General features: G+C 37.3%; 2 protein-coding genes and 2 pseudogenes across 2 annotated transcripts in view; all 4 read right to left on the minus strand.

Annotated features, from left to right (window-relative positions):
* Nucleotides 1-29: 29 nt before the first annotated feature.
* Nucleotides 30-1,211, minus strand: LOC112820038 (methionine aminopeptidase 1D, mitochondrial pseudogene; annotated as a pseudogene).
* Nucleotides 1,212-24,299: 23,088 nt separating this feature from the next.
* On the minus strand, nt 24,300-52,927 carry CPA3 (carboxypeptidase A3). The gene is made up of 11 exons (XM_025880902.2): nt 52,799-52,927; nt 52,625-52,700; nt 50,134-50,258; nt 41,484-41,586; nt 41,275-41,376; nt 40,122-40,223; nt 38,665-38,775; nt 37,615-37,705; nt 36,410-36,612; nt 34,500-34,584; nt 24,300-24,867 (listed from the first exon to the last, which is right to left on the minus strand). Exons 1-11 carry the CDS (start codon nt 52,864-52,866, stop codon nt 24,680-24,682), a joined length of 1,254 nt encoding a protein of 417 aa, XP_025736687.1. The 5' UTR covers nt 52,867-52,927; the 3' UTR covers nt 24,300-24,679.
* Nucleotides 52,928-55,872: 2,945 nt separating this feature from the next.
* On the minus strand, nt 55,873-56,774 carry LOC112822462 (histone chaperone ASF1 pseudogene; annotated as a pseudogene).
* A 2,794-nt stretch (nt 56,775-59,568) lies between these two features.
* CPB1 (carboxypeptidase B1) overlaps nt 59,569-72,089 on the minus strand; it is a 61,563-nt gene continuing 49,042 nt past the window's right edge. Inside the window, exons 11-12 of the mRNA XM_073881313.1 lie at nt 61,560-61,644; nt 59,569-59,756 (exon numbers count right to left, since the gene is read on the minus strand). Of these exons, the coding sequence (XP_073737414.1) occupies nt 59,569-59,756; nt 61,560-61,644 (273 nt within the window). The remainder of the gene's footprint in view (nt 59,757-61,559; nt 61,645-72,089) is intronic.

Raw genomic sequence — 72,089 nt, forward strand, 5'->3', positions numbered from 1 at the left:
GAAGCCATGTAAAGCGGTGCTCTTTGTGCTCATGAAAAGCAATTTCCATACGGGAGGCAGCCCCGCGAAAGCAGTCCTGGAGAATGCGGTTTAACCCGCAAAGGCGATCGTAGATGGGTACGCGGGCGAGGTGCAGCGCAGAAACTTTGCACTGGAAGAGCTTGTAGCTGATCCAGCCTCGAGGTGCGCACGCGGTGGGTCCGCCCGCGAGGTGCGCACGCGGTGGGTCCGGAGTGTGTGGAACGCGACTGCCAGTGGAAGAATTTGGACAGCTTCTTGCTTCTGTCGAGTGGGACCCGGCTGGGCCGGAGGAAGTGCGGCGGGTCGGGGTTCACAGATGCAGACCAGGACCTGGACGTGGTGACCCCAGTGGCCCCTGCCATCCCTTCCTGCTGCTGCCGTGGGTCCTGGGGGGCAGCTGCGTGCAAAGACTTGGCCCCATCCATCCTGCAGAGGTGAAGAAAGTCCTCCCTGCCCCGCGACCCCACAAATCGAGGACAGACTTGCAAACCTTTCTGATGAGTTCTGTGGCCGATTGTGTTTGCAGTTTACAGAGAAGGGAGCCCAGCTCTGTGCGCTGCAGTTGCTTCATCTCTACACCTCTTGGCAGCCTCCACTGAGTGGTTACCACATTCGTCCACTGTTGTCCAGCAAAAATGTTTCTGAGTGTCTCCAGGGCAGCTGTTGTAATAGACCCTGATGTCTGTTCACCATATCTCCATTCTGAAAAGGTCAGTTGCCAGGAATACCATGACATGGCACCTTGTTTACAGAGGTACAGACTTTGAAGAACCTCCATAGCCTAGGCACCATGACTGCTGATTTACTGATGAACAAGAGCATCTATCTTTTCAGGTGTCTTGTCAATCTTTAAGCTCTTCGCAGCCAGGAGGAGGTCATGTCGTGCCAGCTGACAAGCCTGAGGAAGCCCCCCACTCTGATCTTCATTCTTAACTTCTATATTGTCTCCCCATGGGGTACAATGGTGGTTTCTATGTGAGTTTAGCGACTGGCTGAGCTGAGGAAACTGTAGCGGGCAAAACTAGATCTCTTGGTCTCTGGAAAAAGACATGTCTTCTTTTGCTGACTGCTTATGTAAGAAGACATGATTGAGTAGGTGAAGAGAAAATTCTATGATAAACTCTAAGAACCAGCAGGCGGAGGCTACTGGGTGCTGCTCTGTTGGCTGGAGTCACCAATACTCCAGGCATATCCCAGGTGTGTGAAATAGGTGAAGGGGGTCAAAAGTAAAACTAACAGTTTGTAAGTCATGAGGATGTAATGTACAGCATGATGTTTGTCTTATACATTATATGCAGGGTTTTTAGTTATACTTAGTGGGAGGAATAGGGAAAAATACAGCTAAGCTCCTGGAAGTGGGAGCTGCTTTCCTTTTTATATGGATAAATTGTATTTTTACTTATTATTATTTTTTTAAGATGTATTTATTTGTTGTAGAGAGAGAGGCGCGCACCTGCTTGTGTGTGCCCACCCGTAGGGGGAGGGGCAGAGGGAGAGACTCTTCAAGCCGACACCCCTGAGCAAGCGGACAGTTGGGGCTCCATCTCACATGAGGTCATGATCTCAGCCAAAACCAAGAGTTGGAAGCTTAACCCACGGAGCCACGCAGGTGCCCCTCTTTTTACTTATTCTAATGTAGGCTTTAATTGTTTTTAACTTTACAAAAAGTATCATGTTCAACCTATTCTTTAGGTACTTTTTTTTCCCACATTACTACTGTATTGATAGGAGTTATCCTTATGGCAACAAGTCCCTGTGTAGTTAATTAGTTCTGCCTGCTCTGTATATATAGCATGGTTCATTCATCCAGGTTACTGTGGATAGACATTAGTGATGTTTTCAGATTTTTGCTATTGTGAACAGCGCTGATATGAACAGCGTTTTACGTGCTAGAATTGCTTTTGATAAATACCTAGGAGTGGAATGAATTGCTAGGCTACAGGCTATGTAAATCTTCAACTATAGAATATAATGCTAAATTCTTTAACAAAGTGGTTGCACTAATTTACATCCCTGCTAGTAGTGTGTTACAGATACAACAGATCTTTACTGAGGTGAAGTCCGAAAACTCTCCTAGGTGATTGTGGGGCTCCCTTCAAATTTCCTGTCTCTCTGGCATCACTTACTGTCAATTGTTGTGTAATGACCAATATCTAAAAACTACTGTTCCATTTATTTGGGCTTTTTTTTTTTTTTAGTTGTTTCTGGCAGATGAGTCTATCTGGTCCCTGATTCTGTCTTGTTTGGAAGTAGAAGTCTTTTAAAATCATTTTAACTCCTATTTTTCCTGAAATAATTGTCTTTATTTATAAAATCATCTGTGTTTCTTCTCTACTTATCTTGATTAATTTTGCCAAAGTTTATTTTGTTAGTTTTTCCAAATAGTCATATTTCGGCATTTTATCTTTGTTAGTCTTCTCTATTCTTTGTTTTCTTATCTCTTATCTTGTATTTTCCTTAGTTTTATCCTGTTTTCCCTTTTCCCATCTCTTAAGATGGACAATTAATTCATTAATTTTGAAGCTTTCAATTTTTTCCTTCAATAGTCCTGTTTAAGGCTATAAATTGCCCTCGAATCACTGCTTTTCTTGCATCACATAAATTTTGATATATAATTTAAAAAATTTTAAATCAGTTCTATCATTGAACACCACATCAAAAACTAATGATGTACTATATGTTGCTAATTGAACTTAATAAAAAATAATAAAAAAGTATACTTATCATGGATAGAACTAGACAGTATTATGCTAAGTGAATTTAGTCAATCAGAGAAAGACAAATACGATATTTCACTCATATGTGTAATTTAAGAAACAGAACGATGAACATAGAAGAAAAAAGAGATGAAACAGAAAACAGACTCTTAACTATAGAAAACAAACTGATGGTTATCAGAGGGAGGTGGTTGGGGGGGAGGGGTTAAATAGGGGATGGGGATGAAGGAGGGCACTTGTGATGAGTACTGGGTGTTGTATATAAGTGATGAATCACTAAATCCTACACCATAAACTAATATTACACTGTATGTTACCTAAATAGGATTTAATAAAAACTTGGAAGAAAAAAAAAGATGAAAAAAATAAAAAAACTCTATTCAATAAAATGTGTTTGAGATTATTCTGCTAAAAAAAGATAATAAATAAAATAAAAAAATTTTTAAATCAGTTCTAGATATTTTAAAATTTCCATTATGACCTTATTTTAATCCATGAGTCATTTATCAGGGCTTTGAAAAATAAATTTTGAATAAGTGGGAATTAAAAATTTGTATTTGTAGTATTAATGTCTAATGTAATTGCATACTTTTTTGGGTAAGATTGTTGAGGCTTTATGGCCTAATTCATGATAAATTTTTATAGTCATCTGTACTTGAGAATATTTTTATTCAAAGTGTCAGATGTTCCTTAGGTTACATTTTTTAGTTATGTCATCCAGATCTTGTATATCTTGGCTGTTTTTTTTCCTCTATTTGACTTCTCAATAATTGAGAGAGGTGTGCTGAAATCCCTCACTATGATGCTGGATTTATTACTCTGTCCTTGCAGTTCCTATAAAATTTACTTCATATACTTTCAGGCAATTTTATTAGTTAACACATATTTAAAACTACTTTATCTTCTTGGATAATTGCATTAAGTAGTGAATTGAATTCTCTATCCTTAATAATACGTTTTACTAGGCATTTGTTTTATATAGTTAGTAATAGCTGTAGCAACTTTGTTTTGGTTATATTTGCTTCATATTTGATTTTCTATCATTTTATTTTTAACTTTTGTGTGTTCTTATGCTTTAGGAATATCTTTTATAAAAAGCATATTTTAGATTTTATAAAATCTAAGCTGTGACTTTATCTCTTAAAATCTAGTTAATATTTCTGCTAACTATTAATATATTTGGACCAGTTCAAAATACTTCAACTTATTATTTCTGTGTTTTTTTCCCCTCTATTTCTGTTTATTTTCACCCACTTCATCTCCTTCTCTCCTTTAAATTAATAGCTGTGTCTACTCAAAATGCTCATCTGGGAATTGTTACTTATCCATAATGAGATAAGGACTTCCTGCTAGAATTTATTTATTTATTTATTTATTTATTTATTTTTAAAAGATTTCATTTATTTATTTAATTGACAGAGAGAGAGAGAGAGCGAGAGAGAGAGCGTGAGAGGGAACACAAGCAGGGGGAGTGGGAGAGGGAGAAGCAGGCTTCCCGCTGAGCAGGGAGCCCGATGCGGGGCTGGATCCCAGGACTCTGGGATCATGACCTGAGCCAGAAGCAGTCGCTTTAACCAACTGAGCCACCCAGGTGCCCCTCCTGCTAGAATTTAAAATAAGCACCGCTCCCTTCATTGAGAAAGTCTTTATGTAAAAATCATGTTACCTGAACTAAGCAGTGTTTTTAATGACATGATTGATACACACTTCGGTGCAAGAAACTTGTTAAGAACTGACAAACAGTTTACAGACCGGCTAGCTTGCTGGACCACAGTTTGAGTTCTTCCATACCTTGTGAGAACCTAACTCCCAAAGTACTAAGCTTTTATTTTATTTATTTATTTTTTTAAAGATTTTATTTATTTATTTGAGAGAGAGAGAATGAGAGATAGAGAACACGAGAGGGAAGAGGGTCAGAGGGAGAAGCAGACTCCCTGCTCAGCAGGGAGCCCGATGCGGGACTCGATCCCGGGACTCCAGGATCATGACCTGAGCTGAAGGCAGTCGCCTAACCAACTGAGCCACCCAGGCGTCCCTCAAAGTACTAAGCTTTTAAATAGGGTTATTATATTTCCTCTTTTATTTTGATAATAGATTTCTTTCTCTCCCTCTCTTTAATATAGCAACCAACTCTAACATAACAACCAAGGTACTTAATCTCTTTCATTCACATATCACTTGCAGCATCTCGTTTGTCCTTTTATTTAAACATCCTTCCCCCAGCCCCCGTTGTCATCATGGATTTTTGCATGGTAAATCTTCTGAGGCCTTATATTCCTGAGAATGTGATTATCAAGCTTTGAGATTTGATTTATATTTGGGCTGCATATACAGTTCTAAATTTAAGTTCTTTTCCTTCAATACTTTTGAAACTCTTTAGGGCAGTGTTGCTTCTGAATAATTTGATTCTTATTTCTTTGATGTGATATGCTTTTTCTCTTTTTGTTAACTTTTAGAATTTTTTTCTTTACCTTTCTTATTCTTAAATTTTAATATAATGTGGTGTGGATTTTTCTTTCTTTCTCTTTCTTGCCACTCTACAAACTCTTTCCGTCTTAGGCCTGTTATCTTTAAAAAAAATTGAACATTTATCTGCATTACTTCTTCAAATATTTACTCCTCTTCAAATTTTTTCTCTTTCTGTGATTTGGATTTTAGCGCTTCTCTTTCTATTCCTTATGCCTATTGAATTTTTTTTTATATTTCTCATTTCTTTACCCTTCTTTTCTGAGCAATGTTCTTTTTGAAGTGTATCATTTTTGTGTTCCTTATTTCAACTATTATAATCTTGTCTTTAAAATATCTGCTTCACTCTTTTAAATAAATTTTTAAACCTACTGATGCATTCTTTCCTTTAAAAAATATTCTGAGCAACCAACAGGGTTTCAGAGGGAAGGGAGGAGGGAGGATGGGTTAGCCCGGTGGTGGATATTAAGGAGGGCACGTACTGCATGGAGCACTGGGTGTTATACTCAAACAATGGATCATGGAACACTACATCAAAAACTAATGATGTACTGCGTGGTGACTAACAGAACATAATAAAATTAAATTAAATTAAAAAAAACTAATAATGTAATGTATGGTGATTAACATAACATAATAAAATTAAAAAAATTAAAAAAAAAGTAACAGCCCCCCCCCCCAAATTTCATTAAACTGATTTAAAGTTATTGGTGTATGTATCTTTGCTTCTGATGGAATCTAAAAATCCAGATAGTTGTACTCCTTAAATATCCTGTCCTATCGATTTATGGGTCTGTTTTTCCTGGGGTTATTCTGTCAAGCAGAGCATATAGGGGAAAGTCAGACCCCTGCCTCTGTCATCTTAAGTAGCTTAGAGGGTGGGAGTGGGGTATATGCATGAGCCCTTGTGTCCAGAGGTTGAGGCAGTGAAAAACTGAGTTAATCTCTCCTCACCCTAAAAAAAGAACTTAATGTAGGGCTTTGCTCTTTGCCCCTCAGGAAAGAGCAGCTTTAGGTGGGGATCTTTCTTAAGCATAGCAACCTAACCGGAGTCATTACTTTGCTTTTCACACCATGTCACAGTAGCTCCTGCCATTGATTTTCCTTTGTTTTTGAAATCACTTGGACCAAGTCTGAGTTGCTGTGGGTGTAGGGTGGATATTCTTCATCCCAACAGTACCTTTTCTATTTTATTCTATTTTCTATCCTCTGTACACTCTACTGGGCTGCCTCTTGTGTTCCCTGAAGCTAGTCTTTTCCTCTCACATCAGTTCAAAATAACCCTCTGTCTTCATCTCAGGGATTTCTCATACCTTTCTTGGTGTTTTTGGTTGGTCTTGGGAGAGAGTCAAGAACAATCGCCAGTTCACCCTTCCTAGCCTAATAGGATCTGGAAATGGATCCACCTACCCTTTGCTACTATTTTTAGGGACCATCATTTTTTTTTTTTCAGCACGAAGTAACCTATAGTTTTTCTCATGGTTTTATTTTTACAAAAGGTGTTTAGAATATAAATAAAAATGTAGAATGTAAAATATTTTACCCAAACTCTTTGTGTTCTATTTCCAAACTTTTTGCCACATGCAATCACATTTTTTTATGATGCAGTTTTTTTTAACCATACATTATTTTGAGTGTAGTTATTTTGATTTGTTCTTCTTGCTGATTTTTATGGTTCTACAGTGTTTATTTTTAACATATTGCATAATATTCTTAAAAATCATGTACCAAAATTTACCAAGGCTCTCTTAGGTTTAGGTTATTTTTAATTTTCACTGTTAGAGGTGAATATAACATCTTTATAAGTGTATCTTTTGTCTTTTGATTTATTGGTTTAGATTTGTTTTAAGAATGAGATTACAAGGTCCACGGATATAAAAACTTTATGGCTCTTGATAAGTATTGCCAAATTGCCCTTCAAAGAATGCTGCTATTCTTTGAATGGTTTTCTGTATACTTATTCTGATGTATACTTAATTGCATATGCACAAACTTATTGTGTATCACTTAAGACAAATTCTCTTCTGTCTTTTTACACTACTCTGATTACATTTTTTAAGGATACATTAAATTAAAATGGTGATAGACCATCTCCTTTTTTTTAAAACCACTATTACTTCCAAATAGCCCTGTAAAATCCTCTTTAATTCTAATTCTAATTCTAATTTAAGTAATTAGGAATATAAATATAAATTAAGACAATGGGTGACATTTACTCCCTTAGATTCTAGCAATGTAGAGAGCATGTATTACTTATATAGTTTGAAGTCTTAGGTGTCCCAGAAAGGTACAAAATATTTTTTGAAATCCATTTACTTCCACAAGCTGTCTGAAAGTCTGGCCCTCCCCCTCTGTTTGGAACCGTATAAATCCTGGGGGTTTTGTACCATGCAAGAAAGGGATGGGGGATGGGAAAAGGAGAGCTATTAGATTTGTTGCCAACCCTAATGTCTAGTGCTCAAACTAGATATAATTTGATATAGAAAATGTAAAAATTAACATTTTTTACATTTTGAAGCCTTGCTATTCATACCTGCTATTATCTCTAAACAAAAACTCTGAATACATTGCTTACATATATTGCTTACATCATGCTATATAATTTACAAGATTCCTGAAATAATTATGGTTAATATGTGTCAAGCACTGTTTCAGATATATATTTAATTCTTGCAGTAATTTTTGCTACATAATAAATAATGTCAAAATCTTGGGGTTCTACAATAATAAACACTTGTTTTCTCCCTCGTAGGTCTGTGGGTTGTCTGTGGCTCAGCTGGGCTCCAAGATTGCCTGACCTTGGCTCTGGGCTGTGGGTTGGGTTCCTGTCTGCTTCTCCAGTGCCAGTGGCTGTCTGGGGCATGGTCTTCCTATTGCAGACAACCGAAGTGTAAGTAGGCAGGCTAAACCACACAAACATATTAAAAACTCCTGTTTGAATCACATCTACTAAAATTCCATTGTCTGATGCAAATCACATGGCTAAGTGCAGGGGCAGTAGGTTGGGATATATGTACTTTACCCACAGTGGGAGGCACTACAAAGTCATGTGGGAAAGAGTATAGATGTGTAACTTTATAAGGAGTGAGTGAAGAACTGAGAACAATAATCTTATGTATCATAATTCTCAAAGCAATTATGCAGATTGTCTCTTGTTGACTCACCATCATCGCCATCCCCTATATGATATTAAAGTGCTGATTGCACTTCATTTTAGGAGAGAAGCCTAATGTATTAGCTTGGCTGCCATAACAAAATCTCATAGACTGGGTGGCTTAAACAACAGAAATTTATTTCTCACAAGTTGTGGAGGCTAGGAGCCTCAGATTAGGGTGCTGGCATGCTTGGGTTCCAGTGAGAGCTCTCTGTCTGGCTTGCCGCTTTCTCACTGTGCCCTCATGTGACAGGCAGAGAGAAGGAACCAGCTCTCTAGTGCCTTCTTTTTTTTTTTTTTTAAAGATTTTATTTATTTATTTATTTGAGAGAGAGAATGAGATAGAGAGAGCATGAGAGGGGGGAGGGTCTGAGGGAGAAGCAGACTCCCTGCCGAGCAGGGAGCCCGATGAGGGACTCGATCCCGGGACTCCAGGATCATGACCTGAGCTGAAGGCAGTCGCTCAACCAACTGAGCCACCCAGGCATCCCTCTCTAGTGCCTTCTTATAAGAGCACAGTCTGGCATGGGGTCCACTCTGCCTGTCAGCGTGTAGGCAGCTAAAGGGCAATGGCAGACATGAGGTTTACTTTGAGTTGTGGGCATTCTTTATATAGAATCACTTGCTTTGGTGCTGCCAGCAGCAGAGATCATCATCAGAGGTTTTCTGTGATTCCTTAAACCTTCTGATTTCTGAAAGCCAGTGGTAGTTTTCCCTTACCTTGGCTCCCCCAGAGCGTCCCATAATTTTGTAAGCACTTGTCATATTTTACTGAATTTAAGATGCCATCAACTGTGTCACTAAGAAAGGAAAAAGAGCTACTAATTAGATTAAAATTTTTTATCCCTAAGATTTTTGTTCCATACTTTTAGAAAAGGCTATTTTAGACTTAATTAGATAGGTTTTAAAATACCTGCACATACAATTGTACATACATAAAAATGTAAATATGAGCACAATAAATCCACTGTTATTCCTGAAATCACTTCATATTCAGAATTTTGCTCTTCTGAATCATTTCTTCCACTTAGAGTTCTCAGTGTGAGTTTTTCCACTCATCAGGAGGCATTGGGAGCATTGGTAATGGGTCATTTCTTAAAAGAGTACTCCATCATTACCTACTGTCTTTTCTTCCAAGCTGCTAACAAACATTCTGCCAGTTTGGCTCGAGTTGTCTTAATTTTATGTCAATTCCTATTCCATTCACAAAGAGTACTTAAATAGTTTGTGGATTCAGTGTGTAAGGATTTACCGTGGTTGAGTTGTGCCAGTGGGAACGACCATGAGGTTCTGCACTTCTCTATAAGCTTATTCTTTATTCTTCTTGATACATATTTCTGTGATGCAACAAGAATTGATCAGTGGGTTGTGTTAGGGCTCCTAGGTATCTATTCTGAAGACTTTTAGCTGGCTCAGTGGGTATCTATCTGTTTTCTGAGTACATACTATGACATCTTGGGGGGAAGATCTCATTTTTGTATACCATTTTGCAATTTAAAATTAAATCTAAACCCCATGGAATGTACAACAGCAAGAGTGAAAGTTAATGTATATATGGACTTTGAGTGATAGAGATGTGTCAGTGTTGATTCATTGATTGCAATAAATATACCACTGTGCTGTGAGGTATTGGTGGGGGAGGCTGTGCATGTGTGGGGCCAGGGGTATGTGGGAACTCTCTTTTCTGCTCAGTTTTGCTATGAACCTAAAATCATTCTAAAAAACCTAAAAAAGTCTATTAAAATATTAAATATAAAAATAATCTTGTTATTGGTAATTATTCATAGCTTTACAGAGTTAGGCTACTTTTTATAACCTGTGTCATGATGGTGTTATCTTTAGCATCTTTAGCAGTGACAGTATTGGCACTGGAGTTTCTTTAGCATTTTCTATTTGACCAAACACATGGTTTTATTAATTTACTCAATTGAGTCACAGGTTACTGGCAATTAAGTAACTTCTATTCATAGTCAGCAAAAACTTTCTGACAAATTGATACTTAGGGCCTTAAGGATAATCTTGGATGGTACATAAATTATTCACAAAAACCTCTTTTTCAGCTCTTCTGGATGACTTGGCAATTTCTCCTGTCTTGATTGCCCTCTTAGTTTGGTTTCCCCTAAAAGCAGAGCCTGAGATAAGGATGTGGGTACATAGAGAGCATATTTAAAAAGTGCTCTCTGGGGGAGCCTAGGTGGCTCAGTCGGTAAAGCATCCAACTCTTAATTTTGACTTAGGTCATGATCTCAGGGTCATGATCTCAGGGTCATGACATCAAGTCCCACTTTGGGCTCTGAGCTCAGCGGGGAGTTTGCTGGAGATTCTCTCTTTCCCTCTCCCTCTGCCCCTCCCCCTACTTGCTCTCTCTCTAAAATAAATAAATAAATCTTAAAAAAAAGGGGTGCCTGGTTGGCTTAGTCAGTTAAGCATCTGACTCTTGGTTTCAGCTCAGGTTATGATCTCAGGGTTGTGAGATCGAGCCCTGCATCTTGGGCTCAGCACGGAGTCTGCTTGAGCTTCTCTCTCTTTCTCCCTCTCTCTTTGCCCCTCCCCATTCTCATGTGCACTCTCTCTCGCTCTCAAATAAAATAAATAAATAAAATCTTAAAAAAAGGGAAGTGCTCTCTAAAAGCACTTGACCCTTTAGGGCCATTAACTTCACCCTTGGGCCATTTACTGCCCCCACACCCCAATTACCAGGCTTCTCTGAGATAGAAATGCAGAGACACCTTATTGTTTTGAGTAAAGGGAAAGAGCAGTGATGAAAACTGAGAGTTGGCTACTGGGAAGGATATGCTAGTTTTGTTTTTTCCATATTACTTGCTAGTTCAAAACGCATAAAGTTGAGACATAGTGTGATCTTATGACATTTATTCTCCCAGCCTGTTTGCATTTCTGCCTCTTTAACAGCTGCTTGGGATGGATGCTGTGTACCCCAAGTGTATCTCCTGTGCTTTCTCCGTTTCCTTCCAAACCCCTATCAGCCCGTGGTAGATGAATATGTTGGCAATCTTATTTGGAAATCAGACCCTAGTGAATCTGTTGACATGTGTTCATTTAACAGAGCTTGTTTACTCCTCATCATGTTTCTGCACATCAGATTCTGCACTGTGGTCACTCCACCTAGGCGTTGCCATCCCAGGGGCCCTGCTGAAGCAGCCTGCCAGGACTGGTTTTATCTTTTACTATGTCATAGATGTGTTAGGTGCTGTGGGGAATAAATAAGAAGTCCATGCAATAGTGGCTGATTCTGGGGAGTATAGATGCATGCTCAGGGATAGCCCTCCACAGGGGGAAGTTTACCAAGGTGGTAACTCAGACTCGAAGCAGTTGAGACAGAGAAGAGCTTGCGTGGACTGGAACCTTTTGGAAAGGCTCCACGAGGGGGCCAGGTCTGAGTAATAAATTTGAATTGGGGGAGAAATTTTGATAAGGGCTCTTAGGACACGTTCTTTTTGGAGGCTGGACTCCCCAAGCAAATGTCATTTTAAAATGTGATCTTATTCCTCTTTGATCACCAAATGTCCGAGAAGTCGGTTGAAATCTATAAACCTTAAAAGCAGGCAACTTGATTGCGGGATTGAGGTTGAATGTAGATTAAAATGCTATGTTTGCCAAAGAGGTGGGTGACTGACATTTAGCAGTGTCCTTGAAGAGGCTTGCTGGCTTACTTGTGTATGGAAAGGATAGTTTCTGGAATGCCTGGCACCTCTGCATAAGAGCCATAGATGCAGTGGAATCCATAAAGAGGAAAACCTCATGGCTTGCTCTTTGGGGCAGCCAGATATACTTAGTTAGGTCCATGTACTTGGGTCCAAGCCATTGTATCATCTGTGCTGGGGAATTGCTGGGGAGAAATTGCTATCCCTGGCTTGTTGGATGATGCTGACCGACTCCTAGGTGGACTTGCACTTTGAAGAACCATTGCACACCTCCCCCAACACCTTTCATCACTAGGGAAGACTTGTGCCATTTACTCTGGTTACATTTTACCATGGGTTATGGTGGCTTGGAGATAGGGGTCTAAGGTGGCTCTGTGGAATATTAAATCTTCGTTTTGTTTTTTCATTCCTTGTGAGTCTATGCTGTCCCTAAACTGTCACGTGTTAGATAGGAAACAGTTTGCTTTCAGCTCTAGAGGCCTTGAATGATGTACCACCAGGACTATGGTCACCTTTGGGAGGCAATGTGCTTGGGTCTCAGACCTTGGTTCAAATCCTGATGCAGCCCCTCTGGTGAAAACCATGGGTGATTCTCTTAGATTCTTTGAGTCTTGGTTTCCTCCTTTATATGGTGGTTAATTATACTTATTGCATAGCATCATTGGGAAATTAAATAAAATAATGATGAAAGTTCCTGGCACGGAGCTTTAGAAATGTAGTTTCCTTCTAATATAGCCTAATATGTCAGTTGTGATACCTGAAGCTAAAGCCTTAAGGATTCAATTTAAATTTAATGGAAAAAATAATATATGCATTATTTAAAAAAAAGTGAGAAAAATCTTTAGATTTAAACTGAGGGATTTTGAAGATAGAATTATGTTCTTATTTCCTAAATGCATTTGTTTCCAGTGACTATTTTATTCACTTTATATGGAAAAAATTATTTCATATGAGGAGGTAGCCTTGGTATAAAGGCATCTGATGAAATGCAGCTAATTAAACACATAATTTGGTACAGACTGTGTACCCAACATATTTTGGCACATAAAATATTTACTCTGATAGACTGAAGCTGTTATTTTGAACTGGGTCTCAGTTGTTTTTGAGACTGAGTGTTTTTAATCTAGCAAATGATAATGACTTCATCACTTCTGACTTTGTGTGTCTGGTTTCAGCCGGGAATGAGATTTTATTGCTGTGCTTTCAGCTTTCGGTAAGAGTGCTTGATAGACTATCACTGCTAAGATCTTGTTTTTGAAAAGAACATTAAATATTTGTTAATTTATATTTATATTCAAAACTCTAAATCTGTGCTAAACATAAGTAAGTCTCCTAATTATGAATTTCCCTCCTATTTTCAGTTTTATGTGAAATCCAGGAACTTGAACAGCACAAAAAGTAGATCAGCTCAAAGTTTCTTTCAAAATGCTGTGATATTTTTGTCTCTGCCCTTCCTGCTTTGTGATGCATTTGTATTAGAAAAAAGGGATAGTCTTGGTCGTGTTCTAAGCAGGTATATTTTGAGGAAAACCCCCTAAACCTGTGCTATAAGAAAGCACTGTTTGAGTTTGAGTTTCAAGTTTACTTAGTGTGTTTAAATTTACTTCTACTGATGCAAGTTCTACTTTAGTTCAACTTTAGTTTCCTTCACTAAGTCTCAGGTGATGCTGAGGTTGCTGGTCTGAGGACCACACTGAGTAGAAAGAGCTGTGTGCACATTTGAAAATCTGACTGCTTGGGTTTGAATGCCTGCTCTACTCTTTATTACCCCTATGACCTTGTTGTGTAGGACATTTCGCTGTTCTGTGTCTTTGTTTTGGCATCTGTCAACATGGGAATGATTAAAATGGCATTTGGCTCTAAGAGTTCATTTAAAGAAAAACTGATATAACCCACGTGAATCATTTAACACCTAACAGCAAAGTGATAACTACTAATACATTTTAATATATATTCTATCTGGTGATAATGGCTTTCAGAAAATTGGAAGGGGAGAGGGGGAGTCCTAATATTAATTTATTTTTGCTTGAGAAACATTTTAGTGCAACTCAGTGATCAATTGTCCCAGTTTTCCCAGGACTGGGTTTTTCAGTGGTTTTAGTCCTGAGAATCTCTTGTCCTGGGAAACCCCTCATTTCTGAGCAAACCAGAAGAGTTGGTCACCCTTATATTTAAGGACTTGGGTTTTTTTTAAGTCTTCACAATAATCTTATGACATAGGTATCATTAACTGAATTTCCCAGATAGGCCACGGCTAGTAAGTGGTGAAGCCTCTATTCAAATCTGCCTTTGAGTGACTTCATAGTCCTTGGATGCTCCATTACATCTGTTGTACAATCAAATGTTATTGCTGTATCCTTATGTAGTCTTTCAAAATGCGTACCAGAAGCGTATTTGGTTTAGATTAAGATAAAATAATACAAGATATTCAACCCCCATAAAGTTCATAAAAAATAGGTAAACAGGAATATACTGGACATGGAAGAATCATGAGGCTGCCCTGGTCTAAGGTCTGAGGAAAGGTGACTCATCTAGAAGACTTGCTTTCTCATCTCAGAGTCTGCTTTTTGTAGATTAAATGAAGTGGACAGGTTAAGATGAGGCTTAGTGGCAGAATATTTATATAATTCTAGTAGAGGATGGGAGTTTGTGGAAGGGGCTAGGGAAAATCTGATTTTATTACTTTTTTCTTCTTGACCCTTTTATTTCTAGTCTTCTGCCAAAACAACTAGACAGGTGTTCCTTACCTTTCTTCATTTCTCTGCCTTTGTAAAAAATTAGTTGGAGTGGACACAAGTGAGCTTTGTCAAGTGGCAACATCAAGGGATGCCTGAACATAAGAAAGTCCTCATATTATCCCATTACCCTGTCTAAGCTTTTTATGTGACAGCCGGAGAACCATATCAGCTGGAATCCTTCCTTTAGTCTTCATGAAACAAATGCTCTTAGCTCCAAAAATACTTCTACAAATACTTCTCACAGAATTTGCTCAGCTCAGTTTTACTATTAAGAAAGCTACTGCTTATTGCCAAAGAAATACTTAACAGTGGTTTCCAAACCAGAGTTTCCTTAGTTGGATGTAGCCCTAGTGAACCTGGGCCTCAGGGGAAGTCACAATTTTATTTTTGCTCTAAAAATGGACTTGGATATGACATTTAACATAAAAACTGAAAACATTTAAAAATTCAATACATTGATATAAAATATAAATATAAATAATATAAAATAAATCAATGCTAGTTATCTTAAAATCTGTAGAATCAACAAAATTTTAAGGTAGGGACCCTTTATTATACTTACTTATTTATGTATATATTGTAAAACTGCATTTTAATGTGTAATGGATTTGAAATGTGTAAGTGTATTCAAATGCTTGATTTTGCTATTTACAAACATTTTTATAGAAGATAAGAATTGAAATGGAAATATCCCGATTTCATCTGTTTGATTTGCCTAGAATTTTATTTATTTATTTATTAATTAAAATTTTATTTTATTATGTTATGTTAGTCACCATACATTACATCATTAGTTTTTGATGTAGTGTTCCATGATTCATTGTTTGCGTATAACACCCAGTGCTCCATTCAATACATGCCCTCCTTAATACCCATCACCGGGCTAACCCATCCCCCGCACCCCCCTGATTTGCCTACAATTTTAATTGAAGATAAAACCCATGAGTAAATTACTTTTGCAAATAACTGCACAGTTCAATAAAGATCACTAAAATTATTGAAAAAAATCTCAATCATTGAAAAATAGAAGGAAAATTTAGAATTATTCTTTATCAGTTTCTCAAAGTGTGCTTCTGGACCAGCAATATCAGCATTACTTGAGAACTTGCTAAAAATGAAAATTGTTCTCTTCCACTCCAGACCTATTGTTTCAGAAACTCTGGTGGAGGGGCCCAGCAGTCTATACTTTAATCTTCCTTAGGCGATTCCTGTGCACGTTCAAGTGTGAGACTCTCTGGTCCAGACCATCCAGAAGAGTGTCCAATGGGTCATTAGGATGATATACCTTTAGCAAAGTTTGAGAATTAGAACCTAAATTGATGACTCAGAAATTAGATAACCTCTTTTTCTCTTTGCCTTTGAGACAAATGATGACCATTGGACAGTGTGGTGTAATGAAAAGAATTTGAATTTTGAAGTGTGAAGATCTGGTTTCAGTTTGCAACTCTATATATGCAAATCACTTAAGTACTTTGAGCTATGGTTTCTAATATATAAAATGGGGATAATGATAGCCTCAGTCTCATAGAGTTGCTGTGATCGAATGCAGACATGCTTGTGAGGGCAATTTTTAAATTATCCAGTGCTGTACAAATGTTACTTTTCATATGATCATTACTGCCAGTATGATTGCAGTTCTCAAAACTTACCCTTCTCACCTCCCCTGTCTTTGCCCCATTAAAATTTAATTGCCTCTTGAAATTTAAGTTTTGCAAAGCAGAGATTTAAAAAGAAAGAAATTGGAGACTTTTTAAACAAGAAAAAAAACAGAGTTCTTGTAATTTCTTTTATATATGAAATGATACATATGGATTTTTTTCCCTTTGTTTCATGAATAGTCTTTTAAGCCTTTAATCCACAATGTAAAATGAATCAATAGCACATTTCAGTGATACCAGAGCAATAATAATGCATTTGGAACATTAAGTGTCAAATTTCCCTCACATATTTCAAAAACTGTTTTACATTTTTTTCTGGTTTAACCTCTCTTGACACCAGTGAACTTAAGGCTTGTAATTGAAGGATAAGTGAGCAAAAAAGCAGTTCAAATGATAATATATCAATTTCAATTCCTATTTTCTGGACGGAGACCTTTTATGCTAAGTTCATGTGAGAATAAATGTTTATGACAAAATTATAACCCTCAGATCGATGTTACTCAGGCAGGCTGAGATCTGTCCTGATATAATGGATTTTGTGACAATGAAATGCAAGAGAGTCTCCCAGAAGCTTTGCCTAAGGAATTTCTGACAGTAGGCTATATGCTACCAAAATTTTCAAGATGCTATTATGACTCATTTCTACTCATTACAGAAAAATGGCTTGGTATTTTAATCATGAAAATACAGTTGTGTCGAAGAGGAGAAAGAAGTGTAAAGATGTAATCTCTGAAGTATTGCCATGTATTCATATTAGCTGCACCATTTAGTAAATGTTGTTGCTTTTATTGCGGTTTTTATTTTTTTATTTTTAAAAAAGATTTATTTATTTGAGAGAGAGAGAGAGAAAGAGAAGGAATGAACAGAGGAAGGGGCAGAAGAAGAGGGAGAGAGTGTTTTAAGCATACTCTGTGCAGATTGTGGAGCCCAACGCGGGGCTCAATCTCATGACCATGAGATCGTGACCTGAGTCATAACCAAGAGTGGGATGCTTAATCAACTGCACCACCCAGGTCCCCTTGTTGTGGTTTTTAATTTGGAAGGTTGCATATATTTGTTACGCCTAATTTGATTTCTAGTCATAATTTTCTGCATGTCGCTATTTGAATGAAAAGAGGTGTCTTCTGTAATTAGAGGTAATCTGAACTTCATATAATTTCCTGTAAGTTCTTTCCTCCCTAAGCGTTACTGCTTCTTCTCCCATTTCAGTGGATTCATTTTTTTTCAGGGAGAATATGTAAAGATGCCTCAAAATATTGTAACACTGCAGTTGAAAATATCAAAGCATCTATAAGGGCTGCATAGTTTTTTCTTTTTTCCCCCCTCAGTTTTATTCAGTTATAATAACATAAACATTGTGTAAGCTTAAGGCGTACACCCTGCTGATTTGATACATGTATATATTATATAGAGTTAGTTAACACCTCTATCACCTCACCTAATTACCTTTTTTTTTTTTTTGGTGGTGAGAACATTTAAGATTTACTCTCTCAGCAACTTTCAAGTATATGATACAGTGTTATTAACTATTGTCATCATGTTCTATATTAGATCCCCAGAATTTATTCATCTTTCAGCTGGAGGTTTGTACCTTTTGACCAACATCTCCCCATTTCCCCCACCCTGCGCCTGGCAGCAGCTATTCTGCTGTTTCTCTGAGTTTGGCTTTTTTAGATTCCACATGTAAGTAATATCGTACAGTGTTTGTCTTTCTCTGTCTGACTTATTTCACTTAGCATAATGCCCTCAAGGATCACCTGGGTTGTCACAAATAGCGATTGCTTTCTTTTTCAAGGCTGAATGACATCCCAATGTATATGTATGTATGTATGTGAATATCATTCCAATGATGTTCGTATGTTACACACATATATACACATACATATATACATATATGTTACACACATATATATACACATGTATATTATACACACACCCACATTATATGTATCTCACATCTTCTTTATCTGTTCATCCATAGATGGACACTTAGGTTGTGTCCATGTCTTAGCTATTGTGAATAATGCTGCAGTGTACATGGGACTACAGATACCTCTTTGAGATCTTGATTTCATTTCCTTTGGATATATACCAAGAAGTGGGATTACTGGATTATATGGTAGCTCTATTTTTATTTTTTTGAGGCCTCTGTACTATTCCCCATAGTGGCTGCACCAATTAGTACTATGTACTACTACATAGTAGTACCCAAGGATTCCCTTTTTTCCATATCCTTGCCAACCCTTGTTATCTTTTGTCTTTTTGATAGTAGACATTGTAATAGGTGTGAAGTAATATGTCACTGTGATTTCAGTTTGCATTTCCCTGATGATTGGTGATACTGAGCATCTTTTAATTTAGTAGTTGGCCATTTGTATGTCTTTGGAAAATGTCTATTCAGTTTCTCAGTCTAATTGGATTGCTTTTTTTTTGCTATTGAATGTATGAGTTCCTTATATATTTGGTTATTAACCCCTTATCAAATAGGTGGTTTGTTAATATTTCCTCCCATTCTATAGGTTGTCTTTTCATTTTGTTGATTATTCCTTTTCCTTTACCTACAGAAGTTTTCTAGTTTGATGTAGTCCCACTTATTTATTTTGCTTTTGTTGCTTTGCTTTTGATGTCATCATATCCAAAAAATCATCGCCAAGACCAGTGTCAAGGAGCCTTTACCTTATGTTTTCTTCCAGGAGTTTTATGGTTGCAGGTCTTATGTTTAAGTTTTTAATCCATTTTGAGTTAAATGGTTTCCGTTTGCATGGAATAACTGTGTCCATTCCTTCACTTTGAACCTGTGTGTGTCCTTAAAGCTGAGATGAGTCCCTCATAGGCAGCATATGGTTAATTTTGTTCTTGTTTTTTGTTTTTGTCCATTCTGTGCCTTTGGATTGGAGACTTTACTTCATTTACATTTAGAGTAATTATTGATAGGTAAGTATTTACCAATGCCATCTTATTGTTTTTTTGGCTGTATTATAGTTTCCTTGTTCCTTTCTTCCTCTCTTGCTGTTTTCCTTTGCAAATTCATGATTTTCCATGGTGGTGTGCCTTGGTTCTTTCTCTTTATCTTTCATGTATACTGAAGGATTTTGCTTTGTGGTTACCAGGAAGATTACATAAATTATCTTATAACAGTCTCTTTTACAGTGATAACAATGTAAATTCAATAGCATACAAAAACTCTACTTCCTTTCTCCCAATCTTATATGTTTTTGATGTCACAGTTTGCCTTTTTTTATATTGTATATTCATTAACAAATAACTGTAGCTGTAGTTATTTTTAATACTTTTGTCTTTAATCTTTTTTTATTTTTTAAAAATTTTTTAAAAAGATTTTATTCATTTATGTGACAGAGAGAGACACAGCGAGAGAGGGAGCACAAACAGGGGGAGTGGGAGAGGGAGAAGCAGGCTTCCCGCTGAGCAAGGAGCCCGATGCGGAACTCGATCCCAGGACCCTGGGATCATGACCTGAGTGAGCTGAAGGCAGACGCTTAACAACTGAGCCATCCAGGTGCCCCTTTAACCTTTTTTTAAAAACCAGAGTTAAGTGGTTAATATAACACCATATTAGAGTATTATGAATTTGATTACTTACTTTTAACAGTGTGTTGTATATTTTTTTATGTTTTCATATTACTGATAGAGTCCTTTCATGTCACCTTCAAGAATCCTTTCAGCATTTCTTATAAGGCAGATCTAGTGGTGATGAACTCCCTCAGCTTTTGTTTTTCTGGGGAAGTTTTTATCTCTTCTTCATTTCTGAAGGAAAACTTAATTGGATAAAGTTGGTTGACAGTTTTTTCTTCCAGCACTTTGAATATATCATCCTATTCTCTCCTGTCCTATAAGTTTTCTGTAGATAAATCTGCTGATAGACTTAAGGGGATTCCCTTATAAGTGATAAGCTTCTTTCCTCTTGCTACTTTTTAGATTCTATGTTTGTCTTTGATTTTTGCCAGTTTTATTATAATGTGTCTTGGAGAAGATCTTTGGAGTTGAATTTATTTGGGGACCTCTGAGCTGACCATGAACTTGGATGGGTAAATCTCTCCCCAGATTTGGGATGTTCTGAGGCATTATTTCTTTAACTAAACTTTCTACCTCTTTCTCCCTTTCCTCTTCTGCGACTCCAGTAATTTGCAAATTGCTTCTCTTGATGGTATCCCATAATTCACATTGGCTTTCTTCACTCTTTTCATTCATTAAAAAATCTTTTTCCTCTGCCTAGATAATTTCAAAGTTCTTGTCTTTTATTTTATGGATTTTTCCTTCTGCTTGATCCATTCTATTGATGCTCTCTATTGCATTTTTCATTTCATTTATTGTTTTCTTCAGCTCCAGAATTTCTGTTAGGTTCTGTTTTTATGATTTCTATCTCTTTGTTAAACTTCTCATTTTGTTCATGTAGTATTTTCCTGTTTTTTTTGGGGGGGGATTATCTTTCTGCATTTTCTAATAGCTCATTGAGCTTCCTTAAAATAGCTATTTTGAATTATCTAGTAAATTGCTGGTCTCCATGTCTTTGGGGTCAGCTACTGGAAAATTGTTGTTACCCTTTGGTAATGTCATGTTTGTTTGAGTTGTCACGTTCTTTGAAGTCTTATGTTTCTGTCTTCACATCTGAAGTAGCAATCACTTCCTCCAGTCTCTATTGACTGACTTTGGGGAAGAAATACCTTCTTTCAGTCCTGCTGGAGATTCTGAGGTTTTCAGACCTTCTGTGGATATGCTTGTTCCACATTTCTTGCTCCCTCTTGTGGCAGAATTCTTAAGCTTGAATGCCTTGTCTTGATCTTGCAATGCACCAGGCTGGGTGCTGTTAGCCTCCCTTTGACTTTTCCAAGGGCAGAGCTAAATGTTCAAGATTGTGGTTTCTCCTTGGCCAGCAGATTCAGGCCAACTTTTGGCACATGTTCACTGTCTGTGTGCCAAAGCTTGTTCTCACTGCTTTTGGGAGAACACACGGGGAGCCGGCCATGGGGTGTGGGTCTTTGCGTGTGATGAGCATTTAGCACTGTGGTGCTTGTGGCTAGATGGGAGATATGCGGGTGAGGTGTCTCAATGACTCATCAGTGGGCCTTATGATGGAGTTCCTGATAGGGTTAGTAGCATCCATGTCCCTTAGATATGTTCCAAACCCTGGCTGCTATCCTCCCAACTGCTGATTACTTTCCAGTCATGCAGCTCATGACTCAGTACTCTGGAGGCAAGAGATAAATGGGCCTCTTTGGCAGCATCCCCCACAGCTGTGGAAGCCAGGTGCTCATACACAATCCCTCCCTTTCCTCTGTGGGAAAGAATTACAGGCCAAGAGAGCCCTGTTGGGTTGAGCTGTGCCACCTTGCAGGAGAGGTGATGTGGGCAAAGTAAAATTGTTCCTCTTACCCTCTCCAGTGTGTCCAGACTCAAATATTTTTGCTCCAGTAGTGTTCTGGAACTTCTCCACTAGACTCCTGGACTTCCCCATTACAAATAAATTGGCAAGCTTTAATAATTTTGTTAAATTTTAGGATATTTAATTTTCTTGGTTTTGGTAATTAGAAATGTAATAGATATTTTGTATATTTTTTTTCTGAATATTGCTAAGCAAACAGAAAAAAAATCCATAGTAACAAACAACAACAAAAAGAAGCAAATTACTACACAAACTCTGACTTCCCTGAGTTCGAGTTAATACTTACTTTGATGTATGCAAATATTTTTTCAAATTATGTTGGATTATGTTTTCTATTGTTCTTAAACATTTGAGGATCAGTGACTCTTAGACTGTAAAAATTTGTTGAAAGCTTTGCATACAGGAAAATGTACATACGCACAGGCGCATGTCACTTTGCTTCCCATCGTAGCAGAGCCTTGGGGAAGAACCATGCTTGAGAGCAGCAGTTGTGCCATTGATTTTGTGCCACCCAACGCCTACCTCAATTAGAAACCACCTGACCCAGTTCTCTTTAAGATAAGTGTGCTTTATCCCAAATACAAACAAAATGGAAATTAGTGGCTTACCTTGGTGAGCATTTATTATTTCAGATACTAACAAAAATCTAGAAGATAAGCAGGTCAGGCCAAGGGTGATTGTGTCTTACTGGATATCAGTTGGTGGTAGATTCAGGATTCTAACCCAAACTCCTTCTGATTTCTAGTCCTGTAATTTTATATAACACATTACTCTCCAAGGATTTCCACCCAGGACACATCTGGAACTGCTGTGCTAATTGTCATGAGCATAGGCTTCTACTATCATATTTTTTTGCTTCAGTTCTTGAGAGCATTTTATGGTTCAAGATGATTGCTTAGCATCAGTTATCACAATTCTATTTCAGTCTGAAAGAAAGAGGGATGGAGAAGAAGGACCAAAGTGTATATGCTACAGGTCTTTGAAGTTAGCTGCCTAGACTTTGCCACATGATGTTTGTTCTTCCAACTCACTGGCCAGAACAGTTCAAGAAGAGCGACCTCGTTTTGAAAGGGAAGTTTTGAATTTGAGACTTTGAGTGGCCATGTGCCAGTTCAGAATTAGGAGACCTATTACTAGGGAAGAAGGAAGAATAGATTTTAGAGGACAACTGGAAGTTTCCAAAGTCAGGCAGAGTTTCTGAACCCCATTGTTTCTTATAGATGCTCAAATAAATGAGTGTTTCAACTAAGATTGCTTACTGCTACTGCTTTGTATTATTTGTATTTTGGGAAACCAACATCAGTTTAATACTACCACGTTTCATTGCAGATTTTTGGAACCAATACATATTCTTTTTTAGAAAAACTCCCATTTACCTTTTCTATATTAATGGTAAAAGATTCGTTTATAGTACTGAGAGAACCATGTGGTGGAATCAAGAAGAGTTCTCTGTCCATGATCTTTTCCCATGTCCAGGAAAGCCCAACTTTTTTTTTTTTTTAATAAGAGGCAATGTAATCTCATAATCACTGTTTTGCCTTTTACTTTCTTGACTCTCTCACCTTTCCCCCCTGTACCTCTAAAGCAATTTTGTTAGTTTATATTGGTTTCCTCTAGACAATTTTGCATGGGAAACTTTTACCTACCTCATAACTATCAGAAATACTCATCACCTTGTAGATTTGATGGCATTCTTTCTTTTATGGACCCCTAAAGGATTAATGAGGAATGTCCCAGATTATTGGTTTTCCTGGTTTCTCAGGATCTTTGAGGATCTTCAAAAATTTTGTCCAGTGTTATGAGAAGTCAGTTTATAGGAAGTCAAGGAACTCTTTACTTGTCCCTCAAATTCTGGTCAGGCATCTGTGTTCTGGATTTCTAGAATGTAGGCATTGCTGTAGTCACATGATGAGGCATTGAAAAATCATGATGCTGGGGGCAGGGTGAGGGGAGATATTTTGTAACTCTATCTTAAGCAATAGAATTATAAGCAGTATAAAAGTTTGTTACTCCGATTGTCCTTGGTCAACATGACTTTCTCTCTTACACTTGTACTACATTTCCAGACTTTTCCCCCCATCTATTATAAGGGCAGGGCTCACATCTGACCAGACTGTCTTGGCTGTGTCGGTAACTACCAAGAGATGTTTTGGCAGGTAGTTTCCTTGGGTTATGGCAGGTTAAATTAAACTATTTCAAATTTAATGTACGTTATGTTGATGAGAACTGGATTGATTGTTTGAAGCACTGAGATTCATCTCTGTATGAACCACTTTATTTCCTGCTAGGACATCCTTTTGCTATTGTGAAGATATAAACAATGTCTACTTCTATTAAAAAGAAATATATATGCAGGCAAATATGTTTTTGAATTGAAGATATTATTTCTTATTAACCAACTGCATGAGACACAATAATCCTTGATTATTAATGCTAATAGAGAAATGTAGAGAGTATAGTTTATAAAAAAACGGAAGATGCATTTTGGAATACAATTTATTTTATTATATTATTACATGAAATGCTGAAGCCACATGGAAAATCTGATTCTGGAGAAGGTTCTCATTTCTTTTCTGTGACCCACTGTGTATCACGTTTCAGAATACTCAAAATATACTTTTTCTGGGTTCGAACTTTATTTGGAGCAAAGAAAGATAGTTGAAAGCTTTCACTTAGAGCTATTTGTTAAGGTGCTATTAAGAGTAAATAAAAGCAAAAAGAATTAACATAGGACTTAAGTGAGCAAGAGAGGGACCTCTTCAGGTAATGTGGAAGTTATATCTTGGGATAATTGAAGATTGACTTTCTGGTAAAAGGCACAAAGAAGGATAAATTGGCTTATTCCAAACTGAGGCCACTTCTTTAGGAAGTATGCTTGAGGATATACTTCGCAATAAACTTAACAGCTAGGAAGGTCTCTTTACAGGTTGGCTTTATCAGAGATTCTGGAAGGAGAAAACCAAATTTGCCTTTATCTCGGAGTTCAAAGGCAAATGTGTGTTTGATGCCCAGGTTGTAAGCCCAGTCTAAAGAAGAACCTGATGTTGGGTCTGTAAAACACAAGCAATAAATATTTAATTAGAAACAAATGCTAATGTTTTTCTTGAAATGGAAATTCACTGGTGTAAAATTAGCAGTAAAAAATAATTATGTGTACAATTAATTGCAGTAATTAATGGCAGTAGTGGTCTACATAGTATAGAGTGTAGAGTACAACATAATCATGGTTTTGGGATCCACCACATATTTTAAATATGTGCTGCATTTCCAAAATCACATTTTGCTTGGGTCAGTACTCTAAATTGATTTTGTTTCCTGGGCACACAGTGTTGCAGATGGAGGTGGTTTGGGCAAGTGCAAGGAGCTGTGGAAACCAACTGAGGAGGGGCCTCTGGTCACTGAAAACTCAACAAAAAAATCATGCATACAAGCTAGGTAAAAGTACGTTCTTTCTAATAGTTCAGGTCTCTTTCTATTCACGTTGCTTGGATAAACGATTTTTATAGTTAAAAGACCATGAAAGCTTAAATAAGTTATTTTAAGGATGTATTTAGACCCTTAATCCAACTTTTCAATGTCAATTTTTATGAGATTTTACTAAGAATGTTATTTGAAAATCTAAACAGACATCTATAAATTATGTACATATAAGGTTTATACAAGTACATATATATATATACTATAAATGCATTTATGTATGTTTTGCTTTGCATAATAAGAAACCTACTTTCTTGTATATAGAATCTTTTATGTTCCTAGGACAGGTAATGAGTTTAACTAAGATTAATGTTTTAGGTTTGAATGATGAAAACTCAAAGCTGTGATGAAGAAAGAGGGAAGAAATATTTTGGTAGAAAGAGTGTTGGCTTTTAAACTATTCAACAAACTATAGAAATGAACCCTGAAAGTATAGTCTACAAATATTTATTAAAGCTTTAATATGCACAGTGCACTTCACTTGGCACTGTGGAGGGTGGCTGTGCAGGGTACAAAGATAAAGATGATATTGGTGTCTTTGGGAACTTACTGTTTAGGGGAGAGAATTCAAAGACACAAATCAATAGAGACAGGGCAGAATATGTAAGTACCATAAGAAAGGTACAATCTTTTATGAAGATTTAAAAAAACATTATGTATGTCTGGTGAGGATGATGACATTTCATGCTCAGTGCCCACTAAATACCACCTTCATGATGTAGAGCCTTGAAAGGTATTTTTCCAGATGGACATGGAGGAAGGGCATTCTGGTCAGTGAGCTACAAAGATGGAAAAGCATGGAGGCCTTTTTAGGGACCAGTGAGATCCAGCTGGACTGGAACAAATGGAGCAGTGAGAGTTTGTGGGCAAAGCTCAGAAAACCTGATAAATCAGGACAGGTATTTTGTTTGGGAGGCAATAATAGTTATTTTAGTGTTGCACTTAGGACAGTTAACCTGGACTGGAACGAGTAGAGACCAGTGAGGAGGTATTGTGAAATGAAAGCCTGAACTTGTGTAGGGTCACCACCCGAGGAATAGCACTGAGGGCTTTATGTCAGAAACATTGGAATGGAAGAGTCACAAAATCTGATAAAAATGATTGAGATTTCAGTCTGGGTGGCTGAAAACAATCCACACGTTATTAACAGAAATAGGAACTCAGAGAGGATAGTGATGGTGAAGAGAAAGGATAAAGGAAGGAAGACAAAAGGATGTTTAGCATCAGCCACATTTAGGAAGGAGCTTGTGAAAATGTATTTTGAAGGTATTGGCAGAAATATTATAGGTGAAATTGGCTTGCGCACATTCAGGATCATTATATTTTCTTGGTGGATTGATCCTTTTATCTTTATTAATGTCCCTCTTTGTTTCTAGCAAATTTCTTTGGTCTGAAATTTACTTTATCTGATATTTAATATGACCACTTCTCCTTTGATTAACATTTGCATGGTATATATCTCTTTCAGGCCTTTCCATTTCAACCTGTCTTATATTTTAAATGAGTTTATTGCAGGCAGTGTATTATTCAATTGTATTTTTTTAAATCCACTCTGCCAATCTGTCTTTATTTAATATCTTTAGGTAAATTATTGATATGACTTAAATCTGCCATCTTATTGTTTGATTTTTATTTGTTCCATCTGTTTTTCATTCTTCTATTTCTCTTTTATTTACTTTTTCTAGTTAAATGAACATTTTAAGGATTCCATTTTGATGTATTGATTTATTTTTATTTTATTTTATTTTTTTAAAAGATTTTATTTATTTATTTGACAGAGAGAGAGCACAAGCAGGGGGAGCTGCAGAGGGAGAGGGAGAAGCAGGCTCCCCATTGAGCAGGGAGCTGGACATGGGGCTCGATCCCAGGACCCTGGGATCATGACTTGAGCCAAAGGCAGATGCTGAACCGACTGAGCCACCCAGGTGCCCCAGTTTTGATGTATTTATAATAACATTTTTGAGTCTATCACTTTGTGTAGTTTTCTTAGTGGTTGCTCCAGATATTACAATATAAATATATAATTTACCGTCACCTGCTGATATCAGTGTTTTACCATGTCAAGTGACATATAGAAATCTTACTTGCATTTAGGTTCTTTTTATCTTCCTACTTTTTAAATATAATTGTCTTGAGTACTTCTGTACATGCACTGAGGATCACATCAAATGGAGTTATATTTTGTGACTCCACCATCTTGAAGAGATAGTTGTTCATTCACTCACTCATTCATTCATTCATTACCTAATCCATTGTTCTTGCTTCCTTTCTACAGTTTTAAGGCTTCTCCTGTTATATTTCTTTCTTATTTGGAGAGCCTCCTTTAGCCATTTTTAAAGGGTAGATCTTTGGGTGATGAATTCTCTTAAAGTTTTCCATTGTCTGAGAAGGTCTTCATTTCTTCTTCACTTCTGAAGGATTTTTTGCTGAATACAGAATTTAGGGTTGATAGTTCTTTTCTTTTAGCACTTGAAAAATATTCTCATTTTCTTTTGGTTTTCCATGGTTTCAATGAGAAATCTGTCCTTTGAATTGTTTTTCCCCTCTAGATTGTTTCTCTCCGGTTGCTTTCAAGAGTTTTTTCTTTGTCTTTAGTTTTCAGAATTTTAATTATGAGGTGCTCGATGTGAATTTCTTTGAGTTTATCCTGTTCGGCATTCACTTAGCTCTTTGGTATGTTGGTTTATGTTTTTAGGAAATTTTATAAATTTCAGTCTTTATTTTTTCATATAGTTTTTTCCATTCTCACTCTCCTTCTCCTCTTCTGGGACTTTGATGATATGAATGTTGGATCTTTTGTCACTACACCTCAGGTCCCTGGAGCTTTGCTTATCTTTTTTTTTAATTTGTTTTCTCTCTTCAGATTGACTGAATTCTTATTCTGTCTTTAAGTTAATTGATTCTTCTCTCCATCATATTCATTCTGCTACTGAGCCCTTCCAGTGAGTTTTTAAGAATTCAAGTTATTGTATTTTCTATTTCTGTGATTTCCATTCTGTTCCTTTTATATCTTGCATTTTTTTTGGTGAAATTTTATGTGTTTTCATTTGTTTCAAGGCTATCTAATTTCTTGTTGAAGCATTTTTTATGATGGTGACTTCAAAATTCTTATCAGTTAATTCCAACATGTAAATCGTCTCGGTGTTGGCATCTTTTGATTGTCTTTTCTCATTCATGCTGTGATTTTCCTCATTTTTGCTGTGACTAGTGATTTTTCCTTTTATCCTGGACATTTTGTCCATTATGTTAAATTTTAAATCTTAACTGAAATCTACTTTAGCAGTCATTCATCCTGTTTAGATTTAGCATGCAGGCCCTGATCTTCTTTTGTGACTTATGGTTCCAGTGACAATATGGTTTTCAAAATCTTTGCATGGTTATTTTGGTCTGGTTGGTTCCCCTAGTGCGGCTGGTTTCCCATTGTTGCTGCAGGTAACTACTACGTGGGTGAAAAGTGATCCCCTTATCTTGGCCACCTGGTGCCCCTAGGTGGTGAATGAGGACTCTAGCCTGCATGATAGAGAGTGCTTCCCTGATGAGGAAGAAGCAGAAAGAGAAGGAGGGAACTGAAGAGAGAACTCTGTGTGGTATGTGTGTAGTGTACCCTTGTTTTTTGAAAATGTCTACTTTTAGAGGCAGTCAGCAGAGACAGAGTAGAAAAGAAGGAGGAGGAGGCAATCCAAGAGTTCATTGTTAAGGAAGGCCAAGGAATGTCAAGAAGAAGGGACATCAACAGGGTCCAGTGTTGTAGGGAGTTTGTGGAGCCTGTGAGTTGAGGTAAGTGTTTTGGCTTTAGTGATCAAGAAAGCTGTCATTTTTAGTTAGAGTTGGGTTTAAGTTCATTAGAAAAAGGCACATAAAGTAAGAGTTTGGTAGCAATAGAGGTAGGGTAAGTAGGAATTATGTCTTATATGATGATTTAGAGTGTACTAGGCATTTTAATAAACTTGGCCAATTTCTAGCTGTACTAGCTCCCCATTTGCAGTTAAGTAAACTATTGTGATTTAAAAGAGTTAAAGAGTGTGGCTATTTCACTTTGACAAATTTGCTTTATGTGAAATTTCTCATTAAGATTAATAGTGGCTATTGAGAATATATAAAATTTGTGGTTCTTCATAATTGTGTGATGTTATTGAGTGTAATACATTTTCTTTTTTTTTTTTAAGATTTTATTTATTTATTTGACAGAGAGACAGCGAGAGAGGGGACACAAGCAGGGGGAGGGGGAGAGGGAGAAGCAGGCTTCCCGCTGAGCAAGGAGCCCAATGCGGGACTCAATCCCAGGAGCCCAGGATCATGACCTGAGCTGAAGGCAGATGCTTAACCATCTGAGCCACCCAGGTGCCCCTACATTTTCTTTTTTGATACCACTTTTTGTATCTTCAAAACCTTAACTTTGCAAACAAAAACTATATAAGGCATAAAATAAATGCAACACTGAAAGCTTTTTACTTGTAAGAATACATGTTTATAGATCTTAATATTTTGAACATGATACTTAGCCTTCTATTTATCTACATCTAAACCTACTAAAATATGTGTATATATTTATAAAATATAACCACTTGCTAAATACCAGGCACCCTTTTAAGTGCTTCATGTATGTTAACTCATTTCATAAATTCCTATCACGACCTTAGGATTTAAGCACTAACTGCTGTTTCACAGAAGAGGAAATTTAGGCCCAGAGGGATTGAACAGTTTGCTCAAAGACAGTAGCTAGTACATGGTTGAGTCAGGAATCAAACCCAAGCTGCATGTCTTTAGAGTTTGTGCTATTAACCATTGTACTATACTACCTACTGTATGTCAATATATAGTCCTCCCAGTAAAAAGTCTTGAGTTCTACAAGATAATTTTTTGTTGTTGACAATATTTTCTTAAAATATTGTCATTAAAAAAAATTCTACGCCTTTCAAGGCACATTAGGTGCAAGGAACTTACTGTAATACAATCAAAACAAGTCAAAATAAAACTGAACCAAACTGGGAATCCAGTTTCAGCCCACAGGAATCTACATAACATAATGTTGGTGGCTTAACATGTGTTTTTCGAAAAAAGCATTATTGACATGCATTAAACATAACGATCGGCACTTTTATGTCAATACTAAGTGAATGTTTTATTTGAAGCAAGAGCTAAGCTAAGGTGTGTGGGCATAAATTGAAATATTTTCTCTGCATTTTTGTTGTGCCTTAATATAATCTCAGCTTGAATGTTTTAGTAGATAGAGATTGGGTGTTGTGAGCTACAAATGTGAGGTCTTGATTTTGTTTTTCAAAATGCAGAAGTGGTACAGAGTGTGGAAAAGAGTACCGGGTTGAGATACAGGAGCAGATCTAGCAATTTGGTGTGTGGGGAAGGCAAAAAGAAAGGCACTTTGAAAGTAACTTTTCCTCCCCTTCATTTTTCCCTTCCTGCTATCTTTTTTTTTTTTTAACATATAATGTATTATTTGTTTCAGAGGGGGAATTTGGAGGGGGAGATGAACCATGAGAGACGATGGACTCTGAGGAACATACTGAGGGTTCTAGAGGGGAGGGGGTGGGGGGATGGGTTAGCCTGGTGATGGGTATTAAGGAGGGCACGTTCCGCGTGGAGCACTGGGTGTTATACGCAAACAATGAATCATGGAACACTGCATCAAAAACTAATGACGTAATGTATGGTGATTAACATAACATAATAAAAAAAAGAAAGTAACTTTTTAATTTATGATGTGACTCAGGCATGATATTAATGATGCGAGCTATCTGTTCCTATCAATTCAGTGAACTGTTCTTACTAACTAGATACTATATTCAGTTATTTCTAAGATGATAAGGATTGGATAGGTCATCAATATACAAATGTAAACATTTCACAATCTTTTACATCAGTTTCTGTGCCATCTAAATATTGCTGCTTTGTGACATAGTAGTTGGCATACCATTTGACTCTGGTCTGGAACGCTGATCTTTGTTCCTATTTTTCTCCAAATTGATAAAATCTTTCTGTATCTTATTTTTGTAGTCTATAAATGAGGGATTGAGCTTAGACCAGCGGTTCTCAAACCTAGTTTCATCTTTGAATCACTTTGGGTACTTTAAAAAAATGCAAGTGACCGACCCCCACCACAAACTAATGAAATCAGAATTTCTGTGGGTGGGGCCTACTCATCCCCATATTTTAAAAGCTCAGATGATTCTGATGGGAAGTCAGGCTTGAGAACCATGAATTAGATCATCTCCTAGATTTCCTCCTGGTTTCAAATTTTATGATTTTTATTTATTTGCTATATTTGCTTCTTAGGTTCAAATTGCAAACTTGTTTTTTCTGGAGGCCAGAGCTCTCTCCATAATTTGGGTTTAAAAATGTTCCCTCAGCCCTTTCTTTGGTCTCCATCAAATCAAAGGGAGAAAACCACTAGCAAATGCTATAGATGCTTTCCCTGCATCCTGGGACTTGTTAAGTGACAACCAGGGTGTTGGAATGACTAAACTTTAATTGTGGGGTGCCCTTACTTTCTGTTCTTACCAAGTCAGCAACACTTTGTTACCCCCTGCTTCTCATGAATGTTTGATTAATTCAATCAGATGTTTTATTAAAGCAGTCACTCCTAAAAATTTTAAACATCTATCAAGCTGCTGCAGCCCTGTCTGGAAGAGGCAATTCTTTCTAAATCTGCATTTCTTTAAAAAAAATCTTTTAATATAATTAAAAAAATTTAAGATACTACTACAGAGTTGTACAGAAGAGTAATTCCTCTTCACCCTATCCTCCCATTTTGAAAGTGATACATGATGGCTTCCAGCCATGGTATTTTTGGCTATCTCTTTCTCCCAGTTAGAATGTAACTTCTTGAGAGCAGTTATTATGTCTTAATTCTTCTAACCTACCTCTCAAAACTCCAAAGTTCTGGGCTATGATGGAGGCATTCCATAAATTCTTGCTCATTAAATTGACTGTGATACAGTGCCAGGCATAGCTTTAGTGTGCTCATAATTTGCATATATATGTAAATACACATTGCATATATATGTGTGGAAATTATCAGAACAATAATCCTTTGATGTTCTAGTTGCTATTTGCAAAGTGTGTTCCTGTTTGGAACCCTTTGTTCTTTGCTGCCAAAAATATCTAGCTTGTCTGGTCCTGCAATTTCTCAATATCCACTAAGTAGGCTGCCATTTTAAACTGCTGTTCTAGTCTGTCCTCTCATTCTTTGCTCACTTTTGGTCCACTTACATAGTTGAGTATATCATCTTTTTAGAAAGCTCATTTTCATCCACTTGTGTGTGTAATGAATCTCTAGCATGGCTATGTTGCAGCAAGTGATCTGTTTGGATACACGCGATTGATTGTGTCACTATACTTTCTCTTCAGCCTTTTAACAAAGACTGGTTGATAGGTGATTGCTGATGAATGTTCTCTGGGAACGGGACTTGTCTGGTTTTTTGGTCATTTTTCTAATTCCATCAAAGGAGCTTCCAATAAGTTGGCTCTGGAAGTTGTATGTGATGATTTTGGCATTTTTGAATTCCATAGTGATTAGCAATTATTGAGGGTATAGACTTTAGTTCCAAGTTTATACTTTTAGCTTGGGTTGAGGAAGTAGTTTATAAGGTGTGGCCAGGTAGAATTATTGCAAGGAATCCGTGGATTCACACATACATATTTCTTTTTTTCAATCCACAAATTTAAAAAGCCTAATGGAAATAAGTATATGTGTTTGGTGGTGGTGGGTTGTTCATGAAAAGTTTAAAGGTTAGGGGCACCTGGGTGGCTCAGTCAATTAAGTGTCTGCCTTTGGCTCAGGTCATGATCCTAGAGTCCTGGGATTGAGCCCCACGTCAGGCTCCCTGCTCAGCAGGGAGTCTGCTTCTCCCCCTGTCCCTCCCCCCACTCGTGTTCTCTCTCTCACTCTCTATCTCAAATAAATAAATAAAATCTTTGAACAAATGTTTAAAAATATTGGATGTCATGGCTCTAGAGAGTGATGCAGGCTAAGTCAAGTCTAGTCTTGTGTTTTCAATCCATATTCACTGTTTTTGGATCAATCAGGGTGCTATTTTAATTGAGCAAGTTTATGGGAATTAATTCTGCTGTTGTTCCATGCCCTGCACTGGGCTATATATTTTGTGGTCTGAGAAGAGATCTGAGGTGTAATCCATGCTTTTGTTAGAAGTTAAAGTTTTGTAAGCAGTTCATTGGGAATTTTCCATTCTTCAATTCTAAGAATTGAAGCTGGGAAATGATTTGGAGAAAAGGCAATTTTTAGTGAAGTATTTCTAAACCAACATCAGTGGGATCTTGCTATAAGGGAAAAAATGATTTCACTTCCCAAGGTCTGAATTAATGGTCTTTGGTGAAAAATCAAATTGAATTTCTTTTCATTGCTTAAAAATAGAAAAACCTGGTTATTTTAGCTACAGAAACCAAATGGGAAAGCATTATGTACAGTGTCAAGATCATGGGTTTTGGTTTTGTTGAACTAAGTCCCAGGTTAGCCAGTTACAAGTACAGCCTACCTCATAGGATGTTGTGACGATTAATTGAGATTGTGAAATCAAGGGCCAAGCATAGTGCCTTACTTGTCAGAAATCTGTCAGTAATTAAAAAAAATGCACAAAGACAAAGAAAGTCTAAAAATAGTGAAGAGTAAGAAGTGGTATTTAGACACTAAAACAAAAGCAACAGAACTAGAACCCTTACATCCTCTTTCTTAATCTGCCATACACATTTTAGTTTAACACAATAGAAAGGGGCTGGTGAGAAGGACATGAAACTGGTTTTACATGATCTAAGTGGCTGAAACTTTTGGCCTGCCCATTTTCCTACCAGGAGCTAGGGAAAACTGTCCAATTCAACACCACCACCACCAACAAAAACTGTTGAGTTTGCTCCAACTAATTCTTGTTAGTTCCCGTGAGGATAAATGTGGGTGGGGAACAGGAAGGTGGATGAATTAAACCAAAACTTCATCTTGATTTAACAATTTCTACTGGCCTTGTAACCTTGTATAATTTGTTTCTAGAAAAATCTTATCCCCCGAAACGGCAAATGTATCCCCTAGATTCACATGTAATTCAGAATCATCCATTAAAACTGAAGTTTAAGTTAGCAATTCTACGTGTCCTAATCCTAATTTACAAATCCTGAAATTTTTTAATATTTATAAAAAGAATTAGGGAAAATAACACAGTAAATACTAGGAAAAACTTACAGATTGTTGATGCTATTGGGCCATAGATGTAGTGGGTTTCATATCGAGTTGCTAGAACATCGGTGCCGATCTTTGCAACTTTGGCCTGGAAAAAAAGGGAAATTAGAGTTGGAATGATAGGAAACTGTGTAAATGTTATTAATTTGTTGGGAATCAAAAAAAGGAAATTTTACTGGTCATTTGGCAATTGAAGATCAAAATAAAATCAATGGTTAAATGAGAAATTTATTTTTGGTAAGTTATATTGTCATTGTGAAGAATTCTAAATGTGAAATCAGTTATAAATAGTGATGCCATATCTCATTTTGGATTCTATTCTTTCTTTTCTCTCTCTTCTTTCTTCCTCTCTCATTGTTCTCCCTATACCACCCACTTCCCTGCTTTCTTCCTTTTGTCCTTCCTTCTAAAAAACATATTCTTTCTACTTCCTTTCATATACTTTTTGGCTGCAGATACTTGTCTCTTCCAAAATCAGTTTCTCCCATGTTCCTGCTTCCTTTGTTTTATGGGCACCACATTGCCAAAGAATTTTCTCCACGTTGGATTTTAGCATGCTGAGGGAAGAAATGTGGTTGACTCTTATTTAAAATAGTTGTTAAATTAGAGTTTCTCTTCCAGGGTGAATGCATTTCATGACCTTTAATACACATTAGTGTTTCATGCTATGAGAATGATTATTGGAATGAATTTTAATGGAATATAGTCACTAACATATTTGTACCCTCAATGAAGATTTTTAGTTTGTATGTGTAATGTATATAACAAAAAGATAAGTTTTTTCTTAATTAATTTAGTTGCTGTGTAAGAACTCTTTACTCAAAATGGTTTGTTGTGTGTATTTGTATTTTTAATCCATAATACCATTTTCCTAAGGGCAGACTGAAATTGCATTGCTGTAGCTTTTCTTGAACTAATCAAACTCATGGGTTCAGAGTCTTAACTATATTGGCTAAATATATGACTATGGGCCACATATTCCTTGTATATTTTCTTTGTTGTATATATACAGATGGTTTTAATGACTGGTTCAAATCTCTGCTGCAACTGAAATTAAATGCTGTCATGCTGAATACAATGGATGGAAATCAAAATGACAATTGTGACTTCTTTTTAAAAAATTATTTTTAAAAATAAGAGGCAGCATTGGAACCATAGCTTTTACTGAATGTGTTGTATTTATCAGTCCCGCATGGGATCTGGGACACTGAACTTTATCTGCTTTATTTCTTTTCTTTTATAACAATTAAAAATATCCCTTTTTAATGGATAATCACACTGCGGGTTCTTGTGATGCACTGGAACCCATGTGCAGAGGTTTTGTTTGTTTGTTTTAATCCAACATGATCAAATTAGGTTTCATACAAACGAAAAGGATGCATAGTGGATCTTAGTTCTTGAAAGACAGTGTGTTCTCAGTGAGGAAGCTTCATAAACATTCGTCATGTTCTTTCTTTGGATAGTAACAGAATTAATATTATTTCCAAATTGATTAGGAGGATAAAAGTACAGTGGATCTTCTTAAATATGGTGTTTTAGGGACAGAAATAGATATCTTTGCTGTTCTATTAGACTTTTGCTGCATGTGGTTTTACAGGTATGTGTATGGTAAATGTTTATATAACAATCTGTGTAGTAATGGAATTCTAGTCTGGATGGCCTAGATATTGTTCCCTACTGGCTTTATCTTAGAATCACATTGAAAGATTTTATCTCTTTTTGTCACATGAAAAATTAATCTAGGAATTATGACTTTTAACTCTAAGATAAACTTTAAGGTAAACTTTATTAGTTCTTTCCTTTGGTATTAAAATGTGAAATTCTTTCAACATCATGCAGCTGTTCATAAAGAACAGTTGTTCGTGAAAGTCAATGGCCAGTCAGTGCATAACTGTAGGTTTTTTTCTACATACCAAGTTCTCATGGTTCCGTGGCAGTTTTGATGTATATCCATAGGGAAACAATAGCATCTGGGAATAGGAGTGGAAGGTGATATAGGCCTTGATTGATTTCAGGTGGCTTCTAATGAAGTCAGTGACAGCTTTGGTCTCTTTCTCGGACTCTGGTTCTGGGCCCTGATAGATATCCGCACATGGATTCTTGGTGTTTGGAAAAGCTGCAGTGGACATGGTTGGGTGAGATCATAGTCTGCTCCCCATCAGAAAAGCTCCTGCCTCTTCTGACATGGACTCACAAAATGTTTTAAACATTTTCATCTCCCAGGTTTATAGGACTGCCTCAATGTCTCTGGTGTCAAAGTCATTGCAGACCAACTTTGCACACACAACTCAGAATGTGACAGACCCAAGCCCACTAGAATATTCTTAGCTTTGTTTATTTTGCCTCTGTTTCCCAGGATTACAGGAATAATACACCAGAAGCAGCTCAGGGCCTGGAGCCAGATAGACCCCAGTTCTAGTTCAGCTCCACTCCAACTTGTTGGGGACTGGTGTGAATTACCTTTTTTGAGTTTGAGTTTCTTCAACCCATTTCATCAGGCAGCTCTCACTTAGGGTTAGCTGATATTATCATAATTACTATGGTAGAATAAAATTAAAAGCTGAGGTGGTATTTTCAACCAAGTTAAATAAAGAAAAAATTTATGAATTGGGATAGTGGTAATTTCTCCTTGAATGTATGTAATGATGAAGTCAAATTTGTGGAGCAACTACAGTGTCATCCGATGTAGCAGGCCTCTGCTTATCATTGCATTTCCGTTAAACCTTTTCACTTTCTTTGCCCCAGCTATTTCTTTTCACTAATCTGAAGAACTATCTGTATGCTGGTTTTAACCACTGGTATTTCTCAGCTTTTATCAGACAGGAAGAGGAGGGACCTGAGACCTCTCTTCAGATAATCCAAATTTTTGTGCATCTGGATTTTGCCTGAGTTTTAGCAAGCTAGATATATTAAGTAAGAGATGGTTTGATAAACAACCCCCCCACTTCCTCCCATGTAACAAAACATTCATAATATTTCTAAAGTAGGGATGATTATCTTTTATTTTTTAGATTAGAAAATTAACACTCAGGAGATACATATTTTTACTGAAATAAGTCAGTGGTTTAATCTGAGCACTTTTATAGCTATTTTCCTTGAGATCAAGTGTACTACTCACAGTTCCACGAGACGTTAAAATTCCTGTTGAGGTCAGTGCCGATGCATTTGGAGTTTTGGTTTTTGGAACGATTTTTTCTCCACATGCGGTTCTGCAGGATTGAATGATGGAAGTGTTTACACCAGATCAGTTTGCATTTTTCAATTTGATCATTTCAGACCCTCTCTGCAGGTGTCTATGGCTTTATTTGAAATCTACCTAGTTAACCTGAGGCTCCTTTTTATAAAGAAAAATATATTGTTTTCCTATAACTTGTAATATTTTCAGAAACATTGTTTTTTACATTAATATTCTAAGGCCTTGATAAAATAATTTAGTAAGCTTTAAAAACTGTTGATTAGTTCTCGGTACTAGAAAATGATCAATAATGTTCTGAAATTACCTATAATTTAAATTACAACTTCATTACATCCTTCATCATTTATAGATTTCAGATATAAAACAGACCAAATTGTGACTGTTGGAGCATAATTTTCAGAAAAGAACTGAATGTGATAGTATCTGTCTGAAAGTTCAGTATTAATCTTATTTAGCAACAAGGGGTCAATAATGCATCCAGTTAAGGACAGATAGGTAACTGTCACTCTTTATTTATTTTTTGATTTATTTATTTTTTATTTATTCCACATCAAATTCTATTACAGATAGACTGGAATATATTTATTCCACATCAAATTCTATTACAGATAGACTGGAATATAGTGCATTTTGCTTTGACATCAGTGTTCAGAATGTCTTTAATTGACTTTTATTTTTAGGTAGGAGGTGCTTTTGCCATACCATATAACATACATTTCTTTTATAATTATTGCTCTATTTCATTTTTTCATTACTAGCTTCAGCAGAAATTTCATATTATTTCAAGGACACCTATGCAACCAGGAAATCATGCTTGCCTTAGTTTGAAATTGAGATTCTTAAAATTACATTTTTCTGAATTAGAATTAATTGGTTACTCAAACCTTAAACTTAATGTTTAACAATCAATGTGCATTGAAGTCAGTAAATATTATATTGTCCAAATGCAAACAAGAGACTATGGTCTCTTACCTGTGTCCATGACCAAATATATCCATCAACATTGAATACAGGAAGAACATAAAAATTCATTCGGTCCAGGAGTTTGGTCATAATTTTATTTTTTCCATAAGTTTTGGCTGCCTGTAGGAGTAGGAAAAAATTAGGCTATTGATGTAAAGTTCATCACCATGTGGCAAGCTGTGGCTGTAATAGTAATTACTACTCCTTTGGTCATTTGCCCAAGGTCACATGATATCAAACATATTTCCCCTAAATAGCATAAAAATAAGTGACCCATATAAAAGTCACTTATTCAGACTAGTGAAATTAATTGAATGGACCATTCTTTAAAGGATCATTTAATTGTCAAGACTGTAGCATTCCACATATAGCATGCAAGATATGTTTTATAGGAAGAATGGAGGCCAAGTGAAAAACTAGCCGTATACCTTGCTTTAAATGGGTTCTTTCCCTCACATCCTTTAGGTAAATATAGATAGGAATATGTAAATATTGGAGAGGATTCATAAATTAATTATAAATAAGATTAAAGAAAAATGCTCTATTATTAAAAAACTCAAGCATTAGATTGACCAATCAACTCCTTTTCTCCAATCAGATTGAATTTTCTGTAATTATCTATACTTCCTATGGCTCCCTAAAATCTCATTCTCGGAAAATCTCTTCCAGGTATATCTGTTCCAGAGCCAAGGGATTTCTTGTAGCCCTGTCACATGTATTCCTTTATAGGTTGAGTAAGGGGAGCTCTTGGCCCTCAGCTGGAAGAGCTAAAAGAATTGCAGGGATAAATCAGTTCTACTGGCAGATTCATTCCTAGTTAAAGCATCCATGCCCAGAAAGGCATTGTCATGCATATTACATCAGCGTGTTGTATGTAAAAGCTGGCAGAAAAGAGAAAGTTAAAAGATGGTAGGAGTCAGAATAGGTTAGAATGAGAGGAACAACTCATAAGCTGGATTTACCTTTAAAAAAAATGAGTTATTTTTCCCTTGGAAAAAAAATGAAGTATGAAAATCCAAATGCATGATTGGCCAATTAAAGATCTAAACAGGAACTCAAGGTCTGTGCTTTGAGCTCACTGAAGAAAGGCCAAGATTATAGGTTGTAATATGAAGATAGTTTCAGGTTGTTCATACTTCACTATAGGAGAAACCATATCCTAGCCCCAAAAGATAGTTTCAGATTGTCCATACTTCACTATAGGAGAAACCATATCATAGCCCCAAAAAGTTCTTTTAGTTTTATAAACTGTCAGCTGGAATTCAAGAAGTTTGAAGGAAGGTGTCAATTTTATAAAAACCCCAATGATGAGTAAAATCCAGAGCATTTATTTCCTGACAGCACCAAATGTGGGCCCTTCTAGTTCAGTGGAACTGCACTCATTTGGAAAGGGGTGTTGCCACTCAGTTAAGTGCTGGAGATTTGACAATCACAGGAGAATTGTATGAGTGTTCCGATTCACTTACCTGATAGACAAACCACTGGCAGAATGCTGGGGAGATCCATTCTCGTGCATGAATGCCACAATCCATAAAAATAGCCTTTCTTCTTTCATCCCTTTTCCCAATCTATTTAAAAATAAACTTGAGATATTATTTTGCATGAGCTCACACATTGTTCCTTTGTTGTCCATAACTCATTCCTATGCTCAAAGCAATTCTTTCCCTGTCTTCTGTTGAATAACTGCATATGCACATATTGTTCTCAGGGACGACCATGGTACATATCCTTAAATGTCTATACATAATTCATAATCTATTACATAGTCTGTTTTTTTAAAAAATTTTCCTAGTGTCAGAGTTGCTTTTAGGGTTTTTTAAAAAAATCACAATATATTGTTTTTCTTATTTTATTGTTAACATCCTTTGGTCTGAGAAATAGATTATATGTTGTTTCTGTTTCTGCCATTTCCTTCTGTTTTTCTGGCTTCATAAATGGGATGTTTAGCTTCAGGTGGAAAAGATTTTGTAGTTGTGTTTGCAGTGGGGAGGAGGAACAGTGGCTGGATATTTGAAGGGCTGTCATTTTGAAGAGAATTTAGATTTGTTTTGGGTAGTTGGAGAGAATGAATGGCTGGGAATTCAGGGTAAGGAAGGACTTCCCAGTTATTGAGGGCATGCTTTAGGGAACAATGTATTTGGATGTAGAAAAATCCAGCAGCAGCTGAACGGTAATTGTCAGATCCATTATAGAAGGGAATTCCCCATCAACATAGGGTTGAAATGCTTCATGTACTGTTCCAGGATCCTATGATTCTGTGATACTTAAACTTCTCTTTTCTTCATGACATTTAGTCACCAGCTTCCCTGAATTTTAATGGGTGGAAAACTGTTTTATACACCAGGGATTTCATAAACTCTTCTAATAAAGATATGGGATAAGATATTTGTCTGAGTTTGTCCATTGTGTCCCACAAATGGTTAATTCAGGGACTTTCTTGGTTCCACCTAAAACCACCTGTCACTTCTATTTTTGAATGGACATTTGGAGCTTATAGGTTCTTCAAAAAAATTATAAGGTTTTTATTGTCTCAAAATTCACTAGTTGTGTCACAAAGTAACTTTTAAGTTCATATTTTTCCAAAATAATAACAATCAGTAGTTCTTGAATTATTTTTACCTTGAGAACATATAGTGGATTATCTTCAACAGTGGTTCCAATTTTAATACGAGAGACCATTTCGGGATGCTTATGCACCATTTTTTCAGTCCAACCAACAATCTTAAGAACAAAACCAATTTTGAGGAATTAGAATAAAAGAAACTAAATGAGAACAAATGTTAAGGGTTATAGTTTGTTTTTTGAAGTACAGGCACTTCATACTGTACCTTGTCCCAGTTGTTGTATTTTGCATAGCTGTGCCTGCCTGGGATATCTTCTTTAACGTCAAACTGTTTCTCAATCTCTTCTTGTAGATCATGAATCAAGATTCTATTTGACAGCGGAATGATAAAATACACACTTACTGGAGAAGAAAACCCCACAGTTATCTTTCATTTACAGAAATTTTCTCTTCTTCTCTATCTTAGATCAAGTTTGCCCTGTATCTTTGTTATTCTCTAACCATCTCTTTTAGAAATGTCATGTGTCTGGCTTCAGATCTTCCCATTTATCTAGAGCTGTGCTGTTCAGTATGGTAGTCCAGCCACACATGGCTATAGAGCATTTAAAATAGGGGTTGTCCAAAAAAGAGGTTCCGTTATGTCAAGTAGACACTACATTATGAAGACTTCGTATAAAAATTATGTAGAACATCTCACTAATGAGTTTTATATTAACTACATGTTGAAATAATATTTTGAAGCCATAATATCGGGTTAAATAAACTGTATTGCTAAAATTAATTTGCCTGTTGCTTTTTAACTTTTTTAATGTGGCTACTAGAATCTTTAAAATTTCGCATGGGGCTTGCATTATACTACTGTTGGTCAGCATTGATCTATAGTCATTCTCTAACTTTCTTCAAACACACACACATTCACATACACACAACACAGGCAATAGTGGATATTCTTATGCACAAATTTACTGACCATTCCGTATCACTTCATACTTTGAAGGCTGGGAGAAACTTGAATAACAGTAATAGTAAGCACTTACTTAGTACTCACCATGTCCCAGTCATTGATCTAAACCACCTTACGTACATTAACTCATTTAATCTTCACATGAAATTATTATCCTCATTTTACAGGTGAGAAAACCGAGACACAAAGTGTTTAAATAACTTGTCCATAGTTACAGAGCTAGAAAATGGTTAGGCTGATTTGGAGAGGGTGAAATAAGAGGCGGGAAGAATTGTTAGGAGGCTAATTGGGGACCCAGAGCTCTTATGCCTCGACCCTCTTCTCTATTTTCATCTCTATTCCTGAGTTACCACATCTCATCTCATTGAATTCCATGGCTCTAATGATTGCCCACATTTGTATTCCCAGTTCTGGACTCTCCCCTGAACCTCCCACGCCCCTGGCTCTTTCCTTACTTCTCCCATGGCTTGTTCATCCAGCCGCCTACCTGACATTTTCACTTGAACATCCATTTGTTTCATATGGGCCAGGTCCTGCTTTACATACCTTATTTTATTTTTATCTTGTTAATATTATCACCATTTTACATTGTTGCTTAGAAAGCTTAAATACCCATAATTAGTGTGTGTTGGGGTTGGGAGTTTGAATGCAACCTTGCTTGACTTTAAGATTTATGTTTCGGAAATGCCACTGTCATCTTATATGTACTCAAATATTTTTGTATATTTTGTCTGTTTGGGAATTTTCTATTGTGCTCCACTGATCTGTTTTCCTACTCTTGTGTAAGAAGCAGACCATATTTAATTATAGTTTTAATATTTAATGTACTATCTCCTTATTCTTGCTTCCAAATTTTTGAGTAATTTTACCTGTTCTTAATAAATATTTGGTCAGAATCATTTTTAGAAATTATGAGAATTATTAGAAAAATATAGGCTTTTCATTAGAATTGTACTAAATTAGGAATAAATTTGAGAAGAACCTTATTAATTATGGACCATGATAAAGCTTTTTGATTCTTCAGTAAAATTTTGTATATTTTGTTTATTCATATATTTTTATTAGTCTTGTGAGTGGCTTTTATTCTCACTGAACATTTGAACTGGTTATTCATATATTAAAAAAACTTATTGCTTTGGTTACACTTATCCATTAGCCATCTTATTAGTTAAAAAATGATCTTTTCACTTCTAAGAAATTTTTAGTTATGACTTTAGGGTTTTTTTTAGGGTTTTGGTGTAGTTATTTCTTCTGTAAAAAATTATACTTTCTACTTTTTTTCCAATAGTTATTTTTTTCCCCTTGCTTTATTGCATTGGTTAAACTCTCTGAACAATGGAAAATAATAGTGGTGAAAGAGGGTATTCTATTTTTTTTCTGCTTTTAATAAGAAAACCTGTCTTTCACCACTACATATAATGTTGATTGTCATTTGAGATTAATATGGTGGTATCTATTGTTATGATCAAATTATTATTGTCCATTGGTGTCTAGTTGCATTGAATTTTATTATTAGATTCCTTAATATGTTAAATATAATGTTGCGGCCATCGGAGATTAACAAACACCCTCACAAAAAGCTTCATTCATCATAAGGAATACATTGGACATAGGTAAAATGACTTGTAAAAAGCAAGCATGCTATCAGTAGGAGGTAGTTAAAAGCAAAAAAAGGGAAAATAAACTACATTGACAGAAGGATTTAGCAAACACAGGGGTCATGGGACCCAGCATATTTTAATAATGTGAATAGCCCTTAAGGATATCATTCTTTTATAGCATAGTGCGGAAATTCGTGTTGGTAATGGTAATTCCTCAACCAAATTAAACTATAGTATTCACTATACTTTATTTTTCAGGATAGAGATCGATGGCTTATAATAGAAATATTTCAGTGAAATATTTAAAATCAAGAATTGTTTGATGTTGTATTTGAATAGTTTCCTTATTTGGATTATCATAGTTCCAACTGACTTCTTATAAAAAAAGGCATTACTATCACTGATGAAATGCATATGTATTTTCCTTCTGTTAGCAGTAAGTCCTATGTAGGAGGATGCTGTCTATTTTTTATCATGCATTATAATCATTTAGGACAGTATCATGCACTCTTTCACTTCCATGAACCCAATCATAAAAGGAAGTAGTGATCTGGTGGGAAGAGACTCTGTGGCCATTCTTGGATTCCAACCCCATTTTGTCTTGTCTTAATACTTTATGTGACCTTGGATGGGTTAACCGTCTCTCTGAGCCTCAGTTTACTCACTTTTACAGAGGAACCAAACATGTCAGCCAGGATTTTGGTGAGGATGAAATGAATTGAAATGTGGGAAGTGATGGGCAAGCCATAGGTACCCAGTGAAGCTCAGTATGACAGTGAAGTTGAGTCACAAAATTGACAACCACTTCACAGACTTAACATGTCTTTAACCCAGGCTTTGGAGGTATGTAGTTGTTTGATTCTGATATCTTCAATTTCTTACGATAATGAACTGTGACACTGTAGCACCCACTCTACTTGTCGGTTTTTTCTTGCTGATTGACTGACTGATCTGAGTTTGGAGACAGAAGATAAATGAGGTATACTTCTAATTAGAGTTTATTTAGCACATGACACCAAGCACTACTCATGAATATTGATTTCCATTAACATTACTGACAAACACATTATTATGCACATTATATCTTAATTCACTGTATGCTTGGCTTTTTGATTTATGATGAATCTGTGATTTCTCAGAAGAAAAATTATGACACCAGATTTGGAATCAGGTGTGGCATGTTGCACTAAAGCTCATGAAGCCTGAGGGAATTAGAAATTATATTTTGGGTGGTCACTATAGACATAATGAATTGCTTTAATTAATTGTTTTAAGTTCTAAAGAGGGTATGAAGCTTTTGCTCTACCTGCATTTATAGAAGAACCAAGCAAAAAAGAAATTTATGGTCCCGGAGGTTGATTCATAACATAAGGCAGTATTAATTAGTCACAGGAAGCTTGTATCTAAGAATATTTTTAGACTTACACATATCAGTTTAGCTCTTGTGATAACAGCAGCAAAAGAAAATTGCGTGAGCTAAAATACGACCTTTCCATAAAGCAGCTGCATGAGGACATCAGAATGGTGCCAGATTGTTACTGATAGGGACTAGAAATTAAGCCTAAGGCTGGATATTAAGAACTAGGGCCAGATGTTATTTTCATGAGCCCTTCCACTAACCAGCAGCCAGGCGTAAGCAGATGAAACCAAATTACTTTCTTCCAAATATTATTTTAGCGCTCCAAGATTTGCTTAATTTGTTAAAGAAATTCCTAAATGTAGATGAACGGATAAATAATTATCATTGAAGATTTAATGATATAAATGGCTAATGTTTATTGAACCTTTCTTATGTACCAGGCATTCAGCTCAGCATGGTATTTACATTTTATCACTTAATCCTCACATCATCACTATTAATTGGGTACCATTATCACCCCCAAAGGTTAGGTAGAGGTTGCCAAAGTTGACACAACTGTAAAAATGCAGAAGTTGGGATTTGAACCTAGAGGTGTCTCACTTCAGTTTTCCAGCTGTGAGCCATTATACAACAGTGCTTCCAGTGACAAGGAGTGAAATCCCTGGGTATTGCCCTCAGACCTGTAGTCTTCTTAGTCTACTGAGTATTGTGCAAAGCTCACCTAGAAGGCTGTGTCCCAAGGTCAGGAAGTAGGTAAGAAGTTCAGAGAAGATGAATCCTTTTCTGATAATTTCAGGGCTCCCTCCATCTCTTGCTTTTAAAGAGTAACAAATAAATGGAGAATGGAGGCCAATGTATGTGACTGCCATAGGCTCTGGTGTGTGTGTGTGTGTGTGTGTGAGAGAGAGAGAGAGAGAGAGAGAGAGAGAGAGAGAGAGAGATGGGGAAGCCAATGTATGTGACTTCCATAGGCTCTGGGGTGTGTGTGTGTGTGTGTGTGAGAGAGAGAGAGAGAGAGAGAGAGAGAGAGAAAGAGAGAGAGAGAGAGAGATGGGGAAGCATATTCCAGGGATGCAGAGTCATTGTTATGGTGTCTTATAAACTAGAGGTCTGGATTGCCTCCCCTCCTCTATGCCCACATTCCAGTAGGATAGGGGCTACTCAAAAAGCATGATTTCAAGTTTCCACAAGATCCCATTTGTCTCCAGTAATTCCCTAATTGGGTTACTGTGTATCCAACTTGGCATTTACTGACATGGATTTCCCAACATTTGAGGCACACCTCTGTGTTGGATAATAAACTTTAAGGCACTAATTTATTCACTAGGAGGGAAAGGGAGCATCTAGTGATAGCCCCTAGTTATCCTCTGTTGTAGAGTGTGTATGTGTGCATATGTGTGTGCACACTCATGTAAACACCCATGTAAGTGCTTTCCCTCATGTGCATTAGTAGAAGTAAAGGAACCAGGCAAAGGGCGATTTTATGGTCCCAGTCAATCTTCATGAAACCTCTATTAAACACCACTTTAGAGATGAAGAAAATGAGGTGAAGAGAAGTTAAGTAAATTGTCAATGTTTAAATACCTAACGTGTAGTTTAAATGGGACTGGACCCAGACAGCCTCACTGAGAATCCACATTCTTATTTACTACACTTGTCTGCTTTCCACCATGACCAACATCTATCTCTTTGCAGTTTGTAGCAGGTATCAACATACCTCTTTTACTCTTGGGCAAGTAATATGTAAAAATGTAGAGCAAAAGGAAAAATGAATGGGACAAGACATTAGAATGATTTATTTGATTGGAATACTTATCTGATAGGACTGTGTATACACTTGGAATATGAATTTGTGTCTGATCATTATTAGGTAATTAGACATTAATATGAACTGTCAAGGAGTTGGTTTGGTATAGATGGGTCAGTTTGATATAGATTTCTTTTGTACTTCCCATATAATCTTATGTGCATCTTACTAAGATTTCACTTAATTTTATCATTTGTTTTGCTTTATTAGTGTTATACCATATATATTAGTAGTTGTTTTCTAAATTACCTTTCATTAGTAATTCTTTATTTTCTAATTTTAACTTTTGATCAAAGAAAAGATAATCTAAAATATATCTGAAATACAAATATCTAAAATGTAAAAAATTTAGTAAAAACACTAGGGTTTTTAACTACTGAATCTAAATATGGTGTCTGCTCCTATAGACTCAGTCCAGTAGGTGTGCTTTACTTTCTTTCTTTCTTTCTTTCTTTCTTTCTTTCTTTCTTTCTTTCTTTCTTTCTTTCTTTCTTTCGTTCTTTCTTTCTTCTTTCTTTCTCTTTTTCTTTCTTTCAAGATTTTATTTATTTATTTGACAAGGAGAGCGAATGAGCACAAGCAGGGGGAGTGGCAGGCAGAGGGATAGGGAGAAGCAGGCTCCCCAGAGAGCAGGGGGAGCCAATGGGGGCTCAATGTCAGGACCCCAGGATCATGACCAGAGTGAAGGCCGTCACCTAACCAACTGAGCCACCCAGGCGTCCCTTGGGTGTGCTTTTCTTTATAGACATTTATTCACCAGTCTGTTCAGGTTTGTTGGTATGTAGGTATTATTTGTTTTTCAGACTTGGTTTTTTATGATTTTGTAAAAGAGTAAATAAAAATGGAGCAAACATGCTACTTTAAAATCAAATCTGTCTTAGTAATTTAATTTTCTAAAAATTAAAAAAAAATCACACACAGATACTTTAAACTAAATGGTGGTTTATATGCACTGTCTAATGAAGGGTGTCTAAGTAAATCATTGTGTCAAACCAGCCTCTTAAGGTGGTTTTGTTCAGACTGGTGCCTGGGTCCACCAGATGTTTCTGTTCTTAGAACACTCTTTTACTACTGACTGACACCAAGTAACACATATAATTAATATGCAAATAAAATTATCTATATAATTAGTACTTGGAGACAAGATTTAAATAGTCCTTGTCTGCACAGATCACTTTACATATTTATATTTCTGAGGAAGGTAACTATCTAATTATGTGGCTTTCCCACAACGTGGCTAATTTGGACCAATTTCTAGAAATCATGTCCTAATTAGATAAAACTAATTTTTATTTGTATTTTAACACTTTGGTTCTTGATGTAGGTAACAAGGAAGTATTTTGGTATAAGACAAAGTGAAAAACACACTATATTTGTGAGGATCTGGATTTACACCTCTGCTTGAGTCAGAATTGTTTCAGCCTAAGAGAGACTAGAGGTCCAAAGAGGAGAGAGAGGTGCCACCTGCCTGGATATCTTCTGTCACAGTGATTTATTCCATTGTCCACACTCATGTCAAGCAACTAGCTTTTTGTCTACATTACCAGGATATTAAGGAAAACCTAATACTTTATTTTTCTGTTGCTGTTCAGATCAAATTAAACAAAATTGACCAGCTAAAATTTATTTTAGCTTGGGCTGGATACTTTGTAAGGATTAGTTGATCACAGGAATTTGGGTCAGGTCTATACTAATGAAGTAAAATAAAGAGTGTGATACTTGAGGCACACGTTTAAGAAGACTGGCTGTGAAGTGAATCAAGAGACACAGGCACCAGAGGCTATATAGGGGGAAGAGTGAGTTCTTTTAGATGAAAGAATCAAGACCATCTGAACCTTAGTGTAAGTAGAGAGTCTCTAATGCACTCTAGTTTCTGAGACCTTGGAGGTCCATTTATAAAGTGTCTTTCTAATTTTAATAGTAAATTTGTAAGAACATAGAAAAGCACATATTGATATATTAATTAGAAAGGGTTAAATCTTGATAGAAATTAATTTTGAGTATGTGCTTCTCAATTATTAATTTCTACATTTGCTTCACAACCCTCTTGAAATGACAGCAAAAACAATCATTAACAACAATCACAAGTAATAGCCTGCTACTCTTTAAGCCATTAAGCCACGAATAAGGATTTTTTTACTTCTCTTATATTTGTCTTTCCTTAATTTCAATAGAGTTTATATTTATTAAGGATATTGTAGCAATAAGAACACAATCAAGTTGTGATAAGCAGCAGTAAATCCTGCTCTGCAATATGACATGATATGTTTCAGACAGAATACAAAGGCTTTTTTAGTTGTAGCTCTGTGTTGGGTAGCAGAGGCAAGAAATAGCAAGTCAGAAAGAAAGAACTAGTGCTTAGCAGTGTTTTGAATGGTGAGGGGCTCAGTAAAGGGTATTGCTGGAATGACAAGGGCTGGTAGAGTTAAAACAGGACCCCTCAGTACATCAAACACATTTTGTTTTCTATGTTATGTGTGGATTTGTGATATTCATCACTGGGCTCCCTTGATCACTGCCCCAGGGCCCAGACTGTGCATGGCCCATGGTTGGTGCTCAGTGAGTTCTAATTTTCCCTTATTTCTCTATGGGACCACAATGACTCATTTCTCCATCTTTGGCCATTTGAGAATTCTCTCCTGTTGGATTTAAGTCTTACTCTGTTGCATTGCTTTTGCTTTCTCTGAGGAAGAATTTCTTTCATAAAGAATTATTTATTATATATCTTATATTCCCACATCTCTGACTCAAGATGAGCACAGTTATTTGGGTCTCCTTTTATACAGCGGGAGAATTCAAATTCTCAAGAATTTGATGCTAGAAGTCACCAGCAGTTCTTGAGCTCTGTGTTGATTATCTGTCAGAGGTGATGAGTGTGGCTAAACTATCCATGCCTGCACAAGTGCACAATGTCCTTCCTAGGAGCTGATTTTGGGAGAGGGCAGACATGGGTGATTGCCCTTCTTGCAGATCAGAACAAAAAAAGATGGAAGTTGAGTGGCTCAGTTTGATCTCATAACCTCTGTAAGCCTGCCTCAATAGCCTATTCGAAAGTAACTGTAAATGTTTATCTCATAGAGCTTTCATTTTTTTGGCCCAATTAAAGAATAGTAGTTCCCTCTCAGTTTCAAGATACTCCAAACTTTGAGTGTCTAACACGTTTGAATATTTCGTAGGACTTACTCATAGTGCATTTTATTTTGATCCAAGGTAGACTGGATGAACTGGGATTCCTTTTCACTAACTCGGAAATCTATCGTCATATTAGCAGCTACGTGGTGGGTGGCATCTGGATACCAGAAGTCAAGCTGCGGAGATGAGTTCAATGTTAGTCACAGTTATTTGTTCACCCAACACATATTTCTTAAGAAACACATGTGTCATACACTACAAAAGGAATCTGGGGTTCAATGTAGTTAAGGTATGGACCCTTCTCTTAATAAGCTTATGAGAGTGTGCAAATATACTGTTGAATATTAGGGAGTGGGAGAGATCATTTGTACTGATCACTTTTTCAGGACATAGATAGTATCTATAAATGCAAAAAAAAAGTTTTTAGTTAATCTGTTTGCTTCTACCATCTTGGGGTTGATTGGGGCTGTTTCACAATTCATTTAGCCATAGACTCTGTCTCTAATTGGGAATATAGATTAAAAATATGGCTCCCCTCACCCTGCCCCTGAGTCAGGCCTCAAAACCAGTTTCCCCTGTAAACTCTGGAATTCTGGAAGGTTTGTGTCCAACAGAAGGCGTAATAATCTCCAGCCCTATCGTTTTTCTAGTAGTATGTCCTTGGGCGATACTAAAACTCCTTGAGTTTTAGTCCTTTTCCCTAAAGTATAGGGTTAAGAGGACTCCATTTGGAGTGTTGTAAAGAATGTGAAATGGATATGAACTCTGGGACCTGCAGGCATTTGACAGCTGCTGATTCCCTTCTCTTTTTCTTCCTCTAGCTGAGAATTTCAGAAATTTGGTGAATGGGTCTAAAAGGATAGCATTCAGGTTAAAATAACTTTTAGAAGATTCCAATTCTTGTTGTTCTTCAAAATCGTACTCCATCGTGAAATCAAATGAAGTACCGTTCCCCAACCTGGGAAATGTGAAGGAAATGCTCAATTCCTACCTACCATTCCAAGCTTGTAGACGTGTCTAAGTCCACCTGGGTATTTTGAAGTTGAATCCCACTCTACCTCTAGGTCAGTCCGTTATGTGCTTACATGAGGCTGCTATAAGCCAACCAATATTTATTGGTTTATTTTGATCAGAAAGCTACAGCATAAATTGGACATATGAGAGATGTAGTGTGATTTAAAGACGTTTTGGTCCTCACGGAGCTTGAACAGTGAGAGAGAGGTTTGGACAAGCAGGAGACAGTAGAGATTGGCAGTTTGGCAGATCATGAAGGACTTCAAATGTCACTCCGATACCAATAGAAAACACTTCTACAGTGCTTATTATGGCCAGGCGTCCTTCTGAGCGTCACCCAATTATTAGCTTACTTAGTCTTTATAACAACCTTAGGAAGTAGGTATGATTATTATCCTCACTTTACATTGGAGGAAACAGATCCAGAGAGGTTAAGTAACTTGCCTGAGGCCACAGAGCTAGTGTAGAGCTAGTATTTGAAACTTTGAAGACCATGCTTTTTCCATACCAGGCTGCCTCTCACTAAAAACCTTCAAATGGAGGAATATAATCGTCAAGCTTTAGAGCAGTCAGGCTGTAGTGCAGACGTGGCTTTGCGGGAGGCAGGACTAGAACCTGAACCCTGGATAAGGGGCTATTGAAATAGTCCTGGTAAAAGGTAGGGCAGACATAATTTTGGCAGTGGCAAGGGAATGAAGAGGAAAGCATGGATTTGAAAAACATTTGGGACATTAGAAGAGCAGAGCTTTCAGTTAGTTTGATGTGGTGATGTGGGGGTGTGTGACTAGAATAAATCTCAGATTCAGTTCTGGATTTAAGTATGCTGTGTCATCTTGGTCATTTAATTTACTGTCTTGGAACTTTGATTCTTTTGTTTTAAGCGGGTTTAATTATGCCACTCACACTGAAAATCTGTTGGAGAGTTTGATATGATACGTATAAGGTGGCTGACACAGTGTGCCTTGTGTATGGGAGCAACTGAATAAATGATAAAATGATCACATTAGCTCACTGGGTTTTAAAAGAGTGATCAAACGTCAAAAGTTTCCTTTTAAAATGGACCTACTTTTGGGAAGGGTCACATCTTGGTGTTATAAACCATTACTTTGATGTTACCAGTTAACCAATACCTTGATGTTATCGTAACTTTAAGAGAAACTATGCCCCTGGTGGAGATCGGGGTGGGAGAGAGGAGAATGGAGCAGGCAAGGCACTGGCAGGGAGGGAAAGAGGCCCCCAGGAAGGTGTCAAGAAAGCCCGCCTCCTTATTTCACAGTTTCCCCTAGAAAAAGCTGTTGTTTGCAAAGCTTTTGGGAGGGAAAACAGGAGTGGTAATTTGGGGAAAAAAATAAACAAAAACAAGGGAAGCACTATCGTGGCGATCGGCTGATTTACCCAAGTAGCTTCTGCCACTTCCCCCTTCTTTGTCTTTGGAAGCCCCGCGTGTATTAAAAGTAAAATTCATAAAAGGCAGCTTTTAGAGAACAGAAATTTCTTTCTAACTAAAATAACTGTCTAAGTGCTTTACCTGGTTGGTTTTGGCCAAGTCCTTTATGATGTTTGCTTGTTTTTCATCCTGGGGCTTCACGCGGAGCACCTTCTCCCTTTAAGAATGTAAAAAGATGAAACATGTGAGCTGTAAAGAAGCATGCCTTCATCCTCTTTCTGTCCAGAGACTGGAACGCGGGGCGGGGAGGTTTACCTGTCAAAGCGGACAGGAGCCACTGCAAGGATGGTAGCGATCCAACCCAAAGGCAGGATGAACCTCATGGTTCTTCTCTGCCTGCCCCAAGACCCTCTGCCAGCTTTATGCCTCAGCTCTTATCTGGAGGAGCAGCTGATTTCCTCTTAGGGTTCTGGCGGACGAAATGTTTTTCTAGTTGGGGAGGGAGGGGTAGGATGGCAACACTAACGCTGAATGCCCATTTTGTGGCAGATCCAACCTCACGCTACCCTTTTGCAATTGGGAATACCCATTTTACAGATGCCGGGCAAACTCATTTTTTAGGAAATAACTTGCCCAAGGTAGCAGAGCTAGTACATGCGCAGAGTTGAGATTTGAGCCCCGTTCTTTGTTCTAAAATGCAGCTTTTCCATATGTTTGAATTGAATGATGGAAGAAATCACTTTAAATTTACGCTTGGAATCGGAGATGAATTTGGGGATCTGACTGCAGAAGCTTGATGGGTGGTCCTTAATAACATAAAATACGTTTTTGAAGCTACATTGTAACTTAGTAAATTACAAAATATTTTGAATATGCTAAAAATACTATAATCTCAAAAATATTGATGTATTTACTATCTAGATTTTATATTTTTGCCATATTTTCTCTGTACCTCTCTGTAAAGAAGTAAATGTTACAGAAAGAGCTAAAGCAATCACATCCCCGCTCCTTTCTCCTTCTCCTGCCTCTGTTCTCGGAGATAACCCCTGTTTCTAAAGCAAGTTGAAGACTCCTAGAAAGCACAATTATATGGTTGCTCAAGTGTTTGTTCATTGGCTGTTCTTTTTAGGGTCTGGATACAGGGTTTAGTAAATGCTTTCAGAAAGTTGAATTAATGAAAGTCATTTATAGAGCATTCTAAATAGTCTCTTGAGGGGTGTTTAATTTTGAACATGGATCATTTGGAAGAAGGCATCACCTCTACTCAGAATTAAGGTAATCTAACAGAGTGAGTAAGTTTAGCTAATCAGATAACTTACTAGAATTTCCTTTTAAAAACTACTTCTTCACATTGACAAATGTATATAGATCGTCCTATAGGAAACTTCCCAGAGTCATGGTTATATATTTTTATTATCAAGATAGTAGTGTTGGGGAGATGCCCATGTTACATGTACAACAGCAATAGCTTCGTCCCTCTCTCTGTGTTAGGTGTGCCCTAGAACATATCCCCAGGGGCTCTCCCTGCAGGTAAGGGAGAGGAGGGTTTTACAAATGCCTTCACGTTCTTGACATTGGACAAGCTCATCAGCACTAGAAACTCCCTAAGCAAATGGTTGCTCCACTCCTTCTGAGGATATATTTGGTAGAGGTACAGAGGAAAAGGAAGAGCTTGATGTTGCATTTAGAAACATGTAACCTTAGAGTGGCTCCTTCACCCTGAGCTGGCTTAGTCATTCTCGGCCTTGGTTTCCTCATCTGAAAAATGGAGATGCAAATTGGACTCTGGCAAGTGCTGTGAGGGCTAAATGAGATAGCATATGTGAAGGACTTGGTGCATGGTAGGTGCTCAAAAATATTCTCGTGCCCTCTAAGCACTTGATAAAATTGCCAGGTTCTGTAAACAGACTTATAGTTGACCACTGTCAACTGCAGTATTAGCATGTATCATGTGGTAGATTAAAGCAGTGGCTGTGGGGGTGCCTAGGTAGCTCAGTCGGTTAAGTGTCTGCCTTTGGCTTGGGTCATGATCCCAGTGTCCTGGGATCGAGTCCCGCATCAGGTTCCCTGCTCCGTGGGAAGTCTGCTTCTCCCTCTCCCTCTGCCTCTGCCCCACCCCCTTCATGTGCCTGCTTGTTCTCTCTTTCTCTGACAAATAAATAAAGTGGTGGCGGTATCCTTTAGGGGTGAAATATCTTTCTGTATTTGTTTTAATGTGGACTACTTCAGGAAAATTTTTTTTTGTGTTACAGCTTTTCTTTTTGGAGTTTTATTTTCTGATTCTTCAAGGAATAAATGCCTATTGGAAATAATTTAGCAAAAACAAAATTTGAAAGAAGAAAATAGAAATCACCTTTAATTCTAACATTCTTATATGTTTTCTTAAGGCCTTTTTCTGTGTGACCAGTTTTAAAACTGTGGAGAGATCTTGTATGTCTATTTTTCAAGTCAAGTATGAAGGACACTTCTGTTTTATTTGGGGATCCAGGTAAATGTGTGAAGGATCCCGGTATCTCTCAGGGATAAGACTCTGATTATAAATAATCTTGGACTTCTTAATACCTGTTACATATTTCAGTTCCCTGTTTCTGGAATAGGATATCGACATGTGATGCTTTTAAGACTTCCCACTCCTCCCCAATCTATTTAGCCTCTGAAGAACAGGTACAAAAGATGGATTTCAAGAGTATTCCGAAGGTTTTTCTCAGAACAAATGGTTTCTTGGCAGGCATAGTTCTGAGCAATCTTATATTATTGCATCAAAATTTATAAAAGATCTTGGCATATGTATAGAATAGGATGAATGGCTATTGAACAACATATCATTTTAGGATTGACTTTGTAAGGTGATGTGATGTTTCATAGGTCAAATTAATCTCTTTAAAAAGAAATTTAAAGTTGAATGCCTCACGCAACAATAATTTTCCATCCTTCTGGATCTTTGTATTCCTAGGAGTTTTGTAATAGTATATGTCTAGCCACAGTTTAAAATATTGCTTTAGGGGTATCTGGGTGGCTCAGTTAGTCGGGCATCTGCCTTGGGCTCAGGTCATGATCTCAGGGTCCTGGGATTGAGTCCCTTATTGGGCTCCCTATTAAATATGGAGTCTGCTTCTCTCACTCTGCCCCTTCCCCTGCTCGTGCTCTCTCTCTCAAATAAATAAATAAAATCTTTAAAAAAATAAAATAAAATATTGCTTTATTTTTAAACTATATTTTATGCATATTTTCAAACATTATCACTATAAAAGAGATACCCTAGAAAATGAAAGTGAAAATTCTCTTGTGATTTTACTAGACTCTTTCAAATACTTCTTCATCTTCAAATCATATCCAATCAGCTTCTGGAATACCTTTATTTTATTTTATTTTTTTTTACTTAAAAATAGTTGTATTTATATTCCACAATTTGCTCAAATACTGGTTTTCTTATAAACTTTCTACAGGATGTTTTTAAACAAATTCTTCACATTGTGTCTTGACTATGTACTTACGGAATTTCAGGGAAATAGTTCTGTGTGTTTTTATAGCTTAATTTGTACTAAAGGGATGGCAGGTGGTCACATGCAGTCCATATGGGATTCTAACATGGCATTTAGTGAGTTTTCTGATGTGGACCATCCCTTTGATGCTGAAGGTAATGCATCTGTTGAAAGAAGTGATTGTAGATTTGGATTACTGCTCTCTGCATCTTCCAGCTTTTCTGTGTTATCTTCCCAATTAATGTGGAATCTTGTAACTCTGGGATTAGATGCCAAAATGTTCCTTTGAAGCTTAGAAAAGTCTGGTTTTACTGGCGGATTTTCTCTTAGTTCTGTCTCAGTATATTCATTATTTACATAATAGCCAACTCTAATAAATTCTTGACCTCGATAGGTGCATGTAATTAGCACAACTGTTACACCTACTGCATCTGCATCTGGAATGAGTCCTGGATTAGGTGCATCAGCCTGAAATACAAACATATGCCTTCCTGCGGGAACAGGGCCCACTAAAACAGAGTCTAAAACTTGGTCGTATTCTTCACTTTCTGCAGAGCCCACATAGATAATTTTCCATTCCAAGTCTTCAGACAGGTCCTCGATGCACTCGAAGGTGATCTCGAACTGGAACGGGTTGTAGAAAGGAGAAGGGTTATCCAGCACCACTACATTGTTCACCTGAACCTTTGCCATATTTTGAAAAAAACACAAACAATGGGAACGGGGGCTTGTTGCGGCACAATAAAGTCCAGCGCGCGGCCGCTCGGGAGAGCGCAGACCCCCGCCCCGGCGCCTGCCCGACGTCGTGCAGCGGCCTGGAATACCTTTAGATATCTCATAAAGGGTATGTTGAAAGAAAAATTTGTTGCCTTTAGTTGTGGATATTGGATTCTTGACATTGAAATGAAGCTGCCCTGCAAAATGCTGCAGGAAACTTGTCTTCATTATTTGAAGGAAAGTTGGCATTTCTGGACAAAGATGTGGGTGTGTGGCTCAGGCAGTGTCAGACCTGGCTAGAGGCGGGGGGGGGGGGGGGGGGGGGAGTGACTACCTGCTCAAATGAGATGACTTAAGAGGATCATCAAGACCCCATTTGGCCCCCAAATAACCTCATTAGCTGTCATGGTTCCTTCTGTTTTTCTTCTGTGCCTGAAATTTTCTTTGAGCAATTCATATATGTTAGTTGGCAAAAGCAGGTGAATCCATTGGATGTTATTCTAGATATGAAGAACTCCCTTATTCCAGACTGGAAAACCAGTCTCGCTATGTTGTAGCAAGACCGTTTTGAGATAGGAAAAATTCAGGGAGCCATTTCTGTGCTGTTGGTTAATTACTGTTTGGGGAATGAGAGCTTGGGACTGAGGAAGGGCTCAGAGCCTGTCCTGGGATCTCAGTGTGGGAATAATTTAAAGGAGGGACGAAGAGAGAGGTGCCCTTACAGTCAGAGGCTCCTGGGTGGGCAAGGCTGGGCAGAAAACCTTGGCAGTCTCTGGTCTGCCTGGCAGGAGGTCATATGGTATTATTGCACTGGGAAGGACTAAAGCAGACATCTCTCCTTGTTTTAGCTCAGTTCAGCTCAGGCAAGTGGCACTCCTAGCCAGCTAGCTGTTGACTTTCAGTCGACCAGATATAGCAAAAATGTTTCTGGTGCACGAAATCTTGGATACAAGGGATTTTAAATGAGAATATTTACATACTTACTTTCCTGGTCCTTATCTTTTTTGAAAAAATTCCTTGGAATTTTTGAACATTTCTAATTTCTAATTTAAAGTACTCAATTTAGAGACATAGTTCTTTATGGTTTACACACATGACTTTTGAACTTTGGGTCACACACAGCATTTCTTAGAGGTCAATGTTATCTGCTAGAGGTGGAGTATGGGAGTCTTGTGGAACTATCTATGGATTGAATCATATACGTCCAGCAAGATAACTTCACTCAGGTAACTTTGGTTGAGTTAGCTCTCCAATTCCCAACATGGGTATAATTTAAATAAAACGGGGAAAGATAATTTAACTAAATTACATCTATTTTTTTATTATCATCAATACTGCTTGAGAATTCATGGGAATTTCTTTTTTTTGCTCTTAAGTGTCTATTTAAATGATATATTACTAAATTATTATGAAGAGGATTGCTTGACAAATTGTAGCAGCTGCACTGCTACCATCTAGTGGACAATTAATGCAATTAATCATTCTTTGGCTTGACAACTTCCAAACCACTGTGACTTCAAAGGATTCTTCTTTTGAATAGAACACTATCATAGATATTTTAACATGTTTTGCTAGATATGGAATCCTATTTTCCTTGGATCCACATAGAAAACAATGAGCTCATATTTTAAAGTAAATAGAATAGTAAAGTAGATTTTAAATTAAGAGATGTTCCCAAATTGTACCTAAATACCTATTATTATATTTTAAAATTTGAACTTTGCATAATACTCTCTGACATTAGCATGTTCAGTTCTAATTCTGGGAAACTTCAAGTCATGGAGTAATTTTTGCCTCTTTTGTTTAAGGCCTAACACCCTTTTGTTTTACCTCCAATCTGCTTTGTATCACCCTCCTGTAACAGGTCTCCTCGTTACCACCCTCTGACACCCTCTTGTTTTACCTCAGTCTGCTTTCCATCTTAGCTGGTTGCTGTTTTAAAAACTCTGATTATGTCATTTGCAACTGATTGTTTTCCATGGCTTCACATTGTTCTTAGACAAATGTTCCAAACCCTTAAGCTCTAAGCTCTGCTTAATAGTCCTTCCCTCCCTCCTCAGCCCCTGTACATGCTTTCTTCCCTCAACTGTCTAGGTTCCTTCCTCTCTGGCTTTCTTCCTACGGGTTCTGCATCAGAGCTGGCAAGGGGCACTCCCTTTATCCAGATAATTGTGACTTATTCTTCAGGTTCCAGCATTCCCTGAGAGAGCCTTCTCCCCCACATCAGGGAGGTAGACCTGGTATATGTTCTTTTCGTGTAACTTGTCTAGCACTTACTTGCTGAATGTAAATTAAATCATGGATTATTAAATAATTAGTGAAATAGCTAATTATTTATTTCATGTCTGTCTTCCCAAATGCCCTTTGAAGGCAGAACTGTCTTTCTTTCTCGTTGCTCTGTCCCTAATTGCTTAGCAGTGTTTGGCATGTAGTAGACAGCTCATAAAATAAATGAGCTGAGATGAAAGCTGAAGCAAGATGGGGTCTTTTCACCTACACTACAATTTCCTCAATTTCCCCTTATATGTCTTCTTCCTCATAAGCCCCCATTATAACCTGTACATCTCTGCACTCTGCCGGTGTTGGCAAATACCCTGAGGACTTTAACTCCTGTATAGTTGATCCACATCAATACCTGTGGGTGGCTTGCTTAGTCACTGATTCACATCATTTTTGTCCCCCAAAGAAGTAGACAATCTGTCAGGTTCTAATTATAATGATTCATTTTTATTATGATCAGTATTAAAAGACCCAAGTCGTTTAAAAGACTAGCGGCTTAAAAGAAAGATTGGATCTAGAAAATATTCAGGCAGACAAAAATAAGAATTTAGGATAGAAAAGAAACAAAGAGTGAGCACTTTGCCATAAGGCTGTCAGGATTCTCTCCTAGTACAGATGTTCCAGGACGTATCTGGCAAGGTGCTTGATGGCCAGCATTGTCTCCTCACAGGTTGGCTGAATCTCGGATTCAGGGAGGACAAAGCCATATCTGCCTTTGTCCCGGAGTTCAAAGGTAAAGGAATATTTGATTCCTTGGTCATAAGCCCAGTCATCAGAGCCCCCAGCAGCAGGATCTGAAATGGGCAAAGAGCAGGAAAAAAAATGAACAAACCCCAAAAACACTAAATCCAGGAAGGAAATTAAAAAAAAGAAAAAAAGCCAGCTTTCTTTTATAATTACAACGGTTTCATTGGACAAAATATTATGGGTAGGCCAGTTTTCTAGAAAACTGGATTATAAAAGATACGGAGGGCAGTTTTAAAAAATCAGTCCAATCTTACCTCTAAGCCTAATTAATGGCAATGATGTGTTTAATACCCCAGGAAGTATGTAATTTATAACATAACCTTCTCAGTGCACTTGTATGCTATGGTAAACTATATCATATGTAATTTGTTTACAAAATATAGATAATTTCCGGGGAAAGAATGTTTCCTAGGAAAATAGGTAAGGCTGCATGATGACTGGTGATAGGAGCGAACTCCAAACCCCAAGGAAACAGCGCTGATGAAATCAGAGCACCTTGAGGGCAGGGCTGGGCCTTTGTGTTTCCTCAGAGCCTAGCAGATGGGCTGGCCGAGGTTAGGCATTTGTTCAGTTCTTCAGTCAGTAACAGTTACTATGTCACTGCCGTGTAGATTTTCTATCTGTTAAGCCACTAGGTCATTTGTTCGTTCATTCATTAATTCATTCTTTCATCTATTTATTCAGTCAACGGTTGTACAGCCCTCACTGAGCAGCAGGCCGTGGGCTCTCCTCTGGAGATGCTGGAATCAAGGAAAGATGGGACTTCTGTCCTCCAAGGGTTTACAGTATAATGAAAAAAGAACCCTCCCTGAACTAGTCTGCATAAAACATATAAGAAGTTCACAGTATACGAATAGGTGGGCTACTTCTGCTAGAACCCCTCAGGAAAACACTGTACCCCATATAATTCAGAGCAGGTTAAAAAAGGACAAAAGTATAGAAAACCGTATTCTACATAAAACTTAAAAAAAACAAAACCCAGGATTGGAGCCTCTCCGACTGCATGGGAGGCCCTGTGATAACAGGACTGGGCCTTTTCCCTCGTATTTCTAGTCCTTTCAGATCTGGGGCAAAAAGAAATCATACAAAGGCAAAGGAGAATAAAAGTAGAAATTTAAAACGCGGCCTGCATAATGTGCCTTCCCAGTGAAATTTAAACTCTGCAGCATCTAAGTGAAATCTGGCGTCTAACCCCTACCTAACTCTCTTGCTGTGTGTCTCTTGCCACTTGGCTCGAACACACCGAGTGACTGGTCAGAGGGGCTGACATTTACCCCTGGAAAGTGGCTTGAGCCTGAATTAGGCCTCGCGCCTGCAGTCTGTTTAGTCAGGGAAACACTCCTGCTTACACTTTTCTTCAGCAATTGTCTTTCCAGGTAAAGCTTCTGGGTCATTATCCTGGGCAGTCATCCCCGATGCTGTGGGATGGGCTGGTTGGTGCTGGAGTGTGCTCTTTCCTTGTGCATCCGCTGTCATAACACCTAGCACCCCTCTATTTAGTTTTCCCGCTGCCTTTCTGTGGATTCTTCGAAGACTGTGCTGGTTCCCCCACTTCCCTTTCTCCTTTTCCCTTGCCTTCTCTCCATCCTCCCTTCCTTTCTTTCCTAGTACCTGGTGAGGACCTGGCACACAGTAGTGGCTGCTCAATGGATGTTGACTGAGCGCAAGTGTTTGCTTGGGTCGGAGGGGATATTTTTTCTGAACAGAAAACTGATGACATGTCATATAAAAAATTCAATGTCAGGCAAAAGCCACATGCTTTAAATGATCTGAAAGGAAAGGCTCTGGGAACCATTTGTCGCCTTTTTAGGCGTGTGGTCTCGTTGCGCAGTTCTGAAGCCAAGACTCACAGATTGTTGTAGCTCCTGGGCCATATGTGTACTTGGTGCCATGCAGGGTGGCAAGTTTTTTTACGGTAGCTTTTGCCAGGGCATTCTGCAAGAGAACCAGCAGTTCGTGAGTAAATAAATAAAAGCACACACTGACAAACAAACATCTGTACGTTATTTTTAAGACATCGAAGAGGCATAAGACACAGTTTGGGTTAGTTTTATTCCTGCTCGGTGCCCATCCAATTTTTCTCTCTAACCTGGTGGTAAGATCCAAGCGATTCTTGTGAAAATATGTCTTCCCTAAATGCCCTCTCCAGGCACTCACTCTGGGCTTCCCTCTGAATGTGTCATACTGTGGCAACACCATTTGCTGGCCTCTGAGTTCTCAGTGACTTTTTCTGTCTTTTATCTCCATGTCTTCAGGGTCCAGGCCAAGGCTTACTACTTAGTGGTTGTCCAGGAACTATTTGTTGGAACTCTGAAGATAATTAGCATCTTACCCTCTTATTTGAGAATTAGGTCTTTACATTCATTTTAAATAATTGTTGCAGTAAAGTATGGGTCCTAGCAATAACTTCTATTTTAGTCAGAGGACAATCTTTTACTTTCTTTTCTTTTTTATTTACATAGAACTTAGTGTGTGTTTTTTCCCCAGGCATTCTTCCTTAGGCTTGTTATACATTTTGTTTTTTTAAGCCTTGGTTTAGGCTAAAGAGACTACAGCAAACTGTAACTGTCCTAGATATCACATTCATTGATTTCATAAAATGTCACTGTGTATTAGGAATTAGGTTATGTGTAAGGATTAGTCTGGCAAATCTGTATTGTCTCTGGAGCTTGTAAGAGAAAAGCAGGAGACAAGGAGGTCTTCGTGGTTGAGGTTTTCTACCTAATACAGGTAAACAAAAATCAAATACATACAAAATGACCCCCAACAAAACAAAACAAAAACTACCTGGAAATGTGGCAGGTTATAAAGTCAGGATAAGATAGAATTATATGAGCTGGGGCAGGAGTATTAAAAACTACACATATGAGTGATTGGATACTCAATTCAGTGTTCTGCCAACATAGAAATACTTAGAAATTGGCAGTTCCAGGGATGAGGGTGGTTCCAGCTTGGAAGATTTTTAGACTGAAGAATTAGACAACATCTACTCTCTTTCAAAATGAAGAACATTTGAATTTCAGAATTTTAAAAAAGCGGCAAATATTAGCTTATGTGTATTTTTTTCTTTAAGAAGCCGCTTCATTTTCTCAAAAAACCCATTGCTTTTCTGCCTCCCTGCCCCCCAACTCTTCAAGGGCAAGGGCTCTGTACCCCCAGCCCCCCTGTGCTGTAAACTTCCCAACATCCACTGACATACTGCATATTTAAATGAATCACTCGAATAGTAAGGCCTGACTTGGATGTCTTGGGAATACAGATTTGAAAATCTGATTGTTTACCACAGGAGAATTAGCCATAATTCATTCTGGTTATGAAACTAGCTATACTTCATACTTTGGCATCATAATTATGTCTTGTACATATGCTTGGAAAGCGATGAGGTTGGTGATGAAATCAAAATACTCCTAGTTTTACAAAGTAGCAACTTCCCTTAGTCCTTGCTCTAATATCAAAACCAGTTTAGTAGCGTCTTATGTTAAACTGACAAGGGCATGTCTACAAAACTTCAAAGTTCCAGCTCCCAAATTGTTAATGCTTCACTAACCAAGTGGTAAATTAGAAAATTTAAAAAATAATTATAAAATATAAGTCATGATATTGTGGTCCACTGAAATGGTGTAATCAGTTTCTTGGAACTAATTTAATGTTCTCAGAGTTTTGGAACAGTAACTTGAAAATTTTAGGGTTTTACTTCCCTTTGTTTTTCCCATCTGGTAAACTAATATATGCTTTCTCTTACTGCATGGAATCTTTACTGTTGTGATCTAAATATATAGTTCCTGTTGTTTAATCTTATTCTAACCAACCCACTAGAGCTAAGTCTTCTCTCTACTCTTTAATATAAGGCCTATTGCAGATGGAAATGAGAATAATCAATTAACAATTGCATAGTGCACAGAATAGATTTAAAACCATCTTGTGGAGATGTGAAACGTGGTGAGGTGCTAATTTTTTTGGTAAGTAAATAGTACATTTTCTACTATTCTATAATTTGCTTAACTTGCCATTCATCTGAGGACATCTGTAGTTATTTTTCTGTAAGGCAGAACCTCCGATTCTAAAGAACTCTTGTTCCTTCCCTAGTTACCATTCCGAGGCTTTTCATCTGCTCTGGTTTCCCCACCTCCCCCTTTAAGCCTTGGATTATTACTTCTAGTTAGAAATACAATTCTAATAAGTTCTGGGGATCTAAGGTACAGCATTATGACTATGACTAGCAGTGCTATACTATATACTTAAAGGTTGCTTTGAGAGTAGAGCTTTAATGTTCTCACAATAACAGAACAAGAAAACAGCAACAACAACAAAATGGTACTTATGTGAGGTAAAGAATGTGTCAACTAATGTGTTGAACATTTCCCTATATATATGTGCATCAAATCATCACATTGTACCCCTTAACCTCACACAGTGTTATATGTCAATTATATCTCAATAAAGCTGGGGAAAAAAAGATGATTCCGCAATATTAGTTCCAAACATGAGCAGTTATGAAGACTAGAAAAGATTTAGGGCAAGAAGATCATTGAAGTTATCTATTAAACTCCTGTGTCTGTTGACCTTCAAGTCACTTAATATGTTTATTGGTGTGACCTAATATATGAGTTATCTGACAAAACTGAAGGGGCCTGCTTGTGATCTGTTATCTCTTTTGACTTATAACTTACCATTTTAGTCTTAACTACCGTTAGGGCCACACAAAAATATTCAGTTTGCCTTTCCTCAAAGTGATAACCAAACGCTTTCTAAGACTTCCTAGGCATCTTCTGGCAGCAACTGTTCTGCCTTTGGTGCTGACCGCAATATTTCAGATTAATGTTAGTTTAAAAAGGATGTTAATATGTTGCTGTCACTGGTGCACATTGCAGGAACATTTAGTTTCTGTCAGCCTTTACTCTCCTTGTCCTCATTTGCTCTAACCTCTTGATGTCTACCTCATCACTCAGCTTCTGAGTGTCACCTCATCACCACATCTTTCAGTGGCTTTCTCACCTTCTCTTGAAGTCCAGCTTCCTTTCTTGGCCTAAGGGTGTGAGCCAGCCCCTCCCTTCTCTTTCAGTCTGCATCACTTGCTGGGCATTCCGTGTTCCTTCTGAGCTAGGTTTCCCTGAACTTCTTCCCTGTACACCTGTTCCTGCCTCTCCTTACCTCCCTCACTTTGGGTATCCTCTCCCTTTGTTGGAATCCTCTTCTCGTCTTTGTTCACTTGGAGATTTACTGTTGTTCTTCCAGATTCAGGTTTAGTGTCACCTTCTTTGTGAAGCTGCCCCTAAATCTCTTGGGGAGCATCGATGTCCCCTCCTTTGTGAAGGCTAACACCACTATCAGAGTTCCTGTCACTCTGTTCTGTAATCCGTTGTTTTTGCATCTATTTGCCTCCCAGGTGAGCTCCTTGTGGGAAGGGGTTCTTGGCTATTTATTTTGTATTCTCAACAGATTGTATAGCATCTAGCACATGGTTGGTTGATTGAGTCTTATCCTAGGACTGGAGCATTACAGATGGGCCTGATTTGGGTGGGTGTGTAGGACGCTGAGCTCTGCAAAGGCTGTGACATACGTGAGTGGAGATAGGGGATGTTTGTGGGGAAGGTGGTTGGTACCATGTAGTGATGGTTGATGGGCTGCTACATTTACACAATGACTTCTGCTGTGCGTTTTACTTATTTCCATTAATTTTTTAAAAAATGAAGTCTGTGGACCCTTTCTCTCTGCCCCTCTGAGGCCAAGAGACAAAAAAATCAGAACAGACATTAATTGACCAAAGTATCATATTTTAAATTCCCATGATCTTAACAAAAATCCCTGGAATCAGTGTGGGTCTTTTCTTTTGAAGAGTTCAAATACTTTCACAAATGTTACTCATTTATCTTTCCAACACTATCTGTCCACATTTCATCGGCATAGAATTTTCTCGCAGAATGGAATGCCACGTGGGGCAGCACGCTCAGTGGGAATGTTCCAACCAAACTGGGTGACTGACCCCAGCCAGGACTGGTAAAAGAGAGATAATTCCTGCATTTGCTAAAATGTTAGAGTGGTAACTCCTTTCCCTTGTACATTTCTGTAAAAAGGGACTAAGACAGCTGACGAAAGACCCGCAGAAGCAATAGCACATCAGAAAGCGTGATCCACATCTTGAAACTCCAATTACAGACACTTTCTTTACAACCTGTCATTTGAGGGACATCTTACATCCTTGCTCAATGGGTTCAAAATAAGAACTAACATTTACATAAAACCTTAGACTTTACAAAGAGCTCTTGATAAGAGCTAGATATTTTTATCCCCATTTTACGGATAAAAGAACTGAAACTCAGAGAGGATAAAAGAACTTTCCCAAGGGCATGCAGCCCCATAAGTGGCTGACTTGAGCTAGGTTCTTCTTGCTTTAAATCCTGTGCTCTTTTTCACTTCTCCTTGTGGCCTTCGAATACTTCAAAAGAAGTGTTGCTGGAGCTGGTTTTACCAATTGTAAAGAACAGAAGGAAGCTAAATATAAATCAGCCTCAGAGAAAACTTTGCTTTCAGTCAAGGCCAAACATGGCCAGCCTTTATTAATCCTTAGATATGAGTTTCCTACCATGTCTTATGCATGTTCTCTTTTGTCACCTGTTTTCTTAAAAAGAGGCCTTGGTCATAGAGCAAAAGACAGAGAGAGTCTAAAATGTCACATCTAACTCAAAGCCCAAGAGACAAAAGACCAACTAGTGTAATGTTTCCCAGGCTCTGAGCTCCAGGGGGCTGGTAAGATGAATAAGGGCGAGGGTGTTCTTTCCACTGACCTGCCTTCCCAGGTAACATGTGATCAGGAAGCCCCTGTCTCATGGCCGTGCTCATGGTCCTCATTGCAAGCCAGTGTCATGGGAGGTGGGGGGCTGCCTCATCTAATCTTCCACTGGTCCATTATTACAGTACAAGAAAACAAAAATTCCAAACTGACTATGTGGTATAAGCCAGTTCGAAGAAATTTTCTCCAGAACTTTGTTTCTAACTTGAAGTTCTGAGTTTAATTATTCCTCTGGGTGAATACATGTGATAATGGAAGCCTCAAAATGATCTTTAACTGCGGTTTCCTTCCTTCTGTTCTGTGATAATGGGTAACTTACACCAAGGGACCAATGAAGAATTTAACTTTTATAATTTTGATGCGAGAGGAGAAGCCCGGAAGGCCTACAAGCAGGCACTGAGGAGAAAGCCTTTGGGATTTGAAAAAACAAATATGTTTCTGAGAAAAACAGGAGAGTAAACAAGCATAGGCTCTGGTTGCAAAGCCCGAGATTAGAGAAGGGCAAGGAGTTAGGGAAAGGCTTGGCTTGGGAGAGCAGGCCTGCCCATCTTGGCATAGCCCATGGGGAGTGTGGGAATGCTTTCACGGATGTAAAGCAATTTTTTTCTTTGGCTGATCTGCATGCATATTTTTAAGCTCTTTAAAATTCAAGGAATATGTGAAATGTGAGTCAGCTGAAGTTGCAAAGTCTAGAGCCTTTTTATGTGTGCGTGTGTGTGGATATTAATTAATTTAATATTAATAAACATTAAAAATATTAAAAATAAATGCTGTATAATGGGAATGTACTGGATCTCTTGCATTTCAGATTTGCAGAACATTGTAAACTATTTGTGAGGAGGGTGAAAGCCAGGGGCCCTTAGCCAGGAATGTGACTCCGCTCTTATCTTAAAGCAGGGTTTCTCAACCTTGGCACTCTTGACATGTGGGCTGGAGAATTCTTTGTTGTGGGGGCTGTCCTGTGCATTGTAGAATGTTTATCAGCATCCTCTGGCCTCTACCTACTAACTAGATGCCTATAGTACTTCCACAGTTACAACAACCAAAAACGTCTCTTTAACATTGCCAAATGTCTCCTAGGCGGTAGGGGAGAGGGCAAACTTAGTTTGAAAGAAATCAGGTAAAAGACATAATTACGGTAAACATGAGTGTATTTTGGAGAAAGAATTAAAAAGGGAGACAACTCATCTCGAAGGTGCTCTGAATGCCTATCTTCTTTGCTGATGATAGTACGAGTGTCTCTTTTAAACACTGCTGTTAGGTCAATGCTGCTAAAATACCCTCTACGAGCAGGGCTGCCAGACTTCGCCAAAAATACAGCATACCTCGTTAAATGTAAATTTCAGATAAACAGTGAATACTTTTTCAGTATAAGTCTGTAATATTTGGAAAATACTTACACTAAATATTATTTATTGTTTATCTGAAATTCACATCTCTACCTGGGAGTCCTGTATTTGCGATCCCATTTACCAGGTGTCCGGCTCCAGGGCCTGCTATGACACAGGACTCATTGTGACATTTAAGTCTCTCGGTGATCTCATTACCTCACTTCCACTCTTCCTTCACAAGGAACACTGGAAACAGGCTATTTTTCAATCCTATTGTTGGACATTTTTTGGCTCTTTTCTCTGCCTAAGATGCACTCTTCTGTCCTCTGTCGCCCAAATCCTGCCCATCCTTCAGGGCCCAGAATAAATGGGGTTTCTTCTTTCTGTAACCTTCCCTGACTAACCTCGTTGCATATTACCATTTTCCTGCCCTAAATTCCCACTACTGTGCTTAGTTTGAAACTCCGAATTCTGTACTTCTCTTCTATGGTTTCTGATATCTGAGTCTTACCATTTCAAGAAGATCCTATCTTAATAGCAAAAATCACTTAATAGGTACTCAGTGAAATTTCTGGTAATTGTCTGATGAGCTGTGTTCTGACCAGGCCTCTGTAGGAGAATTTTAACAGGCCAAGAAGTCTCTTAAAATGTATGGTGATAAATCAACAACCAGTTTCTCTAATTAAATAAATTCTGCAGTTGCCATCTGATTTTTTTTTAATATTATAAGTGAAATTTAAAAGTTCTGAGAAAATACCTGTTGTGGCTGTTTTGTGCCTCAGGTCCTATCTACCTGAGCTGCTGGTAACCTGCTTGACAGCGGGACTGTGGCCTTGTTATTCTTGTTATTAGGCAGGGACATGGGGACAGCTGTGATTGGGTGTGCACATGGCCCTGCAATTATCCACCTTCTAATCACAACGTTTCTTCCCTCTGATTTTTATGTTTATCTCTAATCATGGTCTTGCCTTATGCTCACATGCTTGGGTGGAGCAGTGGATTTCTCTCTTGGTGGCTCATTAACTCCAATTTTAATTAAGAGGCAGGGAGGTGCCACTGGACTGGAAGGTGTTAGGCTTTAGAAATGGATTCTTATCTTTTGGTCAAGTTTAATCATTTTTCAGAAAGACTGTCATCTTTCTCCTGGTTAGTGAATATATGGCCATGAAAGCATAGGGCCAGGATCATGAAGACTGGGTCCTGGGAAGTTAAGCATCTCAGCTGACCACTGCAAATCCTTTGCAATGTCCAGGGACAGAGGTAATAAGGTATTTGTGGGATGAAAGACTATCTGATGAATGTTCTGCAAAACAGCTACTTGGGGTACCAGCATAGAACATGGCCACACAAATATGTGTGGGTGTCTTTGGAAATTGGGGCAGTCTAGGAAATTCTTCAGGGTCCAATAGGTCTAGGCCCAAGGCTGCCTGTATTACTGTGTTGGCTTAGCCGAGCCTTCATTGTTTCAGCTGGAAAATGAGAAAGGAGAACCAGAGTAATTCCAAGATTTCCAGCTGTAAAGTTCTGTGCTTCTAATGTAGAAATGTGGTGTGAGTGGAGTGCATATCAGCTTCCAATTTGGTCAGCCTGGGGAATGGGTCAAGATACTTAGTTGACCAGTTATTATCCTGCATTCTTGCTTTTGGACTTAGAAATGGTATTGTGATGATAACAATAATTTTATTAACAGTGCCACGTAGGCCTTTTTTAGGGGAAGGCAGACCAAAGATTTGGAGCTTCTTCCATGTTCAATAAGTGCAAAGATATGGATAGGTTTGGGAACGTTTTCAATTAAGTGTCCTTAATAAGAGGAGACTTTGACCAAAACGAGGTCATATAATTCAGTATTTCATTATTCCTCAGAATTTTGAAAATGTAAAGTATATTCTTTTTGTGGGCCTTAAAACTTGCTGTGAAGATAGTGATAGCTTCATACTGAAGAAGTCAACACTGAGGAACTAGAAGGCGTATGAAGCCATTGGAAACTCACAGTATACTTTGTATTCTTTCTTTAAATAATATAGTATGTGTAAAAGCAGTTAGCAAACTGAAAAACATTATTTTTGTAAGGTATTTTTATGATCTTTCATACTTTTTCCTGATCTGCTGTAGATATATTTTTTGGTAGCTTTCTTTATACTCCATGCTATTACTTCTGTTCTTTAACTTCATTGGTCTTTTGCATTCTCATCTCTGCCTTTCTTCCTTCTAAAGGTTGTCTCATGATATGAATAATTTCAGGCAATCTACATGTAAGATCTTTCAGAAATGAAGCCACATATATTTTTATCATGACCCAGATATCAAAGATTCCTATGTATGTCCTAAATTTGGTCTGAGAATGCTAATAGAAGTACAGAATCATTTCCTTCAGTTTAGTCTTAGTCTCCTTGAAGCATTTTTTTTTTTGCTACAAATATAATCTTATAAGTTTTGTAAGTTTAAGATAAATAAGAATCATATCTATATCTATGCACTGAATTCTGGGTAAGACAAAGCCCACTTAGCATTATTTTAAGAAATTCTGAGTTATCCATAATGTGGTATGCCAAGAATACATCTTATAAATCTTTTCCTACCTTTAGTTTTCTACAGCAGGGTCGCATTTTTCTAGTTGAAAATTCATATAGAAGCATTAGATTTGGATGGAATATTTATCAAGCCTAGATCAAGACTTGCACTTTTTTTTCTTAATATTCTCATTACAAATAAAAACCATGAAAAGTCAATATTTTTCTTTATGAGAGACTCAAATTCTCTTTTGGAGATATATATATATATAAGCATATATATATAATAAGCATATATATATATATATATATATATATATACGCTTATTAACACTACAGTTATGAATTGTCCCAGCAAAATGTGCTTAGGAAGTAAGTGAATTGGAATTATGCAAAATAAAAAGATTGAAAGGATCTGTAGTTATTCAAAAGATTTAAATTGCTTTGGGGTGCTGAACTAAATTCAGATTCTCAATGAATCGACTAATCAAATTAATATTCATCTTAGATTTCACTAGTGGGATTTAAATATTTCTTTTAAGATGGTAAGCAAAAGCTTAATCATAGGAAAAAATTATTGGAAATTAAAGTAACTTTTAAATCAATTAATGTGATATAAGTGCAATTAAATTTTGCGGTTTAGCCACCTATCTTAACATGCTTGGAAAGGATAAGAAGTAGCATGTACTTCTTGAATTTATTAGTTTTGTGAATACAAAATTAAACATCCAAGATAAGATTATTTTATGGTTTGTGCTTTTGTTGAGAATAGATTATGAATATTTTATTGTGATATAATTCTGTTTATTCCACTTCTTTGTGAATTAGAATTAACTTATTTCCCAAATAGGAAAAGGTATTGAAACTTTGTGAAGCAGCTCATTTCCAGAGAACACTTCGTTTTTCTGTTAGCTTTTGTCTTTTAGAATTTGTGTTTTAAACTAGTTATATTAAGCAAACTGTATATATTATTGTTACACTTAATATGGTTTATAATTTTAGTTTTAATATTTTATTTATTAACTCATTAGTGCTTAGTTATTATGGCTTTGTCTTTTTCTTTTCTGATGTGGTACAATTTAACATATTCACATGAATAAAGCAAACAACATAGCTCCACCTTCTCTCCTTGGGACTGAAATCTGGGATCGAAATGAGGAGTTGACCACACCCATCTCTGGGATGGCTGGACTGTGAGCACCCACTGGGAACATTTAACAGATGGACCATAATTGGAAAACTGAAATAGTTAAAGGTTCCAACTAATGATGTTTTCCTTTGTTTTTTTGGCTCTGGATAAGGAAAATGGGAAGCAATAGCATTTTTTTTTTTTTTTTTTTTTAATGAGAAGGACCTGGCCAACTATTAGATATCAATTTTCTAAGAGGCTGAGTTATTTTTCCGTTTTGCTCTTCACAAAATGTTTATAGCATTACAGGTTTTATTTGGTCTCTGAAAGACTGAAAGTACAAAACAATTTCCAGTTGTTAAAGTTACTGGGTCTTCAAATTTATGCATTTAGGTAAGCCAAATATCTATGTCATTGTCTAAGCGGAACACTTTTTTTTTTTTTTTTTTGGGCATAAATCAAAATTTTTAAATTTTTGATTTTTTCTTTTAGATCACTGATTCCAACTTCTGGCAGCCAGATGTTTCATAAATTAGAAAAAAATATTGTTTGAAGCGTTCAAACCTACTGATTTAAAAAAATTATGATTGATATGTGATATTTGTTAATTTGAATGTCAT

The sequence above is a fragment of the Callorhinus ursinus genome, unplaced genomic scaffold (genome assembly GCF_003265705.2).
Source record: "Callorhinus ursinus isolate GAN/ISIS: 27379988/994484 unplaced genomic scaffold, GSC_fseal_2.0 scaffold1, whole genome shotgun sequence".
Classification (NCBI taxonomy): Eukaryota; Metazoa; Chordata; class Mammalia; order Carnivora; family Otariidae; genus Callorhinus; species Callorhinus ursinus.

Excerpts from the sequence above, each read along its gene's own strand:
- CPA3 (XM_025880902.2), bottom strand. The coding sequence starts at position 52,866 with ATGAGGTTCATCCTGCCTTTGGGTTGGATCGCTACCATCCTTGCAGTG. Across the intron at positions 41,587-50,133 it reads CAAAATAAAATGCACTATGA|AATCTTGATTCATGATCTAC; the intron begins GTAAGTCCTACG and ends GCTGTCAAATAG. Across the intron at positions 37,706-38,664 it reads ATATTTGGTCATGGACACAG|AACCGCATGTGGAGAAAAAA; the intron begins GTAAGAGACCAT and ends TCAATCCTGCAG.